General features: G+C 39.1%; 1 protein-coding gene and 1 non-coding gene across 2 annotated transcripts; both read left to right on the plus strand.

The window, feature by feature from the left end:
* The first annotated feature begins 15,940 nt into the window (after positions 1 to 15,940).
* Positions 15,941 to 17,213, plus strand: HTR1B (5-hydroxytryptamine receptor 1B). The gene has a single exon (XM_056109921.1). It carries the CDS (start codon positions 15,941 to 15,943, stop codon positions 17,135 to 17,137), a length of 1,197 nt encoding a protein of 398 aa, XP_055965896.1. The 3' UTR covers positions 17,138 to 17,213.
* A 28,614-nt stretch (positions 17,214 to 45,827) lies between these two features.
* LOC130019460 (U6 spliceosomal RNA) lies at positions 45,828 to 45,934 on the plus strand. Its single transcript, XR_008791789.1, has one exon. It is a non-coding gene; the product is annotated as a U6 spliceosomal RNA (small nuclear RNA).
* Positions 45,935 to 72,089: the final 26,155 nt, after the last annotated feature.

A 72,089-nucleotide genomic window follows, 5' to 3' on the forward strand; every position in this document is an offset into this window, starting at 1 on the left:
AACAGATAAAATAAAGTGTAATTCCACAGTAGATAGTAGTTCACATCCAAACCCGTTCAATGGTATCTTCTTTCCTGCTATAACAACCAGACCTCTCCTGCAGGAACACCTAATACCTCTCTGCAGGGCTGTGGTTCTGACTGGTTGAGAAGATTTCTGTAAAAAACAAGACAAAAAAAAAACCCTTAGATTTTTAACAAGGAAGATGAAAATCTCTAATATGTTGAGTCGCTTGAAATAAAGTCATAGATGGGGAGAGACAACAAGAACTCTCTTGCTTTTGAAAGTGTGCTTTGAGATTGTTGAACTAGATTCGCATAGGAATAAGCCACTGGGGAGGGAACCCTCAAACCCAAGTTGGTCATATGACTCCAGACATTGAATCCCCATTAACACAGAAACTACGCAAACAAACCAAAACATAATACAAAAAAGGAGCGCTGATTGTATTGTTTTGTGCCACACTCTGTGAGTGCTCAGAGGTTTCTACTGTCTCTCTGTTGGGTCGCTCCCTCTCAGGAAACCGAGTAGCACTGGGAATCAAACTCAGGCTTTCTTCATGCAAAGCATACACTCAATCCATTGACCTATCTTTCGGACTTCACCCAGAGATTTAAAATTAAATATAAGCTTATTTAGATCTTCTGTTATAAACCCCAAATCTCCTCTTAATACACACTCAATGAAAGAACACTTCAAAAAGATAAGCAACTAAGCATAGATGTTTCAAGGTACTCAGGAATGATTAATTTTTTTTCTTTTTGGATCACACCCGGCCATGCACAGGGGTTACTTCCTGGCTTTGCACCCAGGAATTGCTCCTGGCGGTGCTCAGGGGAACATATGGGATGCTGGGAATCGAACCCGGCTCGGCCGTGTACAAGGCAAATGCCCTACCTGCTGTGCTATTGCCTCAGCCCCGAAATGATTAATTTTTAAGTCCTTGTTAGGTGAAATCAATAACTTAACAGACACATTTCACAAAAAAGTAAATACAGCAACAAATATGAATATTTGTTCATATCACGCGGGCGAGATACTCTTGGTAGTTTGCCAGGCTCTCCGAGAGGGGTGGAGGAATCGAACTCGAGTCGGCCATGCTGGCAGTGTGCAAGGCAAAGGCCTTACCGCTGTGCTATTGCTCCAGCCCAATAGAAATGTAAATATTTAAATGAGTGAAATTACTTTAATATTGAAATTTTCATTGAAAATTGAGTAAAAAAATCATATAAGGACAGATCCAATCAAACAATCCTTACTCTGAGAAATGCTGATGATTTTAGTCATCTAGTCGTTTACATAATATGGAAAGAATTTTAAATCCATGGAAGAAAGTAAGAGAACTTACTTTTATTCTGACATATGAAGAGAATAGGACAGTTAGATTCAGGCACTTGCAAATTCCTAAACAAATATATATATATATATACATATATATGTATATATATATATATACATATATATGTATATATATCCATAAAAAACCCCACAAAAACAGTATCCTGGCATTAAAGTAAACATGGCAGTTTTCTTATAAATGCTATGCTTACCCTAGCACATGGAGTAATTCCAGATAATAGCAAAATATGTTCTAGTTCATATTTCAGGGAGGAAAACAGATTTTAAATTAATGTGACTTAAGATTGTCAGCTTGACAACAACAAACATAACGCAAAGAAATCACTGCCTGCTGGATGTGAGGGTGAAATCGCCACAGTCCACTATCACAGAAGAGATAGCAGCAATTCCTCTAAGCATTCTGTTCACAGCAAAACTTCAACAGCAAATATGACCAGATTAAAACATCTGAACTTTAGTTACACTGTAGAGTGCAATTAACATGCAATAGTATAAGCAGTAATAGGACTCTTTTAAATATTCTTATAATTAAATACTCACAAATCTGCCGACCTAAACACTGAATTCTCAGTTGAGTACAAAATATAATTTTGGAAAATAAACATGGAATGACTACTAGTGCCATTATGTCCCTCCAATCAATTTTTTTTCTGCTCATTACTTCATGCACTCAAAGTATATTTCTGTCTAGGGAAAGAGCCATAAAACCGTGCCCATCCCTCTTTCCTTTCCATTTGAGGTCTGTCTAGGAGAGACAGAGAAAGACAACAGTGACTCATTCCTATTCACTGGCCATTTATTTACTAGGACTCTAATTATGTCGTAACATTTACATTATCTATAAATTATTGCTGGCATATCTGGTGTAGACTTTAGTGCTTCATGAACAATAGCAATGAACACTTTGATCTCAATATTATTGCAATATTATTGCATTATCTGCCCGATGAACAGACCTGTATCTAGATCTTTAAAAACTTGGTGTGCAACCAAATAATTTAAAAGTAACCTTTCTCTGAGTTATTTTTAAATGTTCACTTTATTATAAATTGTTCAAAAATCAGAACTACATAAAACATACTTACTGAGATGTCTCATGACTAGCTTTGGATCATAATCCTACACTTCAGCCCTTTCAGAGGTAAAAGCTTTTAAAAATACTCTGAAATTATATCAGAGCTACATGGCAGTTGCAAAATTAAAACTAAAAATTACTACATTGACCACTTAATTCCCCTTAAGTTCACATGTAGCAGAATCATGGAACACTTCTCAAAACTGAGAAGCTAAAAAAGGTATAATCCCTCCCTCCCCACAATAATGTCCTTTCCCCTGTTTATTTTCTTTCTTCTTTTTCTTTCTCTTTAAAAAGAAATATTATGGACCACACCCAGTGGTGCTCAGGGCTTACTCCTATCTATGTAGTCAGAAATCACTTCCTGTGTGTTTGGGGAATTATATGGATACTGGGCATTGAACCTCAGTCAACTGCTTACAAACCAAGTACCCTACCTACCATACTATCTGTCCCTCACTCCTGGTTTCAAAATGACTCCTGCATTCAAATCTGCTTTTGTACTTGGGTAACTTGATCATTGTATAACTGAAACCCAAGCACAAAAATTTATAAGTCTATAACTGTACCTCATGGTGTTTCACTAATAAAAAAATTTTTTTAAATAAATAAAATAAAATACGATAAAAAATCTGCTTTTGTATTATTAAATTAGTCATGTCACCTTTTCTACTGTTACTCTTTATACAAATTTATTAATATCTGGCTTTAAATATTTCACGAACTATGTACTCTTGTAAATGTACAGTTAGGGGCAGAGGCATAGTACTGAGGATAGGGTCTTTACCTTGCATGTGGCTAACCCAGATTCAATCCCTGGGCACCTATCTGGTTCTCTGACCCCTTACCAGGAGAGATCCCTGAGCACAGAGCCAGGAGTAACCCCTGAGCACTCTAAAGTGTAACCCAAGAAACAACAAAAAATTTAAAGAAATACATAGTTTATTTATTATTTATTTGATAGAGGGGGGTCACACCGAGTAGATCCCGAGTAGAGATCATTTCTAGTAGTGCTCAGGGGAACACATGCGACTCTGGGGATTGAATACAAGTTAGCTGCATACAATACCTTTTCTGCTCTACTATTTTTCTAAATAAAGTTGTTCTTTTTTTAAAAGATAGTATTTGACTATACCATTTCAAATACATTCGTTTTTGGGGGGAGGCACACCCAATAGTGCTCATAATTTACTCCTGGCTCTGTGCTCAGGAATCACTCCTGGCAAGCCTTGGCAGACCTGATGGAATGCTGGTCGTCCATGTGCAAGGCAAATGCCCAGCCTGCTGCACTACCACTCCAAACCTTCGTTTTAAAGTTTATTTATGTGTGCTGAAATTATAAACATAGTTGAATTTAAGTGAACTATTATGTATCTTGTTTTCTGGATTTTTAAAAATTTTGGTTTCTTTTGGTTGTTGTTGTTTTGGGCCACATCTGGCTGTGCCAAGCATTAAGTCCTGGCTCTGTGCTCAGGGGTCACACCTGGCAAGCTTGGGAGATCATATGGAGTGCTGAATCAGTCACATATGAGGAAAGTGCCCTATATACTATACGATCTCTGTAGCCCCTTATATCTGCTTTTACTTGCTGTTCAGTCATTATTCCTTTATTAGCTCTTTATATACTGATTGTTTTATTTATATTTCTATCTATTATGAATTACAGCATCATATGTTGAATAATATGAATTCCTGAATTTGGGGGGTAATAAGCACCCTTGAATTTCTAGGGTATAACTTGAATCTCTTTTACACTTTTGAATAATGCAACATTTTATTACAGTTTGTTTTGTAATTATTCTAAGGGTATTTTTTAATGACTTTTACATTGATTTATTGAAAACAAAATGGGTGTCATGTACATTTTTTTAAAATTATTGAATCCCTGGGACATACATACAAATGTACATAGTTGTTCATGATGTAGTTTCAGCCATACAATGTTTGATAAAACCCACCCATTCACCGGTGTGTGGTTCCCTCTGCAAGAGTCTCTAGTTTCCCTTCCACGCCTTCTAGCCTCCTTTATGGCAGATATTTTACTTTTTTCCTTGTGGGCACTAAGGTTTGCAATACAGTTACTGAAAGGGTATCATGCATAACACTTTATCTTCTTTAAACACCCAATTCTTGTCCAGAGTGATCACTTTCCAATATCCACCTTCTTTCACAGTATTAATTCCAGTTATAAAATTCCAGGTTGACCAATTGTTTTGGTTTTTTTTGTTTGTTTTTGGGCCACACTTAGTAGTGTTCAGGGCCGACGCATGATTCCCTGTTCAGGGATCATTTCTGGTGAGGCTAGAGGGCCCATATTTGGTGCCAGGGGTCAAACCCAGGTTGGTCACATGCAAGGCAAGTGCCCTACATGTTGTATTATCTCTCTAGTCTCAGTTGACCAAATTCTTTTAACTTTATTGTAATATATTGTAATATATCATCACAATATTAATATATTGTAATATATCATCACAATTTTCTTGACTTTCATAGTTTCTCTCAAGTCAATCCTACCCTTACTGTATACCCCCACTCTGTCATTTTGTAATTTTCTCTGTTGTTGGTTTTTACCTGTTTGATTGCTACATGTATAGATGTGGCTTTCTTACTTTTTTTTTTTAATATTCTTACTGGAGTTCTTTGAGATTATTTCCAAAAGTCTTTGTTGAATATGTTCACTTTTCTGTAATTATCTCTTTAAAATCTTTGTTTCTTATCTTTCTGCTTCTCCTCCTTTCAGGCGTATATTTAGTTTGTCCTAATGTCAGACTAGGAGATTTTTATTCATTCTTCTACTTTTTCCTCTACATGTTAGCTAAGGTATTTTCTTTTGACTTTGTAAGGTTACCAGTCCTGTCTGCTCCTGTTTTTAGTATCCAACTATAACCATCTAGTGAATCTTTAACATTAGTCTGTTACTGTATATTTATTTTTAGAGTGCTTACTTGAAGTCTACTTTTAAAAAAACTCAATAACTTTTGAAGTCATCTAATTTTTAAATCCATTTTTCATATTTAATTTTAATTTCTTAGGACTGTTAGTGAATATAAGTTATTCTTGTTGACACTAATATCTGGATTATGTATAAATTTACTTTCACTTAAGCTTTAGTATTATAATGACACATATTTTTACCACTATGTAAATAAAATATTTTAAATTGTAATCAAATATTGTACAAAGATGAACTTTATGCAACATGTGCCAGACATGTTATTTTTCCCAGGGACTATTCACCCTTTACTCTGTTAGATAGAATGTATGCAGAGCTGATTACTTCAACCAATCAGGCATGTTGCTGAGTAAAAGCTCTTTTGGGACAAGACATAGCTCATCTCTGATTCATTCTGTTCTCTGGAGCTGCTCTTCTGAGTGTTTGTCTGAGAATCTAGGAGGTTTCGATCTCCTCACCCCAAAATACTGAAGAAGCTTCTACTTTTAGAAATTTTCACTCTATTCCTTTGTTCACTTCCTCACTTCAAAGAGCTTCAAATCTTGCAAATGGCTTGATGAAATGACTAGTCCTTTTCTCTAGAGGGATTTTTCTTTCCTTTTTTCCCTCTAGATGTGGTGTGTGGAATTATTCTACAGGAGTGACTATGAAAGAGCTCAGGGCACCACGTGTGGTACAAAGTGATTCAAACAGGTATTAGCTGCATACAAGGCAAGGGCCTTACCTCCTGTACTTGGGGCTCAGGCCACCAGAACAACTTTGATTAAAAACACTTTATAACTATGGAGAATTACAATTTTCCCATTACCATTTTTATTGTTCCCTGTCTTTCTATTTTGTGATATCTCATAAGAAATGCTTGAGGAAAATAATCAGTCAGGTATTGGGGTTTGATAATACTATTACACCAGCTCCAGCGACTACTGCATAAGCAGTTTAAGCAGTCACTCTGCTTATTATTTTTTTCCAAGTACAATACTTTGCATGTACCAAGTCTATTCCACAACCTGTATGAAGAATCAGGAAATGCCTCTAGGAACTAAAACAGGCAGCAGTCATGATTTCGTCTACTAAGTACCTTTCCTTATCTGGAACTTGTGTGTGTGTGTGTGTGTGTGTGTGTGTGTGTGTCTAGTTCTTTGTTCTTCCAAAGTTTTTCAAACTATTATAAATATGATTTAAAAACTTTATAACTTGAGTAAGTTGTTCTTTTGGATATAGAAGTGCCACAATCATTTACATTTTCCCAGAGCAGAATCTATTTCTCAGAACTTTTTGGTATGAGTTCAGATTATTGTAAAAGTATGATTGCAACTTTAAGGTGAAATCTTCAAAAACTGTTATGACTATGTTTTCAACATTACAAAGAAAGTCTGACGTCAGTAAAATAGATAAAAGAAGGCAACCTGCAGACAGCACTGCCAACAGAAAAAGGAGAGAATTCTGATGCTCAAGTTTTGGTTGTTTCTAGGGTTTATCTGCATTCTTGCTTTGTCCAAAACCTGTGGCTCCTATTCCTCTTTTGATTATGAGAGGCCCCACTTTTTTAAAAGCAAATTCACTCCTTTGTTTTGAGGACTAATTAAATTGATTTCCCATCACTGGCAATCAAGTTATTAATTACTCCCATAGTTCATTTTTTAAATGTTATAATGCATATAAATGTCATTATTGTCATTCGCTTTAGGTTTTATTTTTCAGAGTTAACCTTGGGCTTTCCTGACTATTTTGTAATAACACTGAAGCGCTGACATTTTATGGCACTCCGATATGCCTACCTGACTTAGCTATTCATCCATTTTTAATGTGATGCCTCTAATCTTCAGCGACCTGGGAATGACATAGGTAAACCTGTTTAAAGTGAAGTAAGAAGTAAGATCTGTCTAGGAAAGAAAGCACTTGACTTGCATGCAGTTGATGCTGGTTCAATTCCCATCATCACATATGGTCCCAAAAGCACTGACAAGAGAGATCTATCTGCAAGCAAAAATTGAAAAAAAAAGGAAAGAAAGAAAGAAAGAAAGAAAGAAAGAAAGAAGGAAGGAAGGAAGAAAGGAAGGAAGGAAGGAAGAAGGAAGGAAAGAAAGAAGGAAAGAAAGAAAAGGTAAGTTAGAAATAAGGCTAGGAGGAACTCTTACGCATAAAGCACAAAAATTTTAACACACTGGAATTCAGTTTTACTTTTATTTAAACTACTTTTTAGGCATGTTCTTAATATATAAATTTTCAAAACTGCTTATTTCTGATTGATAAAATGTCCTTTAGGGCTGGAGTGATAGTACATTAGATAGGGCATTTGCCTTGCACACGGGTCCTAGCATCCCATATGGACTCTCGAGCACCACCAGGAGCAGTTCCTGAGTGCATGAGCCAGGAGTAAACCCTGTTCAACACCAGGTGTGACCCAAAAAGCAAAAAAGAAAAGCAAAAAAGAAAAGCAAAAAAGAAAAGCAAAAAAAAAATGTCCTTTAAGTAACTTCATTTGAATAATTTACTCACATTAAATAGGCATTTTTCTTTGGTGAATTTTTTTGACAAACATATAGGGTAAAGTCAATGATGTTATTACCCTTATAGGAATAAAATAAAAGCAATTCAATTGTTTTATGTTGTTTGCAGACTAATACTCAAAAACATGAATGAAAATGGAAAATAGGAAGTGCCACCGGATTGAACCACTATATCCATACAATTTTTCTCATTTTATTTTAAACATCATGCATGGTTCAAAAAAATTGTTCATGATAATTTGTTATAGGCATTCAATGTTCCAACACCAATCCCACCAACACTGTGACCTTCCCTCCACCCTTGTCTCCATTTTCCCAACCACCCCCTCAAGCCATCCCCCAAAGTAAGTCCACAATAATTTACTTTACTTGCTTGTTACCACTGACTGGCTAGTGGAATAATCGGAAAGTATTTCAGTAAAGAAAACGTGTGAAAATTGTTGCATCTCACCATGGGAACATTAAGTCCTTGTCTTAATGTTTACTTAAAGGTGTTGTTGCAAATTAAGTTTCCTTTGCTAATGCTTTTGTTAGTGGAGATTAGTTGGCTTCTACAATACATTGTCATCCAATCTGGTGTGCTCCTACTGGGATGTTGGGATGATAGTTTGGAGATATTAAGGCTCCAGAAAACCCAGAATATTTAACTGGGCAATTGAAGCTGAAGACATAGTGGCAGCTGTTGGCGTGTGAAAAAGGCTGTTGGGGCGATGTTATTGCTGGAACTTGGCCAGTCTCCCTCCTGAGATCAACCTGGGCATCCCAGCCACAAGTAGGTATCTGAGAAATTTTTACAGCTAGTTGATCTCTTTTGAGACTGATTTATAAGTCTCTAGAACAGGGAAGATAGATGAAGATAGATGAGTTTACATGGTGGTGTGGGGGCTTCTGTAATTATGGGAAGGTTAGGGAGTTCACCATTCTGACTCTAAGAAGGCCCAGAGTTATATCCATACGATTTTTAAAGAGCATTACTTTGTTGTTGCTGTTGTTTTAAAATCCACCTTGTTTGTGTATGTGTGTAGCAGGTTTTGATGGAAGTGCTAGAAAGAAGAGATAGAGAGAGGAATGAAGATGAAAAATTAGACAAGATAGAAAACATAGACTGATAAACCATGAAGGTGAATAAATGGGACCAAGAAGGAGAGTCCAGAAGTTTGGGAGCCAAAGAGACAGTACAATGGATATGGCATTTGCCTTGCATATAGCTGAACTGGGTTAGATCTTTGGCACTGCATAGAATTCCCTGAGCACTGCCAGGAGTGATCCTTGAGTACAGAGGAAAATCTAGGTGTGCTAGTCCCCTGCCCCCCACCAAAAAATGATAGATAAGAAAAAAAAAAAGAAGAGAAAAGCAAAGTAAGAGGAAATTTCCTGGATAAGAACTTAGCCTGGTTTCCTTTAGGGAACTTTAGAATTTGTGATATGTGACCCCATGAAAGTACTAATTTGGAACTGATGATTTGCTAGTTAAACATAATCATTGGAATAATTTCCTACCTTTTACCACACTGCCTTGTGTTCTCCCAAATTGTAGGCATCTAATAGAATATTATTTCAGAGACGAATAGCTATGTGTAAAGATGTACCTCATAGGTGAGATTAAAATAAGTCATAGGCAAGCTGATTAAAAGGGCAACAATGTTGAAGTGTGTGAATGACCCAACAAAGGCTATTGAAGAAGAGTTGTATTAGACCAATAGATTTAGAAATTAGAGAAACTTGGATTTGTAAATTTACTGGTTTTCTGACATTGGTTAAGTTCCTTAATTTTTCCAAGTATAAACTTTATTACCCAAAAAATGAAGAAGTAAAGACTATTTCTAGTTTGCTATAGGAATGAAAGGAGAGTATGCATGTGGGAAATACACAGAATAAGATTGAATGCATAATGTTCAGAGAAGAATAAAGGTTATTCATTTATACATGAAAACTATTCATTTTTAGGTAAAAAGCAACAGAAATAGCTTGACTTCTTTTATTGAAAGCCAAGCTAATTATATAATGCTGCAATTTTCCCCCTAGATTCAAAATAAAACAAAATACAGTTGCTCCTTTCCTTAGGCCAATAGACAACTTCATTATTAAATTATTTGATTTCATTTTTCAGGAGAGATTTCATCCTGAACAGCACTGCCTAATGATGTTGCAAGGTTGAAGTAACAATATTGTTTCTCAGTTTGGTAAATGTGCTGCCTTGTTTCCATCTAAAGTTTTTTTTTTTTGTCTGTTTGTTTTTAACTATCTCCAAATCCATTGGCAAAAATTCATTCCTCCTCTCTCAAGCATACAAGTTCTGATTATGTTTCTTTAAGTTTGGGGGTATGCATTTTCTTCTAAGATCTATCTACTGATACAAAATATTACTACCTAACATTAGGCTAGTGGGGCCAGAAGATATGGTACAGAGGGTAGGGCATTTTCCTTGCACAAGGCTGACCTGAGTTCTGTCCCCGACATCACATACGATATGGTCTCTACCATCAGTAATCCCTCAACTCAGAGCCAGAAACAAGCCTTGAGCACAGCCCAATGTGTCCCAAAATCCAAAGGAAAAAAAAAAAGAAAGAAACTGGGTTATTACTTTTGCTGTTGTTGGTATCTGTTTAAAGTAGCAAAGTGTCTGTTACTAGGGAGACAGACACTAGAAAGTGTCTATTATGAATATTGCTCTATTTTTTTGCTGCAGTCTTTCCAGTCTTTCATAAATAGATACAGCTTACACAATATTTGTAGCCATATTTAAAGGCATACTGGAGTTCATGTTCCCAAGGTTCAATGTCTGTCATCCGAGCATTTAAGAGAATGAAACACCTATTTTTTATTATTTGGCAAGGTTTAAAATTCTGTTCGCAAGTACATGACATGTAAGTACCATGATGTAGATTCCAAGTCAATAACTCAAAGACAAAGGCCCAAAGGATCTATAAAAATGGAGAGACATAGACTTTCTCTGTATAAAACGTTTAGGCATATATGCATATATTTATTTATGAATGTATATAGATATGTATCTGAATATTATCTTCATCAAGTAAGGGCCTAAAATATACTTTCATTATTATCAGTAGAGTTTGGAAATGAGGATGGGGGTGCACAAGCTCTGCTCAGGGCTTACTCCTAGCTCTGTCCTCAGGAATCACTCCTGATGGTGCCAGAGTTTCAACCAGGAAGAGCAAATACATGCAAGGCAAGACACTTACCTACTCTATGGTCTCTCTCCTGGACCTATTAAGAAACGTTTAAAGTACTGTTTTTCAGAGTTAGTGTAGCACTGTAGCCCTGTAGCACTGTACTCCCATTGTTCATCCATTTGCTCGAGCGGGCACCAGTAATGTCTCACTACAAATTGTGAGACTTGTTGTTACTATTTTTGGCATATCAAATACATCACGGGTAGTTTGCCAGGCTTTGCCAAGCGGGGGAGATACTCTCGGTAGCTTGTGGGGCTCTTTGAGAGGGGCAGAGAAATAGAACCCTGGTAGGTCATGTGCAAATAAACGCCCTACCTGCTGTGCTATCGCTCCAGCCCCAGAGTTAGTGTAGAAAGAGTTCAGAAGTGAAGTGCCATTACCCAGAAAAAATGCTGTTACCTTGCTGCTGAGCCTCTGATATTCGAGTGTCCACAGATGGAGAATTCAGAGCTTGCAAGAAGCATCTTTGCCAGTTGTCCTCATTTTGTGGTTCAAAACACTTTATCAGCTTTTGTGTTGGGGATGGAGGCTTTGGAATTCCTTTATCAGACCTTCAAAAGCTGCTAAAAGCCAGAGTATTCTAAAAAAAAAAAAAACCCAGAGTAGTCTAACTTTATTTTAACAAACATAAATTCACTAGAACTTTCTTGGGTCAGATTTCTGGATCTCTCTTGAACGTGTTACACACACCCCCCCGCTCCCCCTCCCGGAAATGCAGGAAAGACCAGGAATATTGCAAGCCTGCTCCAAGGTGAAGGACAGACCAGCTTCCTGTCAGAGCAAAGTGTAGTACTGCAGCTCTGTGGGTATCTGGGAGATAGAGGGGGTTTCTTTTGTTGGGGGTAGGGTGGGGTGTGCGCGCCCCCTACTCGGGGCTAACCCCTGCTCTGTAGTCAGGGATCAGTCCTGAGAAAAAGGTAGATGGGTCACAGCTTCTGTCTAGTTAGTTCCCTATTGCAAACTCAAGCCAGGCGTTGGCTTTTTGCCGCATCAGCTGCACAAGATCTTCCAAGCTTAGGAGAGTTCCCTTCCTCGGGTAATTCTGGGAGCCCCCCACCTTTCTCGGGGTCCCCCAATATGCACTAATATTTGGAACTGATGAAGGGAGCTTGAGTGCCAAACAGAAGCTGATTTCCACCCGATTTCGGCAGTACTTGGGAACCTTAAATCAGTCCGTTTCCGCCGCCGTTTCCCGTTCCTTAAGCTGGGTCTGACTTTCCCTTTGGCTGAATTTCCTGCAAAGTTGGAGGCAGGTTTCTCCCTGCACTGCCCGGGGACTGCGGGGCGGGAGCGAGGACCGCGCCCAGAAGCCCCTCCCCGCGCCGCGGAGACTTTGGCAGAAACGACTTTCAAAGAGTCCCTGATCTCTGGAGTGTGTGTCACACACCTGCGCCCAAGTGCAAACGTCTAGATCCTTAAACAATGGACAAAGAAATAGAAAATGTTTTAGAATGCGAGAGGAGAAAGGACCGAGGGAAAGCGGGAGCCGGGCTAAAGAAAGGTGACTGTCCAAAAAAATAACCTGCAAACATCTTCCTTGTAGACGCCGGGTGTATCTCGCAATTTTCAAACCGAATCAGGGAAAAATTCAAACTCTGCTCAGAGGCGGCAGATCCCCCCTTGGGAGTTCAGGGATCTTGGAACAGCGACTTGGGTAAGCCACAGGTTGCCTATAGCGCTAAAGACAACGCCTTGAAGGAACCACCCTCGTTTTTTCTTTTTTTCTTTTTTTTTTTGTTTTTTGTTTTGTTTTTTTCCTTTCTCCCTTGCGTGTGCTCCCGGAGCAGAATTTTAAAAAGGAGAGGCTGCCTGCAATTGGAAACGTTTCTTTCTGCCTTCCTCCCCCTGTCATCCCATCAACGGTTCTAATCTTGCCCCGCTTCCCCAAGATAGCAGGAAAACCATTTCCTGTCACACACCCCCACTCGCAACCACACACGTCCTCTGCATCCTGGTCAACGCCCCCACCTAGTGGTTTGGGCTTGCTTGCATCGCTTTCCTCCGCTGTGGTTTCTAAGAGCAGTATGCACAATCAGAAGTCTGTCAAGGTGCCTACTGGGGGTGGCAGGATGAGCAGATGCCCTGGAATTTAGTGCATCAATGACGCCCCTAGTTACCAAATCAGTGCTGTGCTTAGCTGGTGTTTTCGTCCAGAGGTGGATGTTAACACATTTAGGGTCCTCTTTGAAGAGTCTGCCCTTGGTTAAAGAAGTACCCCCATTCTCAATACATAAATGTCTTTTTTATTTCCTTATAAACCACACCACTGAATATATTAATTACTTGTTCAGGTGCTTATTTTCTCTGTGCTTCTTCCAGAATGGCATCTGATTGAGAGCTGAATCTGGATTAAGGTGTCTAATACTTAGAAAATTTATAGAAACTGTATTTTTGCCTGTCTCGTTTTAGAGTTAGGAAGTAAGGGAACTTGGATGAGGTTGTATCAGCTTGGGTAACAATCTCTTCTTTCAAAGAACCTCTGATATTCTTCTAAAACTGAATGGATGGACCCACTAATCTCCAGAGGTTCTTGATGGAATCATTCCCTTTAATACATGCTTACACTTGTAATTTTTCATTTGTTTTTTATTTGGGGGGGGGACCACACCAGTTGGGTTCAGGGGCTACACTGATTCTGTGCTCAGGGTCCATCCCTGGCAGAGTCAGGGTGACCCTTACCGCATTCTAGAGATCAACCCAGGTCAGCTGTATGCAAGGCAAGCGTCTTAACCCCTATCCAGCACAACACTTTTTAATTTTAAAATTGGATACATTTTATCTGCCCAACATTGATCTGTGGGCTAGGATCTCACAGTTGGAACTGTATAACTTGAAGGGATCACCCAGAAAAATCCTTTCCTGGTTCTTCCTGATTTCTATTTCTCCTCTATATTTGTTTTTGGAAAAGGCTAGAAAAAAAAGGATATCTGCAGTGGGAGTAGGGGGATTCCAACAAGATACTGGCATGATTTTGTGCTGCAACTGACATGATGTGTTTGTGAAGGTAAGTAGATGATGCATTGATGATGGTCCCTGACATTTTTCTTGTTGAGTTCTGATGACCTCCTTTCTAAAAGGTACAAGCACACAGAGAACCGTTTTCTAGAGGCACTAGAACAGCTGAGCAGCTGTAGCAAAGGGTGCAGGGAAGATTTAATTCCATATACACCGGGCTTGTATTTGTAATATTTTTTTTTTTTGCAGACAGCTTTTTATTTCCTGTGGAGTCAGTTAAAGAGGAGGAACTGAATGAGGAGGATAGCTCCCCCAAATCAGATATATATATATATATACATCTGATTTATATATATATATACACACACATATATATATGTGTGTATATATATATACACACACACACACATATATATATATAATTCAGTTTGTATTGTATCAAGAGCTAAGTACGACTCGAAGCCTGAAGTATAAAACGCACTACTGACGGTTTCCTTCTCAAACGTTACTGCTGAAGTATAACTGGCCTCTCCTTTGAACCTGGGTGTGGCCCAAAGGAGTGGATAAAATTCCAGGAGACAGAGACAGAGAGGTCAGAAGCTGGGACAAGCTCCCCAGCTTGCTGCAGAAGGGCTGTCTGGTAGGAGTCTAGGAAAGGGGGCGAGAGAGCTGTGCCTGCTCCCGAGCGCGTTGATGTGGCTGCAAGAACGGCTTTGCCAAAGCTCCCAGGAGGACAGCAGCGAGAACAGGACACCCTCATCCTCGCTCGCGACCCAGCTGCAGAGCCGGGCGGTCCGGCCCGAGAGGGGCCAGGGGCCGGGCGGCGGAGGTGTGGAAGGGCGGTAGGACCCGGCGGGAGCTTCCAGGCGGGGAGTGGGGCGGGCAGGAGAGCGGGCGCGGGAAGGTGGTCGGGAGCGGGCGCCGCATCCCCGCGCAGCACGAGGTGCGGGGCCCGGGCGGACGGACCTGGCTTCTATAAAAGGCGCCCATCTGCTCCGCAGCAGCTCACACGCTCCTCCCGGGCCGGCGCACACCGCGTCCCACCCCTCCATCCCCCCTTGCACCCGCCCCCCAACCTCCCCCCTCCCACCTGCCCAGACTCCTTGCAACGCGCCCCGCTTTCCGGGACCCGTGCGCCCTTTTGGGGGGCTCCTAGCTGCGCCGCCGCAGCCCACCCACCCCGCGCCCCCAGCCCCCCGAAACCCCCCGCTCCAAGCGACTTGGTCTCGGCTGGGCTGCGCGCCCCGAGGGGCCAGGAGTGGAAAGCGGGGCGGGCGGAGCCCGGGACTTGGCCGTCCTGGGCGCGGGGCGGTCGCAGCCCCGGACCGGACACTTGGCACCCTGCGTGGGGAGGGGGCGGGCGAACAGCCTGGAAGCTTTTTTTTTGGGGGGGGGGGGGGTCGGGCCAGCTGGGCAACTCGTGCGTGCGCGCGGAAATCTGCAGAATCCCGGAGCGCCGGGGTTTAAGAGACGCTCCAGCCCCGAGCGAGCCGCTGGGGTAAGAGACCCTTGCACCTGGCCGCCGCCCCCCTGCATCACACCGCACCGCACCGCACCGCAACGCAACGCACCGCCCCGCACCCGGGGCGCCCGCACCCGCCGCCTGGGGGTGCGGCGGGGCGAGTCCGGGGCGTGGAGCGCGGCAGCCCCGAGACTCCGCCGCGCCCGGCGCGCGCGCGGCTGCTCGAGTGGGAGACGCGCTCCCGGGGCCGACCCGGGGCCGCCGCGCCCTTGACCTCGCGTCGCCGCCGCCGCCGGGGATCCTCGGGGATGCGGAGGTGCCCGGGGCAGCCGCGGGGCTGACTCGAGAGACCCCCGCTCCCAGCGGGGCGGCGGCTCCGTCCGGGCGTTCCATGCCCCAGCGCTGCGCTCGGGAGCCGGGACGCGGCGAGACATGGAGGAGACGTGGGGCGCCCCGTGCGCCCCGCCGCCGTCCGCCGGCGCCCCTCGCCCGGCGGCGGCGGCGGTGGCGGCGCCCCCCGGCAACCTCTCGGGCGCCCCAGCTCAGAACTGCAGCCAGGAGGGCTACATCTACCAGGACTCCCTGAGCCTGCCCTGGAAAGTGCTGCTGATCGCGCTGCTGGCGCTCATCACCCTGGCCACCACGCTCTCCAACGCGTTCGTCATCGCCACCGTGTACCGCACGCGGAAGCTGCACACGCCGGCCAACTACCTGATCGCCTCGCTGGCGGTCACCGACCTGCTGGTCTCCATCCTGGTGATGCCCATCAGCACCATGTACACGGTCACCGGCCGCTGGACGCTGGGCCAGGTGGTCTGCGACTTGTGGCTGTCTTCGGACATCACCTGTTGCACCGCGTCCATCCTGCACCTGTGCGTCATCGCCCTGGACCGCTACTGGGCCATCACGGACGCCGTGGAGTACTCGGCCAAGAGGACTCCGCAGAGGGCGGCGCTCATGATCGTGCTCGTCTGGGTCTTCGCCATCTCCATCTCGCTGCCGCCCTTCTTCTGGCGCCAGGCCAAGGCCGAGGAGGAGGTGTGGGACTGCGTGGTGAACACCGACCACGTCCTCTACACCGTCTACTCCACGGTGGGTGCCTTCTACTTCCCGACCCTGCTCCTCATCGCCCTCTACGGCCGCATCTACGTGGAGGCCCGCTCGCGCATCCTCAAGCAGACGCCCAACAGGACCGGCAAGCGGCTGACCCGCGCGCAGCTCATCACCGACTCCCCCGGGTCCACGTCGTCGGTCACGTCCATGAACTCGAGGGCCGCTCCCGACGTGTCCAGCGAGTCCGGCTCGCCCGTGTACGTGAACCAAGTCAAGGTGCGCGTCTCCGACGCCCTGCTGGAGAAGAAGAAGCTGATGGCCGCTAGGGAGCGCAAGGCCACCAAGACCCTGGGCATCATCTTGGGCGCGTTCATCGTGTGCTGGCTGCCCTTCTTCATCATCTCCCTGGTGATGCCTATTTGCAAGGATGCCTGCTGGTTCCACCTGGCCATCTTCGACTTCTTCAATTGGCTGGGCTATCTCAACTCCCTCATCAACCCCATCATCTATACCATGTCCAATGAGGACTTCAAGCAGGCGTTCCATAAACTCATACGTTTTAAGGGCACGAGTTGACTCTTGCCCCGTGCACTGGGGTCCGCCCGGGCGGCCCTTGGGGATCATATTGTGTCTGGTTCCACAGGTAGGTCGGCTCTTCTTTCGCTTGCTGGGTTGAAAGGAGGTTTCCTCTCTTTTCTGGGCAAGGTCGGTGGATCTTGAGAAGAAGCCAGGAGCATCCCGAGACAAACGCACGCGCGGACATACACACGCATGCACGCACGCACACAAGTACACACACACGTACAGGGCTATGGAAGAAGTGCTCAAACTACAGCTAGGATTTCCCAGTTGAGGAGGAGGTCCACACTTCTCAACTCTAACCCCAGGTTTGCAGTCACCCTGCAGCGGCCAATCCCCAGGGAGCTTTGCAACTTTTCAAAAGCATTGTTGGAAGGATGGATCCCAGCTCTGTCTTAGTGTCATTGAGGACGCCCTCTCCTACCAATGGCACTTGTAATTCTTGTCAAAAGCCTAGATAGATCTACGTGCAGCCTGACAGTACTTGAACTAGACACTAAGTACCCTGTATTTTGGGGAGAACTTTGCGTTCCCGCTTCATTTAAGAACAGCACTTTGGCATCCTTCAGTCTTCAGTTTTTTTTTTTAAATTCTTGGTTGGAGAAACTTGTGGATTTGGTGCTTCAAACCTTAAGTGTGGCTTAGGGGGTGCAGAGAAACCTTGAAGAGTTAACAGCAACATTCTGATGTTAAGATCTCTATTTTTGTTATCATTGAAACTATATGGGGTGGGAGGGGACAGAGAATCAACACCTATGATCGTTTGTTTTCTGCAGATTTGTAATTTTTTATTCCTATTTAGCAATTATCCGACCCCATTTATAACAACTCAAGCAAGACATTACGTGTGCAAGTGCCAAAGTCTGCGGATTGTTTTATATTTTCCTCCAAATTTCATGTTCCATCATGTTTTACACATTTAAATCCCCATAAATAGAGGATATGATGGGTGACTCAGCCCAATCTGCTGCTATCTTTCTTATTAATATATTCGATTAAGCTGATGAGTATTAGACATGTACTGCTCCTTTAGTAGAAAAGTATCTTTATTCTTTTGCTAATTCAGCAAGACTTCAAAGAGAAAGATAAAATAAGTATGGGGCTTATGCTATTAATGAATGGGGGCAAGAGAAGGGTGTATATTTTTAACTTGTAAAAAAATCTTAAGTGCATGAAACTTTTTCTGATAGTCATTTGCACTTCCCTCCACATCTGTAATTCCTTTGTGTGCTAACATATATACGAGAGAACTAACTGCTTCCTCCAAAAATCTTCAAAATGTAAAAACTCTAAAAACTATATAAGAGGGGAGAGGGAGTGTTTCTTTTCCCTTGCTATCAAAGTTTGAGCAGGAACAAAGGTTGTTAAAAAGATCATTGAAGGACTTTTTTAAAAAGCTTAGGGATGGTACAATTGAGACTGTTTTCCTTGTAGATCACAGCACCGAACCTGAAACTTACGAGGCAATCAGGAAACTTATAGAGCTTTGAATCTTGGAAGTGTGACACTGACCTTGTCATCCTCCAAATATTAGAAATATAACATCAGAAATACTTTAATTTTTTTGGTCTTTACAATACTTAATTATTACCTCAAATGCGCTGTGGAAACGCCCCAACACAGGTCAAGGCTATAGTAAAACATAAAAAAAAAAACACAGTATCTCAATAAAAAGTAGTCTGAATATGCGCAGAAATAAATATGTGGAACGTTTAATATGCCAAAGAAGATTCACACCCCATTCTTCAGACAGTTTTTTGCAGTTGAGACCTTTCTCTGCAGAAGCAAGTTGTCTTTGTAAAATGGATTCACTCCCTGCTTGAAGCTCCCCAGTCTAGACTGTCAGACAATAGATGTATTGAGCTGAAGTATACCGCATGCCTACTCTGCAGACCTTCACTCTGAGGTAATGACTCTTGAAAATATGCTATTCAGAGGTTCACTTGTAAACTAAGTAAAAAGAATTTGATCCACATTTGATGCCTGTCACTGGAGTAAGATAAAATTTCTGGCATTAGTAGACCTATATTTCTGCTGTATTCCCAACTTTGTTTTCTGTGACATTTCTCCTATGGAGAAATAGCTTGCTACTGATTGGAATGTGCATTGAGCACGGTATTAGTTTTTATGTTATCAATATGTTTGTCTTTTGTTTCTGCAGCTGTGTTTTCTTTTCACCTAAGAAGCAATTAAGTCAGCTTCTAAAGCCTGAGGGGGGGGGATTAATTGAAATAAATAGCCACTTATAAATGATTTCTTCATAGGGCACCTACAATTATTGTGTCCTCATGTAACAAAATATGTTCAATTTAGTCAAATGGGTTTTAAATTAGATTTTGTAGATTAACTACTTAAATATTTGCTTGATTATTTGGCTGAATTGACTGGATTTGGGCATATTGTGTGAAGTAGAAGCTTGCAAAACCTTGTAGTTATAAGCAATCTAGAATCATCATCCAGCAATGCACATGATTATGCAAAATGCGTTTTCTTCACACGGGTATGAAGTTGCTAAGACTGTTAAACTTTTCAGTTATGGCTACCTATAGCATAGTTTTATTTCATAAAGTAGATATGTGGCATTTTTTTTCACAACCTAAAATGGAAGATGGAAATGTTTAATTTACATAGAAATGGAAATATATTTTCATTGACTGTGGTAACAAATCATATTTACCATATTGTTTAATTGCACACAATTTCACACAAATATAAGAATGTATACACTCATCCCCAAATACCAATAAACTGTCTTGTGTTTCTAGGAATTTTAGAGTTTCCTTTAGAAAAAATAAATGAACACTGTACCTATAAATGAATGGTTATTGCATTCAGTAAATTTGCTATGGGACAAGAATTTTCACTCTTACTCTCTGTTGTCTTAGTTTTATCTTCTTTAACTAGGATATCTTGAGAGGACCATAATTCGCTCCAGCAGTAAAATATCAGATTATGTGTATTTGATGAAGTTGCTGTGACTGAAAATTGCCTTTGGTATTCTACTGTTCAACAAATGTGTAACTGGAAATTAAATTTAAGGAAATAATGAAATAAAGTCCCTTTTGTGTTCCGAAAAGCATTGGCTATTTATTTCATTATTATAGAACGACCATATTCATTAGATTCTGGGTTTGATTTAGAAATTGTGCCTTCCAGAGAGAATATTCAATGACAGATGACACCATGATAGACTGTTATGCACTGCAAGCATGGGAAGGGGGGGGATTTACTTTGTTAGGAAATTTTGGGATGAATTAGAGTGTGCTCTTGGGTTTTTTTTCCCTGTGTCTGGTTTTTTTTTGTTTCTTATAAAGAGGGTAAATCTGATCTACTATGACAAATTCTGCAGGTCAGCTTTCCCAAAGGACTTGCTTAGCCTGTGGGACAGGTAGTGAATTGCACTGGTTTATGTGCTGCTAGATAAACACAAGTAGGAAAAATAGCAGCAGGCTAGAAGCCGGCCTTGAGTGTTGAAGGTTCCAAGCCTTTCACACCTATCGTAGGCAGGAGACACAGAGCCCAAAGGTTAAAATGGAGCACATGATGGTTTGCAACGGCTCAGATGGCTAGCAGGAAATTGCCAAATATTTCATTTCCTAGACCATCTTATTAACTTTACAGCTCGCTTCTTCCTTTCCCTTGTCTAGAGATTTCCAGCTGTCTTCTCAGAGTTTAAATTTCCTTGGTATATTCACATTTTACCTCAGTGTCTTATATTCTGATTCTCTGCTTATTTTCAAAGTCAAGTGAATCAATGATTAGTGCCAATCTAAGGTGGTTTTTTATTTGAATTGTGGAGAGTTGATTAGCTATTCCAGAATTTTATAACCTAGGAGATAAAATTGTTGGTTGGTTTAAATTAATGGGTATGTGGTGGGGCAAAGATTTTGAATTGGTGTTGGTTGACTGGCTAGAGTTTTCAGAAGGGAAAGTACTTCTAGGGGAAGGATGTGAGAAGCAAAGCTTTCGCAACTTTTATCAAAGCCCATCTTTGATCAGTCCACCAGGGGGCAGAGTGCCTCTGAGCACCCAGGAGGATTCAGGTGCTACCATTCAGGTTTACCCTCTCATCTCCAAATCCCTCCTTTTTTCCTGGACCTACAAAGGGTATCATCTTTTTAAAACTCAGTGAAAAGGCAGCATTAACACTAGGGGTGTTAATTATTTAGAAGAAGAGATTTTTCAAGACTGCAGATTCAGGCAGAGGATCTCTCTCTCTCTCTCTCTCTCTCTCTCTCTCTCTCTCTCTGTATCTCTGTCTCTGTGTCTCTGTCTCTGTCTCCCTCTCTCTTTCTCTCTCTCTCTCTCTCTCACACACACACACAAAACAACCAACCCTGAAGTTTTCTGGCTTATTTATTCTAAATCATTGTATTCACATCTTGTCTTGAAAAATACAGAAGTCTTAGTTTATATAAAAATTGTTGCTTTTCATATAAACATCACTGGGTCAAGTCAGAGGTTAGAAGACAAAGAATTTATTCACAATAAAGTGAGTCAGTTAGGCACTCACTGTAGCACTGTCCTCCCATTGTTCATCGATTTGCTTGTGCGGGCACCAGTAACGTCTCCATTGTGAGATTTGTTGTTACTGTTTTTGGCATATCTAGTACATCACAGGTGACTTGCCAGGCTTTGCTGTGTGGGCGGGATACTTTCAGTAGGTTGCTGGGCTCTCTGAGAGGGGCGGAGGAATCGAACCTGGGTCGGCTGCGTACAAGGCAAACACCCTACCAGCTGTGCTATCGCTCCAATCAGTTAGGCAATCAAACTTATATTTTCCTATTGTGATTTGAGGAAAGAGGGATTGGATCTCACTCAGTAGTGCTCAGGCGCTCTTCCTGACTCTGTGCTCAGGAGTGGCCATTGGTGCCAGTCAGGGACCATCTATGGTTCCAGGAATCCTGATGGGATCGGCAACATGCAAGGCAAGTGCATTATCTATTGCATTATCTCTATGGACTCCTTCCTTATTTTTTAAATCATTAAAAAAAATTAATTGTTTGCAATTGATCTATCTGCACCCGGAGGTATAACATTTGTCTTTTTTCATTAAAATATAGGTCTTCTTAAACAAGAAGTAAGGTAAGTAAGACACACAAGAAGAGAGACACATGAGCAAGGTGTCTTTTAAATGTCAAATTTCCCCAGAAGGCAAACTTTTAAGTATGTGTAATTTTGGCATTTACCTTTCGAAAAGACATATATGAATGCACATCCAATTTTATGTTGCACAAAAAATAATCTGTGTCCACAAATGAATCACATAAAATTAGAAACAAACGAGGTTGTGCATAACATTGTCATTCCTCCTTATCTGTTGCTCTCCGGCACTTTCATTGTCCCCAATAGGGAGTTTCAACATGCCACTTCGCACATCTGTCAATTAAATTGGACTTTAAAAGTCAATACCCACATTTTAGGATTATGCTAGGATTTTCAGTGTTCCCTGAAAGAGAGCAAGCCGGTCCCTGGGGTTGAGCCAACTGACAAAGAGAAGTGACTTCACAGGATTCCAAATATATTTCGCAAAGGAAAAAGCCACTTCTTTTTTATTTATTGTGCATATTCCAAAAGATCAGTGAAATAATTTTTTAGAACTACAAACTGGAAATCTATATTACAAGAAGGGTCTTATAAATTTTCCTGCTTAATATGAACAGATGGTGACATTGGGATCCACTTATGGTAAACGCTTACCAGAATCCACACACGACTTGCTTCAGTGATGCATGAAGACATGACTCACATCCTCTCTGACTCTGTGAGAACATTCCACACACCAACCTCCGATTGGCTATCTTATTTTGGGATACGTAGATCTCCGAAGCTCTCTTGTTTATAAGTATGGTGTCTATGACTCCTGTCGCTGAGCAATTCATAACGGGTCACTTTCTCGGTTCAGGAATGGTTCCAGTGTATTTTATAAACATACCTGATAGTCATTCTAAACAGATTTGTGAATCTAGTTTAGGATGGCATGTGAGAACATCCCCAGCTCCACCTGTGATCCATCAGCCAGTTCTGTGCTCATTAAAATATCAGTGAGTTCACTAGGAGGCTCATTCCTTAATTGGAAGAAGCAGTTTCATGAGCCCCTCATCGTTCCATTCCAGTTTTGCCTGGTCTTCAGTTCCTTGAATCCATTCCCTTTCCCCCTGCTTCTCAGAAATTTTCTCACAGAGCCTTGCTGTTGGAGTAATCATACAATGGGAAGTTTAGAATTGGTTGTTGCATAAAAGTCCCTTATGTGTGGGCAAATTAAAAGTACTAGAGTCAGACTTTGAAGTCAAAGGCAGGATTGAGGGTACAGCAGGTAAGGCACTTGTCTTGTTTTTAAGTGACTCAGATTCAATCCCTGGCACCCCATATGGTACCTTGAGGTCCCCCAGGAATAATCACTGAGAGCAGAGCCTGGAAAAAGCTCTGAGCTCCACTGGTTGTGGCCCACTAAAAAAAAAATCCACAAAAATAACCCCAACATAACACAAAGACTTCAAAGTTAAAACAGCCTGATTATAAATCCATGTTTTTGCAACAATGACCGACTTCTTCTGTAAATGCAGTAGCATACCATTTCTGTGTTTGTAGGCAAGTGTAAATGGGATAAAGCCATTGCTTTCAACTGTGACTGCAGATTTGATCTAAATGGAAAACTTTAAAAATACTTCTGCATAGGCTCTATTTAGGATTAAGTAAATTATATTATCTGGAGTAGAGCTTGGTACTCTTGACTAAAATTTTTCTCCAAGTGACTGACTCTAATGTTTGCCAAGGTTAAGACCCACTGAGAATTTGTGTAGAAATCTTTTAGGACAATGCCTGTCGAACACAAGAGATCTGTGGGCGTGAAGAGGGTTTATGAATGAAATTGAAGTCAATAGGCTTTTCTTTTATACAGTAGTACTTCTCAAAAAGTAATGAAAGTATAAATATGTGAGAAGTTGATTGGAATGTAAACTCTGTTTAATAAGAAAGACCTAAAACAGTTTTGAACAGTCTCTGGGGAGATGCCAGTGACATGGGTCCTTGGACCATACTTTGAAAAAGATCATCAAGGAAACCTGACTCCCTTATAGAGCATTCACTATTTCCTATTTAAATAACCAAAGCAACATAAAATTCTCAGATAAGAAACTGTGTTTTTTAAAAATGTACAATAGGTTTTGTTTTCCTGACTTGTTTACATTTATTTCTGGCTCAGCTTTAACAGCTGTTAAATGTTTCCCCTTAAAAGCTTTCTCCCAGATTCTTCTAATCTCCAGTCTACCCCAAAACAAACAGTTTATGTATGGATTTGAATTAGCAAAGTATTATCTTTAGACTTGGCCCATTGTTTTCACATTGCTTCCAAATAAAGACTTTTCTCTGTGGGTAAAATGAAGTAAAACTACAAAATAAACGATAAACAAAAATAAGGAAATGATTATTGTTCACATATAATAAATGGTAATTTTCTTGGAAATCTATTTCACTAAGCCCACTGGGTTCTTATTTAACATGCATTTGCATCTTTTGTGTACATTTATCTTTGTAAACATTAATAAGGATCAAATCTGAGGAACATGTTGTTCCATATATTTTATACTCATTATATAAGATCACGTGATGCTAGATTAGTGATAGCCTTTTGACTTTACAGAAATCCCACCCCACATTTCACTTTCCTCAATATTTTTCAACTAAAGTGATTTAAAGTATTCATAATAAATGCTTATCAATTTCTTGGAAATTTGTTTTCTAAGCCTGGACTGGGAATAAGAATTAAAAAAAAATTCTACTTCAGAATCTTTGTTTGAAATTTATCTTTGATTATTTAAAGACAAAAGAACAGTTTCAGTGTCCAGAAAGTTTTTATTCTATGTTGCAAAATATAGTTCAGTCCTTCATCCCTTCCGTTTACAATCATGATATTTCAAGTTGGATTCTTCGACCTCTTATCAGGATTTTTTTTTCATATTAAAAGAATCAGATGTTAGGAGGAGAGGTTTTTATTAATCATTTACTCTATAACACATACCTTCATCATCATATACTATCATTCTTATTGAGGGTCATTCTATATTGTTTTCTTGTTTGTTTTGTTTTGGGATCACACTACCTGTGCTCAAGGATCACTTCTGACTCAGTCTCAGGGAATTAACCCCTGCAATGCTTTGGGGAACATATATGATGCCTTATATTAAACTGCCGTGATGGGGTGCATAAGATACACCTTAACCCCTATCCTATATTTCAACCTGCAAGGTTATTTCTATATTGGTTTTTACTATTATCATGTTATCATTTTTATGATTTTGATCATTCTTTTCATCATCACACCAAGAATGTATGGTAAACAATTCACTCAGAATTGTGGTTTAGAGAATTAAGGCAATCTCCAAGTAGAATAATTTGAGTTCAGACTTAGAAAGGAAACTGTATTATGTCTATTTCACTTAGTCTTTGAGAAAGACTTTTCTGAAAGCTGATCTGAAGCAGTAAAGTGGAATAGAACTGCAGGGATTTTTTTTTTTTTTGGAAGTACAATGCTCTATCTAGAGAATGCAGGTTTTCTTTTTTGGTCTGGTCCCAATTCCTCTCTCTCTGTTTGACTACAACCTTGACTAACCAGTATCTACTGAGGCCTACTGACTTTCTAGGGGGATTTGGTATGTATTCAAATATATGCTTAAACTGTTGGATATGCCAGTATTAAAAATAGATGTTTTGCTGTGATGAGTAATTCATGACAGGAGGTATTTCCCTTTTTTGGAAAATTACTGAGAGACAAGTCAAAAACTGTGGTACTTGGGACATTTGCCTATTTTTTATGAGGTTACATTTCTAAGTTGAAAGTAAATGCAGGCTAGTAACAGGGTGTTGTTAAATATTAGGCTTTGTATTAAAAAAAACCTTCTAGAATAATGCTTAATTTTCTCTTTTCTAGAAAGAAAGAGAAAAATTTAATCAAATAGATGATATAAAATATTTTATTTCTGGAGACATCACTAATTACATTAGGAATGTTTTAAGCATGTGACTGCTGCACCATACCTATCACCAAAGTGCCAATATTTTTTTTTCCCCTTTATTTTATTTTATTTTTTTTAAAGTTGTAGATTTACAATTTTTGTGCTTTGGTTTCAATTATACAATGATCAGATACCCATCCCTCCACCAGTGCCCATTTTCCACCACCATGGATAATATCCCTCCCACCCCCATCCCCCCATCCCCCCTGTCTCTGTGGCAGGGCAATCCCCTGTGTTCTCTCTCTCCTTTTGGGTGTTGTGGTCTGCAAAAGAGGCATTGAGTGGCAAACATGTTCAGTCCATAGTCTACTTTCGACATGCATCTCCCCTCCTGGGAGGATCCTCCAAACATCCTTTATTTGGTGCTCCCTTCTCTATCTGAACAGCCCTTTCCTCTAGGATACCCGGCTGGCCTCTAAGTTATGGAGTAATCCTCCTGGTGCTGATCTCAGCTATTCTTGGGTATTAATCTCATACTTTGTTACTTTATATCCCCCAGATGAATGCAATCTTTCTATGTCTATCCCTCTCTTTCTGACTCATTTCGCTTAGCATGATACTTTCCATATTGTACCACTTGTATGTAAATTTCATGACTTCATCTTTTCTAAGAGCTACATAGTACTCCATTGTGTAGATGTACCAAAGTTTCTTTAACCAGTCATCTGTTCTTGGGCATTCAGGTTTCTTCCAGTTTCTGGCTATTGTAAAGAGTGCTGCAATGAACAAACAAGTGCAGATGTCACTTCGACTATACATTTTTGCCTCTCTGGGATATATTCCTAGAAGTGGTATTGCTGGGTCAAATGGGAGCTCAATTTCTAATTTTTTGAGAATCGTCCATACTGTTTTCCAGAAGGGCTGAACCAGTGGACATTCCCACCAACAGTGAAGGAGTGTCCCTTTCTCGCCACATCCACGCCAGCATCGGTTGCTTTTGTTCTTTTGAATGTGGGCCAGTCTCTGCGGTGTGAGATGGTATCTCATTGTGGTTTTGATCTGCATCTCCCTGATGATTAATGATGTAGAGCATTTTCTCATGTGCTTTTTTGCCATTCGGATTTCTTCTTTGAGAAAGTTTCTGTTCATTTCATTGCCCCATTTTTGGATGGGGTTGGATGTTTTCTTCTTGTGGAGTTTAACCAGTATTTTGTATATCCTGGATATCAACCCCTTGTCAGATGTGTATTCGGTGAATATCCTTTCCCATTCTGTAGACTGTCTTTGTATTTTGGTCACTGTTTCTTTGGAGGTGCAGAAGCTTCTTAGTTTAAGATAGTCCCATTTATCTATCTCTGTTTTCACTTGCTCGGCCAGTGGCGTGGCATCTTTGAAGATACCATTAGCTTCAATGTCATGGAGGGTTTTGCCAACTTTATCTTCAATGTACCTTATGGTTTCTGGTCTGATGTTGAGGTCTTTAATCCATTTTGATCTTACTTTTGTACATGGTGTTAGGCAGAGTTCTGAGCCTATTTTTTTGCATGTAGCCGTCCAGTGATGCCAACACAATTTATTAAAGAGGCTTTCCTTACTCCACTTCACATTACTTGCACCTTTATCAAAGATTAGATGAGCATATGATTGAGGAGAGATGTCAGTGTATTCAACCCTGTTCCATTGGTCTGCAGTTCTGCCTTTGTTCCAGTACCATGCTGTTTTAATTATTACTGCTTTGTAGTACAGTTTGAAGTTCGGGAGGTTGATTCCTCCCATTTTCTTTTTCCCAAGAATTGCTTTAGCTATTCGTGGGGGCTTATTGTTCCATATAAATTTCAAGAGTGTTTGCTCCATTTCTTTGAAGAATGTCATGGGTATCCTTATAGGGATTGCATTGAATTTATACAATGCTTTCGGTAGTATTGCCATTTTGACAATGTTAAGTCTCCCGAACCATGAGCAGGGGATATCTTTCCATTTCCTCATGTCCTCTTTTATTTCCTGAAGTAGCGTTTTGTAGTTTTCTTTGTACAGGTCCTTTACTTCCTTAGTTAAGCTGATTCCTAGGTACTTGATTTTCTGGGGCACAATTGTGAATGGGATTGTTTTTTTCATGTTGCTTTCTTCTCTCTCACTGTTTGCGTATAGGAAAGCCATGGACTTTTGGGTATTGATTTTATAACCTGCAACTTTACTATATGAGTCTATTGTTTCTAGGAGTTTTTTGGTGGAAGTTATTGGGTTCTCTAAGTAGAGTATCATATCATCTGCGAATAGTGAGAGCTTGATTTCTTCCTTTCCTACCTGAATGCCCTTAATATCTTTTTCCTGCCTAATCGCTATTGCAAGTACTTCCAGTACTATATTGAACAGCAGTGGAGAGAGTGGGCATCCCTGTCTCGTCCCTGATCTTAGAGGGAAGGCTCTCAGTTTTTCCCCATTGAGGATGATGCTTGCTGTAAGCTTGTGGTAGATGGCTTTAATTATGTTGAGGAAGGTCCCCTCTATACCCATTTTGGCTAGGGTTTTCATCATAAAGGGGTGCTGGATCTTATCAAATGCTTTCTCTGCATCTATTGATATGATCATATGCTTTTTATCTTTTCTTTTGTTGATATGGTGGATTATGTTGATTGATTTCCGAATGTTAAACCATCCTTGCATCCCTGGGATGAATCCTACTTGGTCATGGTGTATGATCTTTTTAATGAGTAGTTGGATTCTATTTGCTAGTAGTTTGTTGAGGATCTTTGCATCTGTGTTCATCAGGGATATCGGCCTGTAATTCTCTTTCTTTGTGGAATCTCTGTCTGCTTTTGGTATCAGTGTGATATTTGCTTCGTAGAAACTGTTTGGAAGTGTTTTTGATATTTCAATTTCGTGGAAAAGCTTAAAGAGCATTGGGAGTAAGTCCTCTTTAAAGATTTGGAAGAATTCACTAGTGAATCCATCCGGGCCAGGACTTTTGTGCTTGGGGAGACTTTTTATTACCATTTCAATTTCCTTGATGGTGATAGGTCTGTTCAGGTATTCCAGGTCTTCTTGGTTCAGCCTTGGGAGTCTGTAGGAGTCTAGGAATTTATCCATTTCCTCGAGGTTTTGATGTTCCGTGGCATAAAGCTTCTCAAAGTACTCCCTGAGGATCCTCTGAATTTCTGTGGTTTCTGTTGTAATGACCCCCTTTTCATTTCTGATTCGGTTTATTAGGGTTTTCGCTCTCCCTTTCTTTGTGAGTTTTGCTAGAGGCTTATCGATCTTGTTAATTTTCTCAAAGAACCAGCTCTTGGTTTCATTGATCTTTCGGATTGTTTTATGGGTTTCCATCTCGTTAATCTCTGCTCTGAGTTTTATTATTTCCTTTCTCCTGTTCGGGTTGTGCTCCTTTTTTTGGTCCTTCTCCAAGCTCTTAAGCTGTGAGGTTAGGTTACTTATGTGTGCTCGCTCCTCCTTCCTGAGGAATGCTTGTAGAGCTATAAACTTTCCACTTAACACAGCCTTTGCTGTGTCCCATAAGTTTTGGTAACTCGTGTTCTCATTTTCATTCGTTTCTAGGAATCTTTTGATTTCCTCTTTGATTTCCTGTCTAATCCACTCGTTGTTCAATAGTGCACTGTTTAATTTCCAGGTGTTTGATTTAGTTTTCTGTTTTTGTGTGTGATTTACTTCTAATTTCAGCGCATTATGGTCTGAGAAGATTGTTGATACAATCTCTACCTTCTTAATTTTATGGAGGCATGTTTTGTGGCTCAGCATGTGGTCTATCTTGGAGAATGTTCCATGTACGCTTGAGAAGAATGTGTATTCAGCTTTTTGTGGATGAAGTGTCCTGTATATATCTACTAAGTCCCTTTCTTCCATTGTTTCCCTCAAATGAAGTATGTCCTTGCTAAGCTTGAGTCTGGTTGATCTATCAAGAGGTGACAAAGCAGTGTTGAAGTCTCCCACTAGTATTGTGTTGCTATTGATGTCTTTTTCCAAATCTATGAGTAGTTGTTTTAAGTACTTTGCTGGTCTCTCATTAGGTGCATATACATTTATTATTGTAAGTTCTTCCTGTTGTACAGATCCTCTGATCAATAAGAAATGGCCTTCACTGTCTCTTATGACCTTCCTCACTCTGAAATCGATGTGGTCTGATATAAGGATGGCTACCCCAGCTTTTTTATGGGAGCTGTTTGCCTGTAGGATTGTTTTCCAGCCTTTGACTCTGAGTCTGTGTTTGCTTTGACTATTGAGATGCGTTTCTTGCAGGCAGCAGAATGTTGGGTTCAATTTTCTAATCCATCCTGCCACTCTATGTCTTTTAATTGGTGCATTTAGCCCATTGACATTGAGAGAGATTATTGTTATGGGATTTTGTCCCATTGTTCTGTTAAAATTGGGTGTATTTGAGGGGCCTTTCTTGCCTTAAAGTAGCCCATTTAGTTGTTCTTGTAACCATGGTTTTGAGTCTATGAAGTTCCTGAGCTGTTGTTTGTCTGTGAAACTGTGTGTTGTTCCTTCTATTATGAATGAGAGTCTTGCTGGGAAAAGTATTTTGGGGGAGGCATTTATTTCATTGAGTTTTTTTACTATGTCCCACCACTGTTTTCGGGCCATGAGGGTTTCAACAGAAAAATCAGCTGTGAATTTTAAGGATGCTCCTTTGTAAGAGATTTCTTTCTTCGATCTTGCTGCTTTCAGAATTTTGTCTCTGTCTAAGGTTTTGGTCATTTTGATCAGAATGTGTCTTGGGGTATTTTTATTCGGATTTCTTCTAGCTGGTACCCTTCGGGCCTCCTGAATGTGGTCACAAGTTTTCTTCAGCTCTGGAAATGTTGTAGCAATGATGTCTTTGACAGTTTCTTCTTCATCGAGGTTTTCTTCCTGTCCCTCTGGGACTCCAATAATTCTTATGTTACCCCTCTTGGCTTCATCACGATCTTCTCTTGCCATCTGTTCCCGAATTGTGAGTCTCTTTTCCATTTTCTGCTCTTTTCTGGAGAGTCTCTGAACTTCATCTTCGAGCTCACTGATTCTGTTCTCAGCCGCTGTTACTCTGCTGCTGAGGCCTTCCACTGAGCTTTTCAATTCGCCTACGAGATTTTTCAGGTCTGACATTTCTGATTGCATTTTCCTCATTTCTGCCTTCAGATCCTCTTGTCTTCTATTGGCATTGCTTTCCATTGTTTCTTTTAATTCCCTAAGCATCCTAAGTAGCTCCCTTCTGAATTCCTTGTCAGAGAGGTTGTCTAACACTACAGTACTGTTGGTGTCATCTGGGCTAGACTCTTCAATGTGAATGTTTGGTGGGCTTTTGCGTTGCTTTACCATTGTGAGAGGTGTGGTTTAGTCCTTCACGTTCAGTGTTACTATTCTGCTTGATATGCAGTGTGAGTTAAGATAGGCTTATGAGTTATTGGCAACTGTGTTTCTAGTGGCTGAGCTAAAATAGAGAAGTTTCCATCTAAGAAGTTAGCTTATGGTTCCTATGGCATATGTAGTGGGAAAATATTTCGCGGCCGCGTTAGCGGCCGCGGCTCCGGAAAGAGTCCCTGGCACTGGGCGAGGAGTTGGGAATGTCTCCTGTTTGGAATTGGAGCCGTTCAGCTTTGTTGCCCAGAGCTGGGCCTCTGTGCCCGTCCCACGCGGATCAGGGGTTGAAAACCGGCTGTCTCGGGGCTGTTTCTAGCTGCGCGTGCCCAGAGAGGAACCCAGGCCCTTGGGGGCGGGCTGTACCTGTTGGAATTGGAGCCGTTCAGCTTTGTTGCCCAGAGCTGGGCCTCTGTGCCCGTCCCACGCGGATCAGGGGTTGAAAACCGGCTGTCTAGGGGCTGTTTCTAGCTGCGCGTGCCCAGAGAGGAACCCAGGCCCTTGGGGGCGGGCTGTACCTGTTGGAATTGGAGCCGTTCAGCTTTGTTGCCCAGAGCTGGGCCTCTGTGCCCGTCCCACGCGGATCAGGGGTTGAAAACCGGCTGTCTCGGGGCTGTTTCTAGCTGCGCGTGCCCAGAGAGGAACCCAGGCCCTTGGGGGCGGGCTGTACCTGTTGGAATTGGAGCCGTTCAGCTTTGTTGCCCAGAGCTGGGCCTCTGTGCCCGTCCCACGCGGATCAGGGGTTGAAAACCGGCTGTCTCGGGGCTGTTTCTAGCTGCGCGTGCCCAGAGAGGAACCCAGGCCCTTGGGGGCGGGCTGTACCTGTTGGAATTGGAGCCGTTCAGCTTTGTTGCCCAGAGCTGGGCCTCTGTGCCCGTCCCACGCGGATCAGGGGTTGAAAACCGGCTGTCTCGGGGCTGTTTCTAGCTGCGCGTGCCCAGAGAGGAACCCAGGCCCTTGGGGGCGGGCTGTACCTGTTGGAATTGGAGCCGTTCAGCTTTGTTGCCCAGAGCTGGGCCTCTGTGCCCGTCCCACGCGGCTCAGGGGTTGAAAACCGGCTGTCTCGGGGCTGTTTCTAGCTGCGCGTGCCCAGAGAGGAACCCAGGCCCTTGGGGGCGGGCTGTACCTGTTGGAATTGGAGCCGTTCAGCTTTGTTGCCCAGAGCTGGGCCTCTGTGCCCGTCCCACGCGGCTCAGGGGTTGAAAACCGGCTGTCTTGGGCCAAAGTGCCAATATTCATGCACTAGAAATCCTCAGATCTCTCTCCTCTGACCCTCTATAATTGTTTATTTATTCGCACAGTTTTCCTGTGCCAAGAAAGTTACATTTTTGGAGGTGAGGGCTGTAGGCCATAACTGGAAATACTCAGGCTTACTTCTGCTTCTGTGCACTTACATTTTTCTAAACAGCAGCTTTATTTTTATTTTATTTAGGTGTAATGTTCATTTTGTGGAATATTTTCTGATTTGAATGAAAGGAACATGCACTGAAGAAAATTTGGCTTGAAATCCTTTTTACCCTATGTGTTGATTATTATTGCTAATTTTTAGTTGAAACAAAAAACACTGCATAAGTTTACTTCGTTAAATATGGGGTTAGAACCCGGACTCAACTCAAGCCGACCTTGCCTCATATTCCAGATGTGCCCATTGTCAGCTTGTGAACTAACTACACTTGGAATTGATTTGTTAATGTGGGGAAAGTACTTCTTCTTACAAGTTTGCTATGATGATTAAGTAGTTCTTACAAGTTTGCTATTACGTGGTAGTACTTAGTCCAAAAGGGTTTAAAACATTATCTTAAACAATGAATATTTATTTATTGTACCCTGACTTCCTTCTGGGACAGAAAAAAGCAACCAGTTTTGTCTACACAAAAGCCATAGGATTTTGATTCAGCATAGCATTTAAAAATACTGTTTTTTTTTCTTCACTTCTTTGTAGCATAGATTTGGGACAGGTCATTTAATCTCTGTAAATCTTAGTTTTCCTAAAAATGGTGTTAGTATGATCTACTTTGGATAGTTTTTTTTGAGAGAATTACATTATATCCTGTGTGGAGAAATAAGACAGTTCTTAGAGCAGTGTAACTGTAGAAATCAGTTTTCTTTTATTCAGACTTCTTTTTCTGGCTTTGGGAGCTGTGATTTGATATTATAAAGCTTTAGTGTTGTTAAAAATCTTTATTATTGAAAGTAAAATTTGTAGATTTTAAAAATTTGCCATCAGTTTTAATGGTGCTATTTAAAATTTGCTCATATGCTATGATACAGATATGCTAGAAGATTTATTTTGTTTTCTGCAGGATGCTTATTATTAATTATTCATTTATTTTAATTATTTTTATATTCAAATACTTCTTGAAGTTCTAGCACAATCCATTAGCCACCAGCCATTTACTCTTTAATACAAATTAGTTTGTTAGCGACAGATTTTTTGAGATTAAACTAAGGTGATTTTTCAGTTTTAGGCAACAAGAAAGGATTAAGTTTGAGCTATTCCCAGATAGGCAAAAACGAACAGTTTGTCATTAATAGATATGCAAAAGTGCTGTGGGGAGAGTGAAATTCAAGAGGTTATTGCAAATAAAACTTATTGCCTTTATGACTTACTCAGATAGTAGCATACTTTTATACTACATGCTTACGTAAAATTATTTTTGGTTGTTTTGGGAGCCACATCCAGCAACGTTCAGGGCTTACTTATCCTGTCTCTGTACTCAGGAGTCACTTCGGAAGGTGCTGGAGTGGACTAGCAGCAGTGCCAGGATCAAACAGGGCTTGGCCGATTGTGTAACCGCAAAATAAATAAGTGAGCGTCTGTAGCGTGGTCCCTTTCTCTCCTGCCACATGTGTTCAGTGGCCATGAGCCTCTTCCTCACCCGGGCCTGCAGTCACTGCCAACAGATGCATGACAGAGGGAACAGGGCCACCAGGCTTGTTGGTGATCAGTTGTCATTTATTCCATTCTCCCCGCGTACCTGTTCTAGTCTCACTGAGCGCCCCAGTCCAGTCTCATACTGCCCCTCATTCTCATCGTCTCCTGTCCCCCCTGCTAGTGTCTCTGCACTCTGTCTTGTTGCCTTGGTCTAGCCCCCAGCCTCCAAGCGTTGGAGGTAGCAACTACACCCAGGGGAGGTGGCACAATCAACATAGGAAAGCCCTTTCTTTTGAGGGAAGACAAAGATCTCCTGCAGCCAGGAGATCCACTTAAGGGATCTAGTGGTGTGTTTCTTCTTTCCTTAGTTCAACAACCATTTAAACATTCATCTTAATTCTACTGCTTAATAGTACTAGTCATTTGATATGGACACAGTAAGAGATTCATTAAGTTTGTAGGGTGGCTCTCCGGGGGACATCTCACTATAGATCCCACATTACAGTGCTCAGGACAGATTAGTCTTTCCTAACCCTAGCAAGGTCCTGTTACTCTCTGGATCATGACAGAATTTATCCATGACCATGCTCTTAACTTATAGCTAAGTATTATAGTACTTGGCCTGGCCTGTTTCAATGCCAGGTTAACTTATAGCTTGCCCTGGTCCACCCAGTTCCTTGTGGTGGTAGGAACTAAGGGTGACTGAGACTTACGTGGAGAACGCAGATGCCCAGAAGTGAATGTTATTCGGAGTCAATTAACTCCCAAATTATAAAAGCACAGCAATAGCTGTCTTCCTGTGTCTACACAAAAAAGACATTGCTCTAAAGTAAACTATACGAAGAACATAAGGGAAGGAGAAAAGCAGTTATTTCACTTACAAATACAAAATCAGAGATTTCTGAGGAATTTGACAGGTCATAGATACTGCTTAGGGGAAATGAGTGATAAACAGAGAAAGCAGAGCATAGAGAAGTTAAAGATAAACACAGAGGAATTGGAGGCCTCAGGAGCATTGTGAATGCCTTCAATCCAACAATCCCAAGCTCCCTGTGGCCAGGGAAAAGGACAAACCAATGTTATTCTACTACAGCTGAGTGCAAGACAAGCATCTTAACTTCTGTTTGACTTTTTGACCCTTTCTTTAAGAATTTTTAATTCTTTTAAATTCCAAGAATATTTAAGTGAGAAGGGGAAAGATTAACTTGGTTTGGCAAATATGTCACTATACTTCATTAGAAAACAGAACAAAGAACAAGCAAGCTATCCCGCTGTGCTCTTCATGCTTACTGTGTCTGTGTTTCTTCAGGTTCAGGGGACTGGTCAGTGCATTCTTCAAAGTATGAACAGCCTGGCAAGCACACGGACGTTGCTTCTCTGAACTCAAACAGAGGCACTCCCAAATACCACACTGTACAACTGTTACTGAGAAGTTATTTGTCCACTCTAATGCAGACAACTGTCCAGAGGCAATGAAATCATTTCAAAGGTCACTTAGTTTGCATTTAATCAAGTCTGTTTTCATTTTGACTGCTTGTGTTACTTAGCGGTATTCATAAAACACAGATATTTGCTATAGCAACTGCTTCTGAGTCACACTGCTGGGCTGATAGATTGGCCAGATTATTTTCATTCCATAAAGGAGATCCCCTGCCTTTATAAAATGATGCCTATGAACCACTTTAGATTTAAGAAAGACCCCAAGGCTTTTTCCAATCTGGAGAAGCCCATCTTCTCTCTTGAACACATATTTTTCTTTTCTTTCACACTTTCCTAAGAAATTTTGTTTAGTTTCAATAAAAAATGTTTAACTTCACTAAAAAAATAAAATAAAAGACCCCCAACAAGGGTTTTATACTGCATTCATTTTTATTACTTATCTTAGCTAACTAATTGTTTCTCTTAAAGGATAAAAATAATCATACTGTTTAATTATAAAATTAGACAAGAGATAGATGATAATCTGCTCCAAGGTTAAAAAAAGACATTATTTGTATTAAAGTGGGAGTTTCTTCCTTGCTCTACCAGACAATTTAATGTCAGGCCACCAGCAAATATATATATATATATATGTACATATATATAGTGATATTTAACAATTTCATCATTAGTGTGTATAGTAGAAAAGAGTTTTTGTGTTCCAGTTCATCACCTTTCAGAAGCTTTTTTCCTTTTCCTTCTCTATTCTTTCAATCAAGGTATAATTGACGCAAAACATATAACTTCAGATCTAGAAATATATTTTAGTACAATTCATTGCTTTGAATTAAGAAAACATAGTCTATGAATTCTTCCTCTCAAAGATAATTTAGTGGGGTTTGCCATTGTATTCCAGGGTCTGGCACAGGATCTCACACTTGTCAGAGAAACACTCGTAAACTGTTCAGAAAACAAATGTGTGAAAAAATGAATTAGAAAAAAGATTGCTGTTTTACTTTGCTTGTATATTCATGTTCAGTGAAATATTTCCAAGCACATGATGTCCTAAAGAGTCTTTTAGTTATAAGTCACACTAGTTAAAGATGAATTTTATTACCTTGTGAAAGCTATTGTCTTTCTGCTCTTAAAAGGTAATGGGAGATGCTTAATCATCAAAAAAGACCAAGTGATGCTACTTACTCAGAAGAATGTTCTGACATATTCTAGGGAGTTCTTGAATAGCAGAGGTTACAGAATAAAAGCAGGGTGCTTAAGAGTCAAATACCTCTCTAGACCAGAAAATCTCATTACTAAGAGTTCTGCATAATCACAGTCTTGTCATTAAATATGGTAAGCATGTATTTCCATATATTGTGCTCTTAGTGAAATGTGTTTTTCTTCTAAAAACACTGATTGCTCACAGTAGTGAGGCAAGATTTTTGTAAAGGCATGAGGTTATGGTGAGCTAGATGATTGTTGATGTAGAGAAATCTTATACAAACAGGGATATCTGGCAGTACATAAGCTCCACCCCTTAATCCTGCCCAAAGGTGTTGTTCTGATTCTTGGCTTTTTCTCTGCCTCTCTGAGAGTTCCTGAAACTCAGTGAAAATTTTGGCTAGAAATACTGATGGGAATCCCAGATGCATCCATATGAGTGTGTGTGTGTGTGTGTGTGTGTGTGTGTGTGTGTAATGGGGGATTTCAGGGGTATTCATAGGTTTAGTAGAGAAAGTAAGTGACTATGGCATAATTAATATTACTAACCCCAAAAAGCTGCTTTCTAATCCTTGTTCTGCAGAGAGGAACTTTCTCATCCTGTCATATTTGGTTGGCAAATATCACTGCTCTAAGTGTTTTCCTTTATTATTTTCAAAATAACTTAAGTAACGTTTTAATTAGAATATTTTCTAGAATGTTTCCTGAGTTCAAACTTCCATGTAAGATTAAGTAATGCTTAAAGATAATATAGGCATTAATACAAAAATAATAATAATAACTGATTTGGGTGGCCTGAATAATTAATTTAGATTTATGGTTTGCACTGATTGAATTTGCCGGGTAAGTGCACATTTTTCTTCTTTCTGTTTGTGTGGACCCATAGCATTAAGCTTTTGAACAAATGTCAAATGATGGGAAATTTTTGTTTATTGTGTAATTCAATAGCCCGGCATTAGAGCTACTTATTAGGTGATTGTAAGCTGCAGAGGAAAGGAAAATTACAATTTTCTTGCACTGACTGCACATAAAGGGATCATTTATTGTTGGCTCTCAATTACACACAAGTATGAAGTTGCCATGCGAGTATCAAGCTGAAGATTTTTGAGGAATAAAAAAGAGACAAGGGAAGAAAGGAGGAAGTTTGTGACAGAAGATTACTTTATTGTGACAGTCTTTATCACGCATATCAAGTTAGTTTCTTGGGGCTGAGTGGAGAGGCAAAATCAGTACAGAAGAATAAAAGCACACCAATAAGCAAAGTCATGATATGGAAGCAGCAATTTTTCTGATCATTTATCATTGACACCCCAAATGAGTGTTTAAGAATTAAATTATTTTGTCATTTCCCTAAGGATTGAGGTAATGGAAGGTCTATTCAAACTCATAGACCCTGCTCTACACAATCAAACTCTTACTTAAGCTTAGGGCAAGCATGACTATACCCCAACTGTGATGATTTGGAGGTTATACTGGGTCTCTAACCTGGGTTGGGCACATCAAGGCATGTGATCTGCCTTAAGCTCTGTACTATCTCCCTGTCACTGTCACTGTCACTGTCCTCCTGTTGTTCATCGATTTGCTCGAGTGGGCCCAGTAACGTCTCCATTGTGAGACTTCTTGTTACTGTGTTTGGCATATTGAATACGTCACGGGTAGCTTGCCAGGTTTTGCCGTGTGGGCGAGATACTCTCAGTAGCTTGTCGGGCTCTCCGAGAGGGGTGGAGGAATTGACCCAGCTCGGCTGGGCTGACTATCTCCCTGATTCCATTTAATTTTATTATAATATATAATGTATCTAATTTCATTCAAGTTCAATTTTACCTGTATGTCTATGTCTTGAAGTAACTTAATTTCATCTTTTGAGGGATGGTACACCAAGCTGTGCTCAGGGCTTACTCCTGGCTCAGCACTCAGGGATCACTCCTGATGGTGCTCAGGGGGACAGAATGGGGTGCCAGAGATCAATTCTGGGTAGGGTTTGTGCAAAGCAAACACCCTGTTTGCTGTACTATCATTTTGGCTCTAAAAGATGTGAACCATGATTTATGTATTTGTATGATTACATGGTTTTAGCACAGTCTATGTCTTATGTAAGACACTTGACTGGTTTAATAATGGTGGTTACTTTCATGGTTTTATTAATCTCTGAAATAGTGTCTAGGGTATTCTGAGGAGTGTCAAGTTAGTTGTCTCTATTTTATTTCTGATTATAAATATCCTTAACCATTTTTTTGAAAAAAAAGTCATCTGCTTGAGTACATGAAGGAGTAATACCCTATTTAAAAATTAATAAAAATACATGTTACTTTTAGGTGGAGGGCTGGAGCGATAGCACAGCGGGTAGGGCGTTTGCTTTTAGGTGGAAGAATTTACAACACCCCACTTCTACAAAAGTCTGTCAAAATTTTCCAGATGTAAAGAAGCACATTACATGAGCAGCTGTGTGGTATTCTGGAAAGGCAGGAACAAAATTTGGAGCTCTATGACAGGAGTTTGAGTCATAAACTTTTCCACTGATTGGATGGGTAACAATGGAGCCTCTCAGTTATTCTTGGCATCCATTTATTTGCATAATCACTATGTGATTTAAATTGAAGGATTTACCAAGTCACTATTTTCCCTCAGATACCGGAAACAAAGGCATCAATAAAACAGTCCAACTCCTGCTCTTATGGAATTGACATTGCCAAGGGAATACGCAGCTAACAAAAGACGTAACTATAAAGTAGATCATGGGGCAAGTGCTGTGAAAATAAATGAGTGGTGTATAGTAGCAAGGTATGTTGGTAAAAAGAGTCAAAGAAGGTCTTTCTCCAAAGGGGACATTTGAACAGAAATCTGAGTTCTGTGAGCATGTCAAGGAAAATGCTTAGTGGGGAAGGATGATCATCCATTATCATTCTTTGAGTAATTGCTTCTGAAGACCAGAAATATGTAAGACATCTTAACCACAATTGTCTCGGTAGGAACAGTGTAAATATAGAAAGGGACATTCCCAGACATGTTCCCACTTTAGAGCAGAAGAGATGTCTTTTCGTAAGTCCTTTGTTTAGCCTCACGGGGTTGCTTCCACTGAAATTCAAGAAATTTGACTTCACTCAGTAACACTGGACTGTCTGTCAAATTGCTAACACATGAGTTTCCAAGTGCATTTACAAACTCATTAGTTTCAAACTTAAATTTGCTTTGATTTTTCCTTAAAAATCATCAAGTTTCATTTATAAATCTTGGTTAAATTGATGACTCCTTACTAACATATTGAAAGAAACATTAAGGAAAGTAAATGTATAGAGAGATAATATTAAAGTGAAACTTGATGAATCCAGTTTAGATTCATTGAGAAATGGCTGTTTAATTTAGCAAAGTCTTGCATTTTGTCTATTAATAACCTTAGAGAATATTTAATATTTCATTGGTTTGGGTACCAACTTTCAATTATGTGTATTCTAGAGATAAATAGAAACCCAGAGATTTCCATCATTGTAGTACTATGTACACTGACAGTTATTAATTTCTGTTAGTATATGAAGTGGATAGAGTTTTCCTTATATATGTTGGATTAATAAATTGTAGTTTAAAGGATGCCTGTGCTTTTTCTTCCTTTTTCTTTTCTTTGTTCTATCTTTTCTTTTTTCTTAACTGACACCCTGTTTTAAAATTTCTTTTGAGTTTGGGCACTTGCATTTTCCTTGTTCTTTGTTTTTTTTTTTTTTTTAGGGAAATGTACAAATAGCACCACATAAGTCTATTTCTCAGGGAACACTAAAGCATAGAAAGGCATATTCTATTCAAATTTGTGGAGGTTATTTAAAGGATCCTTTTTTGTTTTCTCTTTCAAAGTCCAAGAGAACAATGCTTTGCATATGCTGAAACTGCAGGTCTACAAATAAAAAAGTGAAAGATTCATTTTGGCACCTGGATAAAATTCGTTTCAGTGAAAATTATGCTTTCTGGGGGCTATTTTCAAGACCAGGGCAGACCAGTAGTCATGCATCCCTAAACACACAGAAGATAAAAGTGATGAATTAAATTTTTCATGCAACAGCACTAATTAAATTTAAATAGTTGCCCTCAATCTGACATTAAGCTATTTTAGAATTTTGGTCTTAACATGTTCTTTCATGAATGTTGAAATAAGAAGGTATGTGGTCATCGCAATTATTTCATGGCTATCATAATAATGAATTTAAAAATAAGCAATACATTAGTATGGTTAAAAATATCAAAACAATAATGTACTACCTTTCTACATTTTCCTCTTACTATAATTAAGTTATCAGTATCCTTTCAGAATTCCTTCATGCATACAGATGCAAAAATAAATAAAGATCATTTCCCTTCCCCACTTTTCCCACAAAGCAATAGAGTAGCATTTTATAAACATAATTCTATGCCTTGTTTTAAAAATCTTTTATTTTGGAATAATTATAAATGCACAGAAGATACAACACTAAAAACCCAAATGTAGAGAAGTTCCAAAGTACTGCATAGCAATAGAAAAATGATCAAAATTATAAATTGATGTATCTCTTTAGAATGGTTCACTTGCTTCATATAGATTTTGTATATAATTGAAGAAATCTAGAAACTATTATTTTCTTCTATATCTCTAAACTTTTATTTCAAATATGTTTATATATATGTACATAGACACATGTGGAATAATAAAGTGTGTACATTTAGAGATGACTATTTTAACATTATCCCATGAGATCTATCAAATTTGCTATAGATATCAATAGTTCATTGATTTTAATATTTGCATAGCATACTACAAAAGGAACTCATCTATTAAAGAACATTTTTATTGTTTACAGTCTGCAAACGTTTTTAAACAATTTCGTGTTAACATAGTTTTCATTTCTCCGGGATAACAATCCAAGAGTAGAATTGTTGGGCTGTATGGCATGTATATATCTAAATTTATGAAACACATGTAAAATATTTTCCAGAGTAATATACATCATTTAATAATCCCATCACAATCAATTTGCTCAAGCGGGCCCAGTAACGTCTCCATTGTGAGACTTCTTGTTACTGTGTTTGGCATATTGAATACTCTCGGTAGCTTGTCAGGCTCTCCGAGAGGGGCGGAGGAATCCAACCTGGCTGGGCTGGGCTGGCTGCGCACAAGGCAAACACCCTACCGCTGTGCTTTCACTCCAGCCCAATAACAAAATATTCCTTTAGATATGTATCGCTTTTGTCATAGCCGACCCAAGTTCGATTCCTCCGCCCCTCTCGGAGAGCCCGGCAAGCTACCAAGAGTATTCGATATGCCAGGCACAGTAACAACAAAGTCTCCAATGGAGACGTTACTGGGCCCGCTAGAGCAAATCGATGATCAACGGGAGGGCCTTTACTTTACTTTACTAGTATACATTTTAAATTAAATATTCTGGTATATGTTTAGGAATATCTCAATGTGGTCTTTTTTTTTTTTTTTTTTTTTTTGCTTTTTGAGTCACATCCGGTGATGCACAGGGGTTACTCCTGGCCCTGCACTTAGGAATCACCCCTGGTGGTGCTCAGGTCACCATATGGGTGCTGGGAATCAAACCTGGTTCGGCCACTTGCAAGGCAAACGCCCTACCCCCTGTTCTATTGCTCCAGCCTTCTCTCAATGTTGTCTTAATTTGAATTTCACTAATAGTAGTGATGCTAGGATGTGATTATTTTCCATTTATATGTGATTTTATGTGAGATGTCTATTCATGGCTTTGGTCCTTTAATAATTTAATACTTTTACTGTTAAATATCCGTAATTTTTTTTATATACTTTAGTATACTTGTCCAACATGTAGCTTGCCTTTAATTGCCTTCCAAAATGTAACTTGTCCTTTATATTATTTACATAGAATTCTACAGAGTAAAAGATTTTAATTTTTAATAGGTTCTGCTTATCAAATTTGTTTTTTGTGGATTGTATTTTATATGTCAAGTCTAAAAATGATTTTATTATTACATTCTGAACATTTTATTTTGATTATTTTTTTCCTCTAAAATTTACAGGGTTCTGTGTTTTACATTATATTGTATGACACAATGTAAGTTAATTTTTTTGCTTAAAATGAGTTTTCGGTTATTATATTTTTCCCATTTCTCAAATTCAGTTTGTCTAAAAAGTTATTCTTCTATTTATTCCCTGTGTTCCTTTATAAAATACCAATTGGTTACACATGTATGGGTGATTTCTGAGCTCTCTGTTCTCCTTTTATAAATATCTTGATTCCTTGCCAATATTATAGCTTTACAATCATCAATAACTTTGAATACAGTCAGTTTTCCTATTCTTATCATTTATCCAAATAATCTTAGCTATTATATGTCCTTTGCTTTTTCATATATATATATATGTTTGTTTCATATATATATTTGCTTTTTTATATATATACTTTGGTGTAATCATCCACGTGTCTACATAAATCCTTGGGATTTTGATGTAAATAGTGTTATATCTTCCTCAAAAGAGAATAATTGAAATGATATTTATAATTGTTGTACATATTTGAATACTTCCCTCATAGTAACTATACCTATTTGTATTGCTAACAGCAGCATATAAGAATGACTATTTTCCAATGACTTCACCAATAGTTTGATGTCAAATTTCAGGTTAATCTCATATTGTCTATTTTTAATTTGCATTAATTTTTATTATAATTTACCTTAAGCAATTTTTAATTTGTTAAGGAAGCTTTTATATTTGTTTACTCGAGTTTATTTCCTTTTACTATAATTTTGTGTTTTAATTTTCTTTTTTACTAGTTTTCATGTGGAGTTATAGAATTTTTCTTTGCAACTGACAGAAATCTTTGTTTATAATCAAGAGTTTAACTCGTTATGCCAGTAGTTGCCAAAACTTTTCATTTGTTTCTCAGATAGTGTCCTAATGAATAGTCTTGCACTTATAGTATTTTTATACATATTCATGGCATCTGTACAAATCCTAGCAGTGAAACTTAACTCAAAATTTATACATGTTTGCAACATGTTATAAGACTTGGGAAAATGAGTTCTCATGCACTGTTGGTAGATAGATATCAAGATGAATAGAATGTCTATGAATTACACTTGAATCAATATCTTTTATTGCTTGACAATGTGCATTTCTTCTGATCTTTGACAATAACAGTTTTGTTCAGCAGTTATTTTGATAGGTGTTTGTAATCCTCTTCATCTTCTACTACATTGGACAGTTATCTCTGACTAGGCCTCACCCATTTACAAATTCGATAAATTCACTACTGGGATCTTCAGTACCTACTTTTGTACCGCTGTGGCATGGATCATATTGTCCCTCACCAGATGTGCCTTTTCCACTGTCACATACAAATTTATGTCATGGAAGCAATAGATCCATTGCAATACAATTTCTAGTTATATTTAGAATTGAAGGAGGAAGAGCAGAGTGGTATAGGGTCTATGGAGAAGCTGTGGAGGGCTTTGTTTTTCACTTTTCAAAAAAATCTTTTTTTTTTAAATTTTATTGAATCACCATGAGATAGTTACAAGCTTTCATGTTTGGGTTACAATCACACAACAAAAATCTGTTCTCCATGTTCAGGAAACAGCTCCTTAACCTCAGTTTTTTTGGCATCTGGGTGACAATAGCTCAGTTGTTGATATTTTCACAACGTCTATACCTTCATAATCATTCTTTTTATTAAACCTGCCTTGAATGACCCTAACTTGACTATTCAGTTTGTTTCCTTCTGGAGTCCTGAATAATTCAACACGATATATGTGCATTTAAAGTCACCAAAACTTATCTGCAATTCTGATATATAAAAAATTATAAACTAAACTTTTTTGTTGTAGAGTTGGCATGAACTTACGTGACAGGCAAAACTTAAGTAGAACTCTTAGCAGTCCTTTTTTCTCTATGATTTCATATGAATATTCATGTTTCATTGCATAAAATGTTTTAAAGCCTCTTTTAGCTCTCCTGTTATTATAGAGAATTTTGAAAGTATATGAAAGTGAAAAATCATAATCACCTCATAAGTACCTTCTACCCAATTTTACTGATTATTTATGACCAGTAAGTTCTCTTTTATGACCAAAACTCAAGCAGGAGATATAAACCATTCATTAATCTAAACAGAATGTTGGTATAATACAATTAGCTGCTTTAATAAAACATTGGAATGAGAATATTCAATACTGAGAACTACAACTCTTAATAGGAATAGTAGCTTGATAGATCAGCTACAACCCTTAAGGTTTCAGATAAAGTGCGAGAAAGCGCCCTCAGTCACAAAGCAACCTTTTAAAGAAATTATGGACAAAAATCTAATGGTAGAGATAGCACTGAAATGCTCCCATTCACAGGATATACTCTTTATAATATCATAGAAAAATAGGGTATTATTCCATATATAAACAGTTCACAGGGTTACCAGTGTTGTTCTGCTACAAAACTGCTGACATATCATTAAAACACTGATGTTATCTGTGCTGAAGATAGGTTTTACTTCTGAATTTGTCTCAGTGTCAGTGCTCAGAGAGCCCTCTGAAGAGCTGGGAATTAAATTGGGTTTGTATAGGTACAAGGCAAGTGCCTTAAAACCTGTATTATCTTTCTGGCCCATATTCTTCCATCTTGACCTGGTATACCTATCTGTTCTAAGTATAATTTGTACAGTTCCTGTGTTATTCTAACATCATCTATCTCTCCCGGATTCTTTTAGTAAGAAATAGTATTTGAAGACCCCAATCTATATGCTAGGAGCACTTTTTCTCTAGGTTGTCATTGTTTCCAGATATTTCAGTACACGTAAAGGGACACATTCACAGACATAAAATATGAATAAAAGACGAATGATGTTATGCTAAGACTTTTAATTCAAATTGTTGATATCTAGTGCTCGCTTTGGCAGCACATATACTAAAATTGGAACGATACAGAGAAGATTAGCATGACCCTTGTACAAAGATAACACGCAAATTCATGAAGCATTCCATATTTTGGGCACTGGTGGAGGGATGGGTACTTGATCATTGTATAACTGAAACCCAAGCACAAAAGTTTGTAAGTCTACAACTGTACCATATGGTGTTTCACTAATAAAAATTAAAAAAAACCAAATTATTGATATCTAAGCATTTACTTACACTCCTTCTAGTTTCTCCCTAGTCTCCCAGGACTCAAGAACACTTAGGTTGACAGAATTTGATTATCATATAATTTATCATTTGATTTTTCCTGTGTTGCCTATGCAGCAATATCAGAATAGCTACTAATATATGGCTACTGACAAAATAATTACTAAAATTTTCCTTTATTGTTGAATTCCTTGGTTATATAAATAGAGCTTTAAATTTACTTGTGTTGTTCCTGCCTATGTGATTGTGCTGTAATTTGAAGAATAAATTGGTTGGGTTTGTCTTATTCCAAAATTTAAGAATTTTGTATTTTAGACTGGAGAAATAAAGGAGTTCACTAAAATACTTTTTGTAAAATTCAGAAAAGGAATTACATTTATATTATGTTTTTTGTAGTTTACTTTTTTCTATCTTAAAAAAATTCACAGGTAAATATTTTTAATTAAAAAAATCTCTATTTGGAATCGATAAATAAATATGACAATATGGGAACTTTATTCTCTTTTTTGTTTGTTTTGTTTGGGGGCCTTAATTGGTGGTGCTCAGAGGTTATTCGTGGCTTTGCTCTTAAAGATTTCTCTTTTGGTGAAAAATAATATTTGAAGATCATTTTGAGGCTAGGGTGGTTCTGGGCATTTAACCTGGGTCAGCTACATGCAAAGCAAACACCTTACTCGCTGTACTATTTCTACAGCCCCCAAATCTTTACTTTTATGGTGACTAAGTACATAGATTTGAGATCTGATCATATTGGCAGTGATATTTGTATTTGTTTGAATATATTTTAAAGATCATGATCACGATCACGACCATCCTGTTATTCATCGATTGCCTCAAGCAGGCCCCAGTAACATCTCCTTCGTCCTAGCCCTGAGAATTTTTTAAAAAGTGCCATATCAAGGCTCTTTCAGAGTTAGGAGAATGAGACCCATCATTGTCACTGGTACTTGGCATATTTGGTACGCCACGGGGAGTTTGCCAGACTCTGCCGTGTGGGCAGGTTACATTCGGTAGCCTGCCAGTTTGTCCAAAGTAGGAATGAGATTCGCGGTCGCGTGCTTTCGGGAGCTGGGTTTTATAGTCTCTGAGTCTTGGATTTTAAAGATGGTTTATAAAAATATTACTTCTTTTTGTAATCAAGTATAATCATGTGAAAAGTAATAATGATATTAATTAAAATTATTGCATAAAGAGCTGCATGGAGGGGTAGCACTGTATTGTGGCACTGCCCTCCAATTCTTCATCAATTTGCTCGAGCGGGCACCAGTAACGTCTCCATTGTGAGACTTGTCATTACTGTTTTTGGCATATCGAATACGTCATGTGGGATTGAATATTGGGAGTAATTCCTGAGTGTAGAGCCAGGAGTAACCCCTGTGCATTGCCGGGTATGATCCCAAAAGCAACCCCCCACCCCCCTCAATAAAAAAAACCCAAAAACTTTAATTGTTGATGTTGTAAAATGCATATATTATTTTAAAACGTGAGCCATTGTGTTTCTTCTCTTATCAATCATATGAAGATACAAAGATTCATAAAGGATGATAGATTTATCATGAACCCTCTGAATGTGTAGGATTAATTCTGGACTCTATCTTCTATTTCATTTTTCTATTTTTATTCAAATGTCATAGTGTTTATTACTATAGCTTCACAGTATGGTTTGATTAACAAGTCTTCCCACTTCAATTTAAACAATGATATATGTCCATTGTATCTCTCTGCAAAAGCAAAATAAAATTTCTTTGAACATTTATTAAATTGAGTTATTTGTATAGCCTACTCTGTGGAGTCTATTAGCATTTGATCCTTATAATTAACTAAAAACAGCATATTGCTGCTTCAAATATATGTATATACATATACATTACCATATATTTCACATTTCTTTTTTTTTTCTTTTTGGGTCATACCTAGCAATGCTCAGGGGTTACTCCTGGCTCTGCACTCAAGAATTACTCCTTGGAGGTGCTTTGAGGAACATATGGGATGCTGGGGATGGAATCCAGGTTGGCCATGTGCAAGGCAAATGCCCTATCCATTGTACTATCACTCCGAGCCATATTTCACATTTCTAATTATATTTGGAAACAAATTGGTTTATAAATCACAATCACGATCATGATCATCCTGCTGTTTGTTGATTGCCTCGAGCAGGCCCCAGTAATGTCTCCTTCATCCTAGCCCTGAGATTTTAAATAGTGCCATATTCAAGGCTTTTCAGGGGTAGGAGAATGAGACCCATCATTGTTACTGGTATTTAGCACATTGGGTATGCCATGGGGAGTTTGCCAGACTCTGCCGTGTGGGCAGGTAACATTCGGTAGCCTGCCAGGTTGTCCAAAGTAAGAATGAGATAATAAGATTCGTGGCTGTGCTCTTCCGGGAGCTGGGTTTTATAGAGACCAGAAAAAACCCAGAGACTATAAAAGCCAGCTTCCGGTTTATAAATACTCTTATGAATTGTTAAATAATACAATCTCTGAGAATGAAAATATGGTCAAAACACTTTGTCAAACAAAACTTGTCAGAGGCTTTCAAAATTGATGTAAGGGTTTGATGAATCTGGCTTCTACCCTAGTCCAATTAATTCTAATTCTTAAATAATGTGTTACTAAAGGAAATGATTTAATGTAAATAATAATACGCCAACATTTATAAAATGCTCATCATATGCCAGGCACGATGCTAAGAGCTAATTGCCATATCCTGTGTAATCTTAAAATGGCACAATAAAAATTAAAACTTCATTGAGAAAACTGAAGACTGGGGTCATGTAATATGCCCAGATTTATCAGATTAGTCAAGGATGGTGTGTTATCTACTAAGGGCAAACTGTAGTAGCAGTCCTTATGATTGCTGTGACTGGATATTTTTGGTCACTGAGATGTTATCAGTGACTTTATTAGTCACTTTTTTTTTAATCCTTGCATATTTCCTTCCTTAAAATGTTGTGACAAGAGTCTGCCTTATATGCCGATAACTCGACTTCAGTCCCCACCACCACATTTGGTTCTCTCCTAAACCCACCAGGATGGATCCCTGAGTTCAGAACCAGGAGTAAGCACTCAGCACCATCAGTATGACCCCTCTCAGAGTAAATAAGTAAATCCAAAAAATAAAAATTTTGAGATAACTCCTAAAAGTACCTCTCATATTTTTGTGACAGTTCCTCCTGTTGTGCAAGTTGCAGGAAGTGATGTAATTTCTTCATTAGGAAGGCATGAATAGTAATGATCACCTAGGAACATTGGTCTCTTAAGCTGATTATTCTAGAAAGCATATGTAGAAATAAGATTTTGGAGCCAGAGTGATAGTACTGAGGGTAGGGCATTTGCCTTGCCAACCCAAGTTCAATCCCTGGCATCCCATATCGTTTCCCAAGCACCACCAGAAATAATTCCTGAACACAGAGCCAGGAGTAACCCCTGACCTGAACATTGCTTGGTGTGACCCAAAAAGCAAAAAAAAAAAAAAGGAAAGATTTAGTGGACTGAAAACTGGAAGTCTATGCCATATTATCACATAGTTTTTAAGTGGGGTGTTTATTTTTTATCAGCGTTTACATATTATTAATAGTTGCCTTGTGTGGTGCCAGGTGTTGGACACTCAATATGTAAGATTTAAAAATTTTAATTGTTTAGTTAAACAGCTTAGGCAACCCGGCTACAATGCTACAAGTGCTTTTTCTTTTTTTTTTTCTTTTTGGGTCACATCTGGCGATGCACAGGGGTTATTCCTGGCTCTGCACTCAGGAATTCTCCCTGGCAGTGCTCAGGGGGCCATGTAGGATGCTGGGAATCGAACCCGGGTTGGCTACCTGCAAGGCAAACACCCTACCTATTGTGTTGTTGCTCTGGCCCCGCTACAAGTGCTTTTAATACACAGTTTTGCATCATAACCAAATTACCCACAACCCTGCATCATGGTCTTCCTATTATAACTTAATTATTATATTCTTTATGCTTAGAATACTGCTGAATTTATGGTTTTTGTGTATATGGTTACCTCTTGCTATCTTTCATTATCTTTTTTCTTTTAGTTTAATATCATCCTGGTTCATAATATAATGAGTGCCTTTTTTATTATAACACGGAGAGATATTTTCATATTATAAGACATGAAGTTTTGTTTCAGCTAGTTTTCTTTTATATCACTCAAACAGAGAAAAAGAGGATGGGCACTACTTTATTACCACCAGGCGGAGGTAAAAGTGCAGATGTCCTAGCTGCATCAATTGGCATTCAAGTAAAGGATGTTCCTCCTTATTGCCAAGCTCCAGTGGGACTTTGAGCTCATTTGTCATCACCATTGATACTATATTGGGAGCTTTTTTTAAAAATTTTAATTAGTGAGACACCATGAGGTACAGTTGTAGACTTACAAATTTTTCTGCTTGGGTTTCAATTATACAATGATCAAATACCCATCCCTCCACCAGTGCCCATTTCCCACCACCATGGATCCCAGTATCCCTCCCACTCCCCCAAACCCCCATCCCACCCTGCCTCGGTGGCAAGGCATTCCCTTTTGTTCTCTCTCTCTTATTGGGTGTTGTGGTTTGCAAAAGAGGCAATGGGTGACAATCATGTTTAGTCTATAGTCTACTCTCAGCACGCATCTCCTATCCTGGGAGGATCCTCCCAACACCCTTTACTTGGTGCTCTCTTCTCTATCTGAGCTGCCTTTTCCCCTAGCATGTGTGGCTGGCCTCCAAGCCATGGAGCAAAATTCCTGGTACTAATTTCGGCCACTCTTGGGTGTTAGTCTCCTATTTTGTTACTTTATGTTCCCCAAGGGATAGGGAGTTTTGTTTCTTATAACACCAGATGATGTGGTAATCCCCTTCTCTCTAAAGGACTTCCTTTACATTGACATAGCAGGGTAGGATGTTTTGTTGGAATAGTGGTTCTGCAAATGGTCTTCACCTATGATGCTGGGGGAAAGTTAAGAAAGGGAGGTGTGAGAAAATGAAGGGTGGCCTGGGAAATTGGCATAGGTATAAGCCTCAGCACCTTATCCCCCGCCCCTCCCATTCAAAGGAATTGTTGCAGTAACACCTCAGAGTTTAGTAATGACCATAGCAATTTAGGTTCCAATTTGACATTTTCTATATGTGTATGGACTACAGTTTTTTTTACTATGATGTTTGACTGGAGTAGTGTGGTTACTATAAAAATGTTTATTTATTTGCTAGGTAATTTCATACACAATACCTCAAATTTCTTTCTCATGATCATAACTTCACTTTGGTGTCAAGAGGCAATGAGTCAACTAAAGTTCACTGGTTAGAACTTTGGAACAAAATTTGTTCTTTTAATGAAAACAGGTGAAGTGACATTCTCTTTATTTCCACTTTTTTGCTTACTTTCTCCCTTCTTTAAAAATAAAATGGAGACATGATGCCTGGGAGAATAGCTATATTGAGCCCAAGAGAACAGAAACCAGCACTAACAAATAGAGCAGGAAGATCAGAAGAGTCTTTGTCGTGTCCTTGTGCAGCTGCACCAAGAAAATCTGTATATTTGAGCTATATAAAATGACTCTGTTTTTCTTACTGAACACAACCCTCTCAGTTTTCTACTCTGCTATTTTTTCACCCAATTTGGAATCAAGTTATCTTTTAGTTTACCTTTAAAACTCATGGGAAATGAGGGCATAACAGTAACAAAGCACTTACTTGCCTTATATCTGTGGACAAACAAAACAAAACATCACAATTTAGTTTAGGACCATCCATTCAGATGGCATTCTGTGAAAATAAAGCTCTACTTAGTGATCCTACCACAGCAGCCCCCTTTTCTTGCTTTATCACCATCACTGCCCTCTTAATTTATGATCCTTAGTCACAAGACACCTTCTGGAGGGCAGGTATTATGTCTACCTGTTAGTTATTACTTAATAAATGTTTAACAGATTTACAAGGTTTTCTAGATAGCATTTGTGCTATTTGTTGTTGATGCAGTTATTTTTCAAGTAACTGGCTTCCCAGAATATGGTAGTGTTGGCATATTTCACATTTCTCTACATTCTTGGAAATAACTGTGGCATTATGCAGAAATCATATCTTGAGTTTTATTAGGTGCATTTAATTAAAATAAAACAGCATGCATATATACACATACACATACCATATATACACATACCATATATATACATATATACATATACATATATATATAAAAAACTTGATTACAGAGGCTGAGGATATGAATGAGCTTTCTGTAGAGATTTTTTTTTTTTTCAGTGTTCTGCCTCCTTGGCAATCTCATGCGGTTAAATGGAATTGTCCTTTAGGGATCCATCTTGAAATCACTGTGTGCTTGTTGTTTGGCAAGCTGTGTGATGTTAGGATGCCTTTATGCTTACCACACCGCCTTCCTGATTTTGCCTGAGAAGGAGTGAACTACTTTTCCTTGCTGCTGAAGTCATCATTTCTTTCACTGCTGGAGTTGTATTTCTCATCTCCCTTCTTTCTTAAACCCTAGCTGAAGTTTTGAGAAGAAAATATGAATTAAGGAGTATCTGAAATCTGTAAGTTCTTTGTGGGGAAACCTAGTAATTTTAAGATAAGGCAAGGATATGGGAGTCTTTTGAAATGGGCATAGAATGAATGAAGATGCAATCAAGCTAATGTTTGCCTTTTCCTATCTTGACATTCAGATGTGGAGTTTTTTTTTGCATTTGATTTTCCATTAAGAGCTGTGACATGTGTTATTATAATATTAAAATTCCATAAAATAAATATAAATTTACTTATTTTGTTAATATAAAGTAAATTATAAATGATAAGTGATATTTATAGGTATTTCCTTCCTAAATTTGTATACAAAAAGGAAATTGCCATTCACATGACGTACATTGTTAGATATATAGTGAACTGTATTTGAAATTTAAAAATGTCAGATAAACAAATACTGTCATTGTAAAATGGGCCAGATCCGGAAATTTCAGAGTAAAATAAAATAATAAATCTTGAAATACATTAGAATCATGCTATGATGAAATTATGTTATTAGAATATTTAATATTTGCTCTTCATTACAGTTGTATTGAAAAGATAACTAACATCATAAAAGTTGAACTGCTTTTATACTTTCAAAATGATACAAATGAAGGTTTTTAATATTAATAATATGATATTTGGAGATAGTTATTATGACTAGAAAAGCTATAAGTTAAGAAATTCATTACTTTCTTTGGTTGATGTGAAAGGGTAAAGTTAGTGTTGTTTTTATGCTAACATCTAGGGTTTTCTATGGTTACTTAAGAAAACTTTGCAACTGTGATTTTGTGTTCTCTAAAGAATATCTGAAATTCAATTATGACCCAAAAAGCAGCTGCAAGAGATTATTTCCCATTGTTAAAAACATAAGTATATTCTTAAAATAAAATTACAACAGAAAGCAACTAATGAGAAAGTTTTTTCTTATATATCACATTGTTCAGGAGCAAAGTTTTGACTTAGCTATTTCTTTTCTTCTTTATATTGTAGATTAGTTATGAAGGTTATAGTTATATTAATATTTTCATTTATGATGTACAAGGTTATTACATCACCATCAGGTGACCATGCCCCATCCACAGCTGTCTTTTAAAAAAAATTATTAGTTTTGGTTATATGTTCATAATAGTCTTGGAATTTTTGGTTTTGATTTATAAAATGACCTTACCTTACTACAACCAAAGGGCAACTTCCACTAATGCCACCTTCTGCTACTGGCTTGTGTAACTCCCAGTTCACCTTCTCAATCCCCACCCACTGCCTTCTTATCTGACATTCTCAATTCTATAACCCAGCACCAAGAATTTGCTATCAGCTGGTTTTGTCTATACCCTTAATTTTTTCTCTATATATACTATTGAGGAGTAAAATGTTCAACACTAGTCCTTTCTCTGACTATTTTGCTCAACATGATACCATTCAGTTCCATCCAAATTGCTGCCCACTGAAGGATTTTATTTTTCTGTGTCTGCATAGTAGTCCATTGTGTATCTGTCCAATGACAGATGAATGAATAAGGAAGCTGTGCTAGATAATGAGATTTTAGAATAAAGTACTTTGACAAGATTCCATTTATGTTAAGATGATTAGATCATCTTAGAGATAACGATCTTTGTTCCTATTAAGTTCCTCCAGGAGAGAGAAATATTTAGTATACTGGTTAAGTACCTAATGGTTGGCTGTTGAAATTTTATATGTGGGGTGGGCAGGGAAATGTTAGTTTTTGACAAAATTATAGGCTAAGTTCCTTTTGCAGGTTGGAGTCATATTTGTATTATGACCAGCTAAAGTCTAAATGGTCCAGGGAAAATGTTCCAGATTCAACTTGTGGAATGTGTATGTGTGTGTGTGTGTGTGTGTGTGTGTGTGTGTGTGTGTGTGTTGAGGGAGGTACGGTGGGAGGTTAAAATGTTTGGGTGCACTTTTAGTATCTTTGCATAATTAAGTATTGATTTATTGATTTGTAATAAGTCTTCTTTTAATGTGAGTTCTAAAATCTGCCGTATAGTAGCAATAGTGCAATGGGTAGAGTTCTTGCTTTGCATGTGGCCAACATGGGTTCAATCCCCAGCACTCCATATGGAATTTGGAATTGGTGCAGGTGGTAGTTCTAGAGCACCACTGTATACTAAATCATTAACACAGATTAATGTAAATAATGTTATCTCAATAAACTGTAGCACTGTAGTACTGTCTTCCCGTTGTTCATCGATTTGCTTGAGCGGGCCCAGTTACTTCTCCATTGTGAGACTTGTTACTGTTTTTGGCATATCAAATACATCACGGGGAGCTTCCAGGTTCTGCCGTGCAGGTGAGATACTCTTGGTAGCTTTTTGGGCTGTTCAAGAGGGATGGAGGAATTGAACCCGGGTCGGCCAGTCTGGCCGCATGCAAGGCAAACACCTTACTGCTGTGCTATCACTCCAGGCCGATAAAAATGTATAAAAAATGGTTTAAGATATTGAATATAGTTGATGGTATTGTAGAATTTTAGCAAGATTATCTTCACTAATATGAATGTATAACCTTGTATTTTTACTACAGAATGAATTTAATTGTAAGGAAGAAGATAGATAACTGTGTTTGTGGTTTGAAACATAAATTTGATAATATGGATACTTTTGTATGCTTTGTTTTTGAGAGGGCTGGCACGATAATGGCTAGCATTAGAGAGTTCCAGCTATTACAACCCTTTTAACCTTTATTTTTCCTCCTTCGAAAGCACCTGAGTATTCATCTTGAGCTCCATCACCAACGACAGTCAGTAAATGTTGTCACCTCTTTTCACTGTACCACTGCTCATCAACCCACTTTGACCAAATTACAGCCTTTCAGAAAGTGCTCAGTTAGTGGGAACTTTCCTCTTGAGTCAGGTATTTTCATATAGGCAGTTCACATGAATAAACTTTCAAGGAGATTATAACATTTCTTAATCAGTAAGGAGTTATTAGGTATTATCTCTGCCTTCTAAATAAGAGGAATAATAACATAAAACCAAAGCTGTGAAATAATTCAAACAACTTAAAATTAAACTATAATTATGTATTAATAAATAAAAAAATGAATAAAGTTAATTCATAGGAGCTGTGTTAGAAAATAAATAAATTATGAGGTATAAAATACTACAAATGCTCTGAGTCTAATACCTTAAAATTCAATGAATTCTACACTGCTATAATCATATAATTATTCTACATCATAAACATCTATAGGCTAAACTATTTTAACAGTCACATAAAAATTTTTATAAACATCACGATCACGATCATCCTGTTGTTCGTCGATTTCCTCGAGCAGGCACCAGTAACGTCTCCTTCTTCCTAGCCCTGAGATTTTAAAAGAGCCATTTCAATGCTCTTTCAGGATTAGGAGAATGAGACCCATCATTGTTACTGGTATTTGGCATATTGAGTACGACACGGGAAGTTTGCCAGACTCTGCCGTGCGGGAAGGATACTTTTGGAGAACCAAAGGAAAAATAAGATAATAAGATGTCGCATGGCCATGAATGCGGCCGCACGCTTCCGGGAGCTGGGTTTTATAGTCTCTGCATCTTGGCCGTTGATGGGACCAACCTGGCACTGGCGGCAGCTGGTGGGTGTGATGCCTACCTACTGGAAGATGAGGGGTCTGGGTGGAGAAGGCCCAGTCTCAATCCGAGTAGGCTTGGAGATCTCAGCCCCAGGACCCGCATGCCTGGGTTCCTCTGCCAGTTCTTTCATGCATGAGGCCCGTCCGGACGTGTGGAGAATGGTCCCAGCATGGCCGTGGCTGGCTTCGGAGGTCCTCAGCTGCTAGGGCTCTGCTCAGGGCGGGGGTTGGGGAGAGAGAAACTCAACCCGCCCCCTTCCAAGAGGCCCCGGTGAGGACAGTCAGGCGCGGGGGCAGGAGACTCTGTTACGTTTATGTTTTATAAACATAAAGGCAACTAAAACAATTTTGAGGTAGAAATATTCTATAGAATATATGAAATCAAGTAGGGTGTAGACATTTGCAATTTAAAGTGAAGGATTAAACTTTTCCTACTTAAACTCGTTATAGTTTTAGAAGTCCTTGTCACAGCCATTAGGCAATAAAAGGAAAGGAAAGATATCATAACTGGAAAAGAAGTAAAGCTGCTCTCTTTATACACAGAAAATGTAGACTGTGTTGAAAACTTATAAAAATTAAACCAGTGCAGCAGGTAGTAGGCTACAACATTAGGATGTGAATATAAAACATGGGATTCTCTGTATGTGAATGTAGCACTGTAGCAGTGTCATCCCATTGTTCATCAACTTGCTCGGGCGGGCCCCAGTAATGTCTCCATTCGTCCCAGCCCTGAGATTTTAACAACTTCTCCTCTCGTCCTTCCCAACTCTTCTGTATTGGAGACTCTTTCAGGATCAGGGAAATGAGACCTGCCATTGTTACTGCTTTTGGAATATTGATTATGCCATAGGTAGCTTGCTAGGCTCTGCCGTGCAGGCAGGATACTCTCAGTAGCTGGCCGGGCTTTCCAAGAAGGATGTAGGCTTTTGGGGCACCTCTAATCTGATCTAATCTAATCTAACATAATCTAAACTAATATAATGATGTAGTAATTATGGAAAATGGGTAGGGACTATATCATGATGTATGTGAATGCTTAGAAAAAATAAACAGACAAGGTCATTCAAAATAATGTTCAAAAAAATTGTATAGGAATTAACTTAGCAAAAGATGTGAAAGACTAACACAGTGAAAACTATAACTCAATATTTATATGATGATAAATCACACTAAGGAAATAAAAATATTTCATTTTCATTAATATTATAACCTAATAACATTTAGGTTCAAACTCTTCAAAATAAACATCTCACCCAGTTTGTAAAGAATTATTCAAACTTAATGCAAACACTATTAAATTCCAATGATATTCTTTGTGGACTTAGGACAAACTACTGAAATTTGTATAGAATGATAGAACTTCCTGAATAGCCAATCTAATTCTAAGAAAATAGAAGATGGGAAATACTTATTTCTAACTTTAAATTGTACGATAAAGTACTTTTAATTGTACTATAAAGCTATAGTAATCAAAGTTTGTGGTACTTGAATAGAAAACTGAGAGTTCTAAGACAACCCCTCATATTTTTGATTTAGGGAAAGTTAAAATAAGACAAACAGCGAGGTGCATGAAGTAAAGGGAAGTCTCTTCAACAAATGGTAGTGGAAAAACTAGATAAACACCTGGTAAAACTGAAACCATACCTCACATCATCCACAAAATGAACTCAAAGATTGTTAAGGACCTCCAAATTACCCAGAAACTATAAAATACCTTGAGAAAAGCATAGAAAACTACAGGAAATAACCACCAGAAGTATCATCAATGATCGAATTCAAAGAGTGTGGCTGGAGTGATAGCACAGTAGGGTGTTTGCCTTGCACGAGGCCATCCTGGGTTCGATTCCCAGCATCCCATATGTTCCCCAAGCACTACCAGGAGTAATTCCTGAGTTAATGAGCCAGAATTAATCCCTGTGCATCGCTGGGTGTGACCCAAAAAGCAAAAAAAAAAAAAAAAAAAAAGAAAAGAAAACGGGGGTTGGGGGAAACAATGAGAACAATCACTGTCACTGTTCTCCTGTTGTTCATCGATTTATTCGAGCGGGCCCAGTAACATCTCCATTATGAGACTTGTTGTTACTGTGTTTGGCATACCGAATACGTCATGTGGAGCTTGCCAGGCTTTGCCATGTGGGCGAGATACTCTCAGTAGCTTGCTGGGCTCTCCAAGAGGGGCGGAGGAATCGAACCTGGGTCTGCCGAGTTGGCCTCATGCAAGGCAAACACCCTACCTACTGCACTATCGCTCCAGCCCTCATATAATAAGAACAATAATAGACATATTGAAAAGGTTTTCCAAGGTAGAAAAAACCCGAGCTAATATAAAAGAGACACACCATCCTATGGGAGAAAATATTTGCACAAAAAATCATCAGATAAATGGCTAATATGTGAGATTCATAAAGCATTCTCAAAGCTTAACAACAAAAATATCCAATAATTCCTATCAGAAAATAGAGAGGGAAGAGGAACAAGCACTTACCCAAAGAAGAAAGGAGATATAGAGATTGCTAGAAGACATGAAAAAGTGCTCATTGTCACTTATTATGGGAATGAAAATGAGAACAACAGTGTGCATCTGATACAAATGAGATTGGTATATATTCAAGAGTTGTGAAAAGTTTTGACTGGGATAAAGTGGAAAAGTAATCCACATTTACTTTTGTTGAAAATGCTATCAAGTTCAATCTCTGTGAAAAGCAGTATAGAGATTTCTCAAAAAAATAAGAATAGAAATTTCAAATAGCTCAGTGATGTTTGCTTCTTGTCATCTATCTCCCACCTTCAAACTCAAAAATATGAATTGGGAATGGTGTATAAATATCTATGTTTATAGCATCACTTAGTGCAATAGGTCAGGCTATGGAACCAACTGAAATGCCCAGAAATGGATCACGATCATGATCACGACCATCCTGTTGTTCGTCGATTACCTCGAGCAGGTCCCAGTAAAGTCTCCTTCATCTTAGCCCTGAGATTTTTTAAGGTAAAGGTAAAGGTAAAGGCCCTCCCGTTGATCGTCGATTTGCTCGAGCGGGCCCAGTAACGTCTCCATTGGAGACTTTGTTGTTACTGTGTCTGGCATATCGAATACTCTTGGTAGCTTGCCGGGCTCTCCTAGAGGGGTGGAGGAATCGAACTCGGGTCGGCCATGTTAGCCACTTGTAAGGCGAACGCCCTACCGCTGTGCTATTGCTCCAGCCCAAGAAGTGCCATATTCAAAGCTCTTTCAGGGTTAGGAGAATGAGACCCATCATTGTTACTGGTATTTGGCATATTGGGTATGCCACAGGGAGTTTGCCAGACTCTGCTGTGTGGGCAGGTTACATTTGGTAGCCTGCCAGTTTGCCCAAAGTAGGAATGAGATAGTAGGATGTCATAATAAGATGTCGCACGGCCGCGAATGCAGCCGCGCGGTTCCAGGAACTGGGTTTTATAGTCTCTGAGTCTTGGCCGTTGATGGGATTACAAAGCTCCAGGGGGCCAGTTGGTGGGTGTGACCTTCGCCTACTGGAATTTGGAGGATCTGGGTGGAGGATGCTCAGCCCTGATCCGAGGAGGCTTGGAGATCTCAGCCCGGGACCCTCAGCATGCCTTTGTTCCTCTGCCAGTACCTTCATGCATATGGAGAGTGGTCTCAGCATGGTGGTGGCTGGTTCTGGAGGTCTTTGGCTGCCGGAGCCTGGTCAGGGAGGGGAGGGAAACTCAACCCGCTCCCCTCCAAGGGGCCCCAGCAATGGAGAAGTAGATTAAAAGTTGTGGTAAATTTGAGAGACAAAGACAAATTCCTGATGGTCTCACTCGTTTTGGCATAGACACTAAATAGGAGTGCATGGGGCTGGAGTGATAGTATGGAGGGGTAGGGCATTCACCTTCCACTCAGCAGGCCCTGGTTCAATTCCCAGCATCCCATATCATCCTCTGAGCACCACTGGGAGTAATTCCTGAGTGCAAAGCCAGGAACAACCCTTGTGCATCGCCAGGTACGACCTCAAAAAGTCAAAAAACAAAACAAAACAAGAGTGCTTAACAAAACCAAAAACATTGTTTTGAAATACAAAAACAATGACAAATATTAGAGGTGAAAGAAATGAGGAAAAGAGAAGACTAAAGATGATGTAGAGATTGTGGTGGCTGTTTGTACACATTTGGTAGTGATTTAGTGTAGTAATTTTCTGTATAAATATTGCAAACTTCGACTCATCACAATTACAATAACTATAATAAATACAATTAATTTAAGAATAAAACAGGCAACAATGGACAAAAATAGTTTACTATTGCTATACAGTTTTTTGTGAAGTTAAGACCTATATCTTTATAACAACAAAAAAGAGACGTACTGAGATTTTACTCAGAATTATATAGGTAAGGAAAAGCTGTAATTCTTCCTCAATTGACATATAACTCAATATTATTTAAAAAGATCTTTTAGGCTTTGAGGAAATATTAAAAACTTGTATTTTAATTGTGCATTTATTTCAAGTGTATTTTTTATTTATCAAAATTTGATAGGGAATTCACTTGAGTATTGCATTTCTAGAGTGAGAGCAAAAAATTGATAAGTTTTAGTAATAACTGTTTCTATGGAAAATAAGACTAGTATTACAGCAAGAGTAAAATTTGAATTTTATTTATTAAGATTTAACTTGTATAACAGCTTATAGGTGAATATATTTTATAAAAACATACTTATAATCATATGCTAAAATATAAGTGCAGTGTGGAAACAATAAAGTGGGGGGAAGAAAATAATAATACCAACATGTCCTAAATGCTCAAATAAGACCATGCTCTAAGAAAACTTGGGTGATGATTGATATTATGATTTCAAATATTCATATTATTTTAAGCTTTCACTCTTCCCAAAGTGGGGAAGATGTGGGATGCCAAGTTATTTGTTTTATGAACTAAGTGCTTTCTAATATTCTTTTGAGAGTTTGCTTAGAAAGGCTCTAATAGGTATTTTACACATATAATAAAGTAGCAAAAGATAATATATTTAATGTGCTGATTATCATCCTTACAAAATTTATTTTTTTATTTTTTTACAATTTTATTTATTGAATCACCATGAGAGAAGTAACAAAGCTTTCGGGTTTAAATCTCGGTCATACAATGAAACACCCATACCTTCACCAGTGCCCATTCTCCACCACCAAAAATCCCAGTACACCCCTATCCCACACCCTCTCCTACCTGTGGGGCAGTCGATTTCCACATTACTCTCTCTCTACTTTGATTACATTCAATATTTTTGACACAAGACCCACCATTATTATTTGGGATTTTACTCCAACACTCAGATCTGCTGAAAAGGCAACACTAGACAATTTGTTTTCTACTGCTGCTTATGAATAACATAAGGTGTCACGTGGCTGTAGTAGTGGCCACACAATTTTGGAATTCCAAAGTTTTAACAATTAAATCTGGAGGGATTTCTGCCAAAACCTGCTGGGTTCCAAGATACGTCCCTGAGTCTCTGGGATCATGGCCATTGAGAAGCTTGATCAGGAGCCAGAAAGGCCGTTCATGGGCGGCGACTCGGGGTCTAGTTGGGATGAGCAGGGAAGGGCCGACTCCACCCACATCCCGTGAGGCCCCACGTGTCTCGTCACTGTGGGCCTAAACCTGACTATCCAGTGGCCTCTGGAGGATCATGGCCACTGAGCTGCCAGGGGGAACAGGCCAAGACACTAAGCCTGTTCCCACCAGGGGTGGCCCAGTGCCGGTAACCTTCTGCAGGAACCAGACGCATTTCTGCCAAAAGCCACTGGGTTTCGAGATTTGTTTTTGAGTCTCTGGGATCATGGCCGTTAAGCAGTTCGTTCAGGAACCAGAGAGGCCATGCCTCCAATTATGTAGTTGAGCCATAGGTGGTTTGTGGGTGAGTCTCCCATATACCTAACTTTTGGCCATTTACTTTCTTGGTAAACTTTGCCCCATATTTTGGGGGTCTGGCCAAAGGCACAGCAGCAATTTTGGGGTATCTGCATCATCTGCTGATGCACTCGCCTCACAGGTGCAGATTGACCAGTTGGCAGCACCATACCCCCATCATCCTTACAAACTTTAAAGAAGTACATATGATAACTAAATTATGTACTTAGTGAAAATATTTAATTTTATTCTTTAAAAAAATATTCACCTACGTGAAGTGAATTAACTCTTCAATGGAGCATGTGCATCTTCATTTTACTTTAACTGCACTGAATAGCAGTATCAGACACCTCAAAAGAACACATTGACTGCATATGGAATGACACCTTAGTTGAAAATAATGTAATTTTATTTTTCAGGTTAAAATTCTTAATGTTCTTGGACAACTTGGTTAATCCCATAGCGCCTTAAATGAACTAAAATATTAGTTAAATAAAATATTAGTTTAGGGGCTGGAGTGATAGCACAGTGAGTAGGACATTTGTCTTGCATGCAGCTGTCCCGGGTTCAACTCCAAGCATCCCATATGGTTCCCTGTGCATCACCAGGAGTAATTCCTGAGTGCATGAGCCAGGAGTAACCCATGTGCATCACCGGGTGTGACCCAAAAAGCAAAAAAAAAAAAATACTAGTTTAGAATTCTCTTTATTCATATACTTCCTTTCATTCTTTACTGGAATTTGCTCTTTAAAAACTATAGGACACTTCAAAATGATTTGTAGCTGACACTGAATATTTTTTAAAACTTATGTGGTGTCATAGATGCTTCCATCTAACATTTTAGTTTTCCATGTACATGCTCTCATAATACAGAACATAGCCTTAGACCAGATAAAAACATGAATAAATAATCATATCCAGAGTCCATTTCTATGGAACTTCTCATGTAGGCATGATTCTTTTAGTAAAAATTAATAATAATCCTTCAAAAATTTTGTTTGTATGTTTGTTTGTTTGGGGACCACAGACAGTGATGCTCAGAGCTTATTCCTGCCTTAATCCTGCCTCTGGGTTGGCTTCTGGTGGTCCTCAAGGACCATATGGGGTATTGGGAATTAAAATCAGGTCTATTGTGTGTAAGATAAGCACAATACCTCCTGTACTGTATCTCTAAACCCTTGTCAAACTTCTGTTTCTCCCCAACTTTGCCATGTTTAGATGCAAATAAAATTGTCTTTGGTTTTGTTTCATGGGCTACACCAAACGGTGTTCAGGGCATATTCCTGGTTTAGAGATTACTCCTGACTGAGCTCAGGGAGCCATGTGTGGAGCTGGGGATCAAAACCAGGTTGCCCACATGCAAGCACCTTACCTGCTCTACTATCTCTCCAGCCCTCACATATAATCTGCTGCAATAGTCATTATGATTATGTGTTTATTTGTAGACTCAAATATAGATTTGTCAATGTTTCTGAATTTGATGTTATGCATGAAAATATGACAAAATGAATATAAACTAAAAAAAAACTGATCATAGCAAAAATAATGAAGTTTGGTGTTCTAAATATTCTTCCAGCCATAAAATGAGAACAATGGCAAAAATAGTCAGATTTTTTTTTTTTTTGCAGAACTCTGGAAATTAACCAAAGGTTTGCCAGAATTTATGAGAATAGCAGAATCCAAGTCAAAAGAGCCTCAACTTTGTGGCAGTTTTACCTTTTGCTAACAGCCCCATAATCACAGTGAAAACCAGCTGCCTGAATTCATTTGGAAGCTCACAATGCAGCTGGAGGTCCTCCGAAGACCCATTCTCAGACAACTGTCATTATTCTACCTGTCTAATGGTTCTTGCTCGCAACGTTGTTTTCACTCAGTCTTTCTTGGAGCTTGCCTGGTGAGAACAGTCTTTTCCCTGCAGGCATCTGTCAACAAATAAATAAATAAATAAATAAATCAACTCCAAGAGAAGTAAAAAAACAATGACAGTTGCTAAATCTGTTGGCTTCTGTGCTGGTAGTTAACTGTTGAACATAATAATAATAAAAAAAAAAACATAAAAGGGAAATCTGGGGAATGAGATGTCCATGGGGGTTTTGAGAATTTCCAACATATTCCTGAGGGGCAAGAAGACTACAGGCATGCGGAGTTGTTCACATGCCCAGAACCATGAGAAGTAAGAAACGAAGTGGGAGGGACCTAATGCCTTTCTTAGTTTCAGCTGCTACAACATACTGTTGGGCTGGAGCGACAGCACAGCAGGTAGGGCGTTTGCCTTGCACATGGCCAACCCAGGTTGGATTCCTCCATCCCTCTCAGTGAGCCTGGCAAGCCACCAGAGTATCCTGCCCACGCGGCAGAACCTGGCAACTCCCCCTAGCTTATTTGATATGCCAAAAATAGTAACGGTAAGTCTCACAATGGAGAGGTTACTGGTGCCCGCTGGAGCAAATCGATGAACAATGGAAGGACAGTGATACAGTGCTACAACATACTATCAACTGGATAGCTTGTCAACATGGATCATTTTTTCTCATAGTTTGGGAAACTGAAAGTCCAGCTCCAGGGCATCAGCAGAGTAGGTATCTGATGAGATCCTATCTCCTCACAGCACCTTCTTGCTGTGTTCCTCATAGTATGAAAAGATACATTGGCATCTTTTATAAGGGTATTGATCTCATTAATGACCAATTTGTTTCCCAGAAGACTTACAAATAATATCATTTTGAATTTCAACATGTGATTTTGGGGTGAGGGATAAGTAGACTATAGCAGCCCTCATATCTGGTTAGACTTGAATCTTTGTAAATGGGAAGGAAAATGTCCAAAAGACTCATAGGTTGCCAGCGAGCTGTTGAAGGCAGCCCTAAATACACAATCAATTCCTAGGTAAATATTAGGAAATTTAGTATTCCATTGCAAGTAACAAAATCACTTTTAATCACTAGCTGACCACAGAGATAATTGGACCCAAACTTGAATAATATGCCAGAGTACAGATTTCATATAATTAGCTTACAAAAGTTATTTAATAAACACAGTAACAAGTTTCACAATGTTACTTGGGCCACTCGAGCAAATCGATGAACAATGGGAGGACCGTGACAGTGACAGTGACTTAACAAATAACCAGCAGTAACAACAGAACTCAAATATGGTGGAAAAGGCTATTTCTTAAGTTATCATATTATTTAAAAGGTACATATTTTAATAGTAACTATAAAATATGAAAAAATAATTGTATGGTCCTTTGGGGTAAGGGAAACAGATTGAACTGGGAAAACATGGATGTTAAATTTATCAGACAAAATTCATTTTTTTTAATTTTCACTGAATGAAAAAAAAATTGTTTTTATTTGTTTTTATTGATTGAGATTCTTGATTTACATTACTGTTAATGATTATTTCTCATGTACATAATTCCAACTCTATACCCCTCCACCAGTGTATCCACATTTCATCCTCAAGTACACAACGTCCCTCTCCTTCAATGCCTCTCTCAAAATTAAGTTATGGGGATCCGTTCCCCTGCTATAGACCTTTGTTACTATCTTGCTGAGTTTTTTATGGGACCACACCCTGTGTTACTGAGGGCTTACTCCTTGTTCTGCACTCAGGGGTCTCTCCTGGTGGGCTCAGGGTACCATAATAGGGTATCAATGATCAAAGCCAGGTTGGCCTTGTGTAGAGCAAGGGCCTTACCAGCTGTATGATTGCTCTGGTCTCCCCTACTGCATATTTTTAATTTCCACATATGAGAGAGACCTTTTTGTATCTCTCTTTATTTCTGGCTGATTTAACTCAGCATGACATTCCCTAGTTCTATCCATGTTGTTGCAAATTGAATGATTTTATTCTTCTTACAGTTTCATAGTACTATATTCCATACAAGTTCTTGATCCATTTAGCCATTTGGGTTGTCTATGTGACTTGAATATTATACTAATTTAGGTGACAAATATAGGTTATTCACATATCCTTTTGAATGTTTATATTTTGGGGATAGATGCCAAGAAGTGGTATCACTGCACCATATGATAGTTTGTTTTAATATCTCCATATTGCTTTCTGTAGAGGTTGAAACAGATTATATATATATGTATATATATTTATATATACACACACATATATCTAAAAATTATATATTTTTTCTCTTTAGGATTGCTTTGACTATTTGAGGAGTTTCATAGTTCCATACAAATTTAAGTAGAGTTGTTTCACACCTTTAAAAATCTTTATTGGAATTTTAATGGGTATTGCATTGAATCTGTAAAAGTACTTTGGGTAGGCCAGTCATTTTAACCAGTTTGATTCTTCCAATCCATGAATGGTAAATATATTTTCATTTTCTAGTGTTTTATTCTATTTTTTTAATCTGTGATTTATAATTTTCACTGTCTTTCTTTCATGTTTCTTATAAAGTTCATCCCTATGTATTTTATGCTCCAAAACACTATTTAGAAGGTGATAGTTTTTAATTATTTTATAGTTTATTATTTGTTTACAGAAATACCATGGACTTATATGTATTAATTATGTGACCTGTTGCATTACTATATTGGTTTACTATTTCTAGGAGATTTTTTTGCTAAATTCTTTAGGTTTTAAATGTATAGTATCATGATTTCAAACAAAATCTTTAAATGTGCGCTATGAAAACCCTCAAATATTTTTTTAGTCATTTAGTATTCTTTTCTTATGTTAAAAAATTATATCTCACTAAATAAATAATATTGATAATTGGGGAACATTTTAAAAATAAATTGGAAGTCTGGAATTGGATAGTATGATGACTAAATTAAAAATTTACTAGTTTTAGCACAATATATGAGCAATCAAAAGAAACAATCAGGAATTTTAAGTGTAAATAAATTCAGCTTATCCACCCTAAAAAGTATATTGAAACACTAGTAACGTAAAACAATAACCTCAAATACTTACATAGGGACATTATCAAGCATAAAAACATAGGCGTGAAAGAGATAAAGGAAAAATTGGAACAATAAAGAATATACGGCTAAAACATCAAATCTGATTTAAAAAGTACATTGACACATCCCAGAATCTTAATGAATCCAAGAAAATAAATGGAGGGAGACTCATATTTACATACATCAATTATGAGACTAACAAAGGAGAAGAAATTTATTGAGCACAAGTGAATCCTAGTAAGACTGGCACTTCATTTTACTTCAGAAACACTTGAGAGCAGAAAAAAAGCATAATGTTTAAGATGCTTCAAACAAAAGTAACTCAATCTCCAGCTAAATTCATTCAAAAATGGAATGTGAAAATATATATAAATAAATAAATCTCTGAGTACAAATTACTAGCCAATCTCCCCTGTAAGAAAATTCTCTAGCAAATAAAATCAGTTCGTATCAAAAGAAAAAATTATAAAACAGTAATTCAATGGCAAATGATAAAGAGAACTTGTAATGCTAACTGTATAAATGCAAATGGCTGAATACATTGAATAATAAGTATTAAAAGGGCTGGAGCGATAGCATAGTGGGTAGGGCAATTGACTTGCACGCTGCAGACCCGGGTTCGATTCCTCCGTCCCTCTTGGAGAGCCCGGAAAGCTACGGAGAGTATCCCATCTGCAGGACAGAGCCTGGCAAGCTCCAGGAGGCTTAGCCGATCTGCCGAAAACAGTAACAAGTCTCACAATGGAAACTTTAAGGAGGACACTGCTAATAAGTATCAAAAAATTTAAATCTACTTTTCCTTAGAAGTTTTCTTTCGTAACTAGTTTGGAATACAGCTCCTAAAGCAATAATTTAAAATATGTTGATTATAAATATGATATATGTAAATGTAATTTGTATGTTAATAAGAGCACAAGAGGGTAAGGAAATGGAGTTGCAGAGCAGAAAAGTTTGCATAGTATAATCAAGTTTGTATAAATCGATACTATATTTTTAAAACAAGATAAAATATGGCATCACTAAGAAACCAACAACAGAATCTAGACTAAATTGGTTCTCAATAACAGAAGAGACTTTTGGAATGTGAAATATGTGTGGAGTTAAAGAACATATTCCTAAATAATCGATTAATCAAATAAATAAAAAGAGAAATCATAAAATACACTGTGATCAAAATGTAAACACACTGAAAATTACAGAATGGGGATAAAACTATAACTATAAAAAATGCAGCTATGCAGTCTTACAGTTAAATAGAAGTTGCCAACTTGGTAATAAATTACCATCAGACATTGGTAAAAGAAAATTGAGCCTAAAAGACATAAAAACAAAAAATGGTGGAGAAATAAATGACATCAATAGAAAACAAAGAGGAAATAGCACAGCAGGTAGGGCGTTTGCCTTGCACGTGGCCAGCCGGTCTGAAGGACCCGAGTTCAATTCCTCCGTCCCTCTCGGAGAGCCTAGCAAGCTACCGAGAGTATCTCACCCGCATGGCAAAGCCTGGCAAGCTACCTGTGATGTATTTGATATTCCAGACACAGTAACAAGTCTCACAATGGAGATGTTACTGGGCCTGCTCCAGTAAATTGATGAACAACTGGATGGCAGTGCTACAGAGAAAATCAAGGTAATCACAAATTTGAAACAAACAAAAATGGACAGAACTGTAACTTCAATGTCCAAAAACAAAAGGTAAGATCAAATGGAGAAAACCAAGAAAGAGTGAAAAATTTTACAGTTGACTTTAGCACTGTAGCACTGTCCTCCCGTTGTTCATCAATTTGCTCGAGTGGGCCTGGTAACGTCTCCATTGTGAGACTTGTTGTTACTGTGTTTGGCATATTGAATACGCCATGGGTAGCTTGCCAGTCTTTGCCGTGTGGGCGTGATACTCTCGGTAGCTTGCCGGGCTCTCCGAGAGGGGCGGAGGAATTGAGCCTGGCTGGGTCAGGTCAGCCTCGTGCAGGGCAAAAGCCCTACCACTAGGCTATCACTCCAGCCTACAATTGACTTTATAGAAAAAAATACAAAAGACTATAAAGGAAAATTAGAAAAGGTAAATGTTAACTAATGATCCAACCTAAGTAAAACTGTCAAATTCTAAGTGACATTAACATTAAGAGCAATAAACCTGACCCAAATAGAAACTAAAAATTTGGCACATACAAAACTTAAAAACAAATGGATAAACAAAAGAGAAAAAACAGACACATAAGAAGAAAATAGCTTGGAGATCTGATCTTATTTTATGTTTATTTTCTCGTTTCTTGCAGTGTTGTGCCTAAAATTTTAAAGAAGCCATCTTTATTAGTTGAGCAATGTGGTTTATTGGATACAGCCAGTTTATGACCTTGAATATCATGGTTTTTAGATCTGGCAACCTGGATTCAAGTTTGGCACCCCATATGGTCCCCAGATTCCTGTCAGGAGTAATCCCTAAGTGCAGAGCAGGAGTAAGCCCTGACCATCAATGGTTATGATCCAACCCCCAAAACCCCCACAAGAGGCTTGGTTCACTGCTGCCCTACTCTGTGTGGTGTATATTTGAAGAACTATCTACTACTTTCTGCACATACAAGCATTACCATATTTGTGACTGGGAAAGGAATACCACTAACACTGAGAATCTTTTTTTAAATTGAATCACTGTGAGCTGCAGTTTCAAATTTGAGTCCCCGTCAAGCAATGCTCAAACGCCCATGCCTTCACCAATGCACATTTCTCACCATCAGTGTCTCGAGTTTCCTTCCTGCCTCCCTCCCTCAACTGTGTCCCTGCAGCCGGCCTCTTTCTTTCTAAGAAATACAAATATACGTATACAGTATATCAAAAACTGTCAACAGAAAAGCTTTTTTTCTTCCTTTTTTTGGGAGAGTGGGGAGTAAAACTCCCCGGCAAGGTTAGGAACCTTTTGAGGGGGTGCTAGTTGAACTTGGCATCAGCAGTGCTTGTGGGATTCCAGGTGTACACCCAGAAGAGGGGGATCAGGGGAACTGGAGTGTTTAGGATTAAACTCAGAGCTCTGCTCAAGCAAGACTTTAGCCATTTGAATGACCTCTCTGGCTTCCCCCTTTCTCCCCCCTCCTTCTCTCTCTCTCTCTCTCTCTCTCTCTCTCTCTCTCTCTCTCTCTCTCTCTCTCTCTCTTTTTCTCTCTCTCTCTCCATATATATATAAATATACATACATATATATGTATGCAGAGTCTCCTGTCCCCGCACCTGGCTGTCCTCACCGGGGCCCCTTGGAGGGGGGAGGGTTGAGTTTCTCTCTCTCCCCACTACCCCACCCCAAGTAGAGACCCAGCAGCTGAGGACCTCTGGAGCCAGTCATGGCCATGGTGGGACCACTCTCCACACGTCCAGACGGGCCTCATGCATGAATAAACTGGCAGAAGAACCCAGGCATGAGGGCCTGGGGCTGAGGTCTCCAAGCCTACTCAGATTGGGACTGGGCCTTCTCCAACCAGACCCCCCATCTTCTAGTAGGTAGGAGTCACACCCACCAGCTGCCGACAGCGCCAGGTTGGTCCCATCAATGGCCAAGACGCAGAGACTATAAAACCCAGCTCCCGGAAGACATCTTATTATCTTATTTTTCCTTTGGGGAACCTGGCAGGCTACCAAAAGTATCCTGCCCGCACGGCAGAATCTGGCAAACTTCCCGTGTCATAATCAATATGCCAAATACCAGTAACAATGATGGGTCCCATTCTCCTAACCCTGAAAGAGCATTGAAATGGCTCTTTTAAAATCTCAGGGCTAGGAAGAAGGAGACGTTACTGGTGCCTGCTTGAGGAAATCGACGAACAACAGGATGATCATGATCCTGATACATATATAAACATACAGATATATGTATATGTTTATGTATATATTTAATGGTGGTTTACAACTATATGTAAACTAATAAAGTAGATCATCCATGACACAAAATAATACTTAATATTTTGTTTCTACAGACTTAATTCAAAATCCTATAAAATTTTGTCATTGAAAATCAGATGGGCCAGACACGTAATGCGATTTAGAGATGACCGTGGCACTAGAATTGGTACTGACTAGATTCCATGGGACGTCAAAAGGACGCATGGCAGCCCACCTACAAGATGGACAGACTTCTTTGTCAAAACCCTGAACATATGGTTTGAGGCTCTTCGTGTCCATGGGGTATGCAGATGCCATTGGGCTACACTAGCATGTGACAGGGACGAATGGAGAAGTTACTGGTGCCCGCTCAAGCAAATCGATGAGTAACCAGGATGACAAGTGATATAAGTGATAAAATTTTACTTAGCACTAAAAATATAATCATTGATTGATTTTCTACAAAGGTCCCAAGTATGAAATAGTAAGTATATTGGCAGGACTATGTGTACTAAATCATAGTTTAATAAGTAAATTAATTTATTTTTAATTTTATAATATAATGTCTCCTGCCCCCGTGCCTGACTGTCCTCGCTGGGGCCCCTCGGAGGAGGGCGGGTTGAGTTTCCCTCCCCACCCTGAGAAGAGCCCAGGCAGCAGAAGACCTCCAGAACCAGCCACAATCATGCTGAGACCACTGTCCACACGCATGAAGGTACTGGTGGAGGAACAAAGGCATGCGGGTCCCGGGGCTGAGATCCCCAAGCCTGCTCGGATTGGGGCTGAGCATCCTCCACCCAGATCTTCCATCTTCCAGTAGGCGGGGGTCAAACCCACCAACTGCCCCCCAGCACCGTGTAATCCCATCAACGGCCAAGACCCAGAGACTATAAAACCCAGCTCCCAGAAGTTCGAAGCCTCGAATGCCTTATTATCTCATTCTTGCTTTTGACAACCTGGCAGGCCACTGAATGTAACCTGCCCACACGGCAGAGTCTGGCAAACTCCCCATGGCATACCCAATATGCCAAATACCAGTAACAATGATGGGTCTCATTCTCCTAACCCTGAAAGAGCCTTGAATATGGCACTTTTTAAAATCTCAGGGCTAGAACAAAAGAGACGTTACTGATGCCTGCTCGAGGCAATCTACAAACAGCAGGAGGATTGTGATCGTGATAATATAATTAAAGAATTGTGTTTTACAAACTATTGATAGTTGAGCTTTAGTGGTACAATATTTCAA

The sequence above is a fragment of the Sorex fumeus genome, unplaced genomic scaffold (assembly GCF_029834395.1).
Source record: "Sorex fumeus unplaced genomic scaffold, SorFum_2.1 ptg000008l, whole genome shotgun sequence".
Lineage (NCBI taxonomy): Eukaryota > Metazoa > Chordata > Mammalia > Eulipotyphla > Soricidae > Sorex > Sorex fumeus.

Coding starts and splice junctions, on each gene's coding strand:
- HTR1B (XM_056109921.1), top strand. CDS start 15,941: ATGGAGGAGACGTGGGGCGCCCCGTGCGCCCCGCCGCCGTCCGCCGGC.